The following is a 72,089-nucleotide window of genomic DNA, read 5'->3' as shown; positions in this document are numbered from 1 at the left end:
GTAAACCAATTTGATGCGCTGCACCACAATCATTATTTCAGCTCCATTCATATTTATAAGGAGGACGAACTGCATAGAGTTTCTGACAAATACATCTTTTCCAAATCCTTCATTTTACCTAGATGAGTGACAAATTTTGATAATAACGTTTATTTGCAAATTCATTTACATTAATTGAGACCATTTGTTTCTTTATTAATGTATGAAATCTTTGACTGATTCTAGCTATTAGTTTATTATCGAAAGAAGAAACATATCGCTAACAGTATCCATTTTATAAACGTATTTAATACTGAAGTATTATACTAGAAATGACGGCCAAGTACTAACAGATTACTTGCTACAACCTGCAATGCGAAGCATGTGTGTGCTTCTTAGACAGTAGGTAACATGATATTGTTGAAGTACGAAACAGCTGTAAATTATTCTATTGTACTAGGTAGACGGCACACGATACTCAATAAATACATATTTGCTTCAAATACTAAACATACTCCACTAGTTTTCCAAAAAAACAACCATTTTCAGTAACCGTTGAACTAGTGTGTTTTAAACGTGTTCAAATAAACATTTTTAAGGAAGTCGTTCACAAGAAGGGTCTGATTTAGCGACCACAGTTAAACAGTACCGATTCAATTAATATCGTGCTGTTGAATTGAAAGCATGATGGTTAGAAGGAATGTATTCATTACATTCCTTACTTTCCACTACTGAGTGTTGACATGTTTGTGCTTTAATAAGAACAGCCGGAGCCGAACTTGACTCTAATCTGTGTGGTTGGTCGGACCATCTTCTAGTTTCGATTTCAAGATTGTCTTGGTCTGAGGCTTGTGTTGTTTCGGATCGTTGTTGATTTCTCTCTTTACTATTGTGTTTGTCGACTCACCTTTGCTTTTGTTCTTCCATTTCTCAACACTCCTCCCTCACACTACTTTGCATGTCCCCCTAGTGCACAAAGTACATTCTGGCCAGACGTAAACCTCTACGGAAATGTAAAAAACTCTTCACCGGTTCAGCGAAATTCTGTTGAAAACGTTTTTTGGTACCGATAGTAGTATGATGTCTCTGTAGCCCTCATATTTTCTCAGATCTCCTTTCTTTGGTATCTTGATGAGGTATCCGTCTTTTCAGTTTGTCGGTACTTGTTCCTCCTCTCAAATCTTCCTGAATGGAACGTGTAGCATACTTGAAGTTACTTTTATACTGGACTTCAGTGCTTCAGCTGGTATATTGTCAGGTCCTGCTGCTTTTCCACCATTGATTCGTCGGCTGGACATCCTAACATATTCGGTTGTTGCCGGAATCATGGCTATAGGAAGTTACTTGTGCTGCTTCGATGTGTGGTGGATTCAATTGAGCTTACTTATTGGGGAGTTCCTCGCAGTGTTCTACCCATCTGTTCCTCTGTTCTCGATTCCCAGTGTATGACTTGCGTTCTTGGTCATTGACTGGTCTGTGATCTATAGAAGTATTTGAAATATTTTACGAGTTAGGAATCCACGAAATAGAGCAATCGATGTAGACGGAAATGGGTGGGCACAAACGAAAGTACTGGAATTGAAATTGGAAATCAGGCATATATCAAGTAAAAAAGAATCAATAATTCACACAAACATCATAACTCCTACAGCTTAAATTGGAATCGAAATTTCTGTAATCACTTACACCTCTTCTCTCTAGTTTCATCATGTTTCTGTCTGACTGTGTATTAGATGTGGACTTGGTATGGTTTAGAATATACTCATTAGTATTAGAATTAACGACAGAAATTGGAATGCGCTCATTTGGTTCCTGGATTTGTATATCATCATCATGTCGGTTGTGTACTGAAAATATTGATATCAAGAATTTGAACCATAGACTTTACAACACTATCCTCCCCCACGAAATAATGTAGCGTTCTTACGTCGCAATGTTATGACCAATTTGACGTTCTCGAATCGCATTATCTTTTCATACACCATGCTCCATACTTGGGGATACAAACTGACAAATGAAATGAGGCACTCCATCATATGACTTCGACTTGCAAAGAAAGCATGAGACACATTCCCTTTACTTCTCAAGGTACAATACACAGGGTATTTGTTCCAGTTATCAGATAAATGTACATTGACACGTGAAATTAACACATGTGATTAATCTAGGCTTGATTCACTTGCAAAACAATCAAATGGAAAATATGCATTTGCCTCACACTCATTAGGATAATCTTGGTTTAATAAAAACAATTATTATTATAACCAACTGTACCAGTGTTTATTTTAATGTGCTTTTGGTTGACTGTGCTAATGACAGCTATATTGTGCTTCCATTCTTTTTCTTACACTTTGATTGTGACTTCGCGCGAATTCGGTTACGTTCTGTAACCAAGCTTGTATCCTGTCACGATCTCGGTATCCTTTCGATACCACGAGATCGCCAGCAAATATATCTCGACTTGGTCCATCAACTGCCTTCTGATATTTGGCTTCTCGGGGATTTTATGGATTTACTTGGTTACGTTCAACCTTCGCCTTCTGATTTACTTGGCACGTGTTTCTTGGTAGCGGTATTCATAGTCTACTGCGACTCGACACCACGCTACAAGTTCATAGTTGTATGAATCATGGTGTTGTTGATATTTTGATTGAATTTTGATCAGTCTTGTATGGCATATGTGGTTCCTGGAAGGATTCTCTTGATACAGCCATTATGCCACAAGTTTATATAGAATAGATGAAATGTAGCTAGCTCCTGATGATGCGTTGGGCTTTCAAAGTGAGGTTTACTAGGTTCTAACCTCAGGGTAAACATTTCTGGGATGCTGGTATGTTGAGCAGGCGAGGATGATACCTCTGTCCTGGATTCTATTGCCATCCACATTCTGGTATCTTACCCTTATACTCACCAATTCATATTCTATACAAAATTGTAACAAGCAAAGACATAGTATTGTGATGCACTGTTGTCTGTTGTTAAATTTTAAGTAACAAACGAGAAAACAGGTGGAAACAACCAATGTGTTGGAGCACCTAATTACAGAATGCATTAGTAAAATATGAGAACCATACATTGAATACTTCATTTTCAAAATTCCATCATTTGTCCTTCATATTCTGCATGAGTTTTCAGGTTTACAATTCCTTTCTATTTCCGTTTCTATTTTCTCTTCAACTTAATCTTCTTAGCCTTCTGCTAACAGGGATTCCACTTCCAATTTTTTTGCATACTACTTATATTTGTTGACATAATTAACATACACCATATTACTACTTATTTGAAAATTTTATAACTGCAGAAACTAGGCTTCAAACACGAGGAAACAAGAAATAAGATAAAACTGACACCTGGTGTACATTTTATTCACTCGCCAAAAACAACCAATTAACCAAGTAAACTCGTTTATACACAGATTTTACTAGAATTTAATGTTAAGCCAATTAAAAAGTAAGAATGCAACTGGATTTTACACTGAAATTATGAAATCTAATGTGATACTAAGCAAACATCATTAATACAAATGAATGATGAATGTCATAATAAATTAAAATATATAGGAAGAATATTGTACTTAACAATTAAAGATGAACCAGATGATTGAATCAATGAATATGATGTTAAATTAAAAGATGATCTATTGTTTGAGCAAATTCTAACAGAATATCTTATTGAGTCTACTCCTATTATTTGTATGAATAGTTCCAATTCATTTGAATATGCTTAGGATATTAACTATTTCTTTAATAATCCCCATATTTGAATTAGTATAAAACAAATAAGCATAGAAATAAATATGTGGTTTATGTTTTAATCAAGGAAACGAAAGAAGATAATCTTTTTTAGAAGTTAACAAATATCTACAAATTGATCATTATATATTCAATGGGATATTTAATCTTTCTTTGATTCATTTTAGTTGTTTCATTATAAATCAATGTATGTGAATGATATTATATTGATAATACAAGTATAATGTTACATAAATGCACAATTTTCTTAGTTTAATTTATTAACAGATTGGATTAATAAGTAGAAGAACATCAAGTAACAATAGGCTTACATATGTAAATATTCATTGTAATCAGTTCAAGCTTGTCTCATTTATTCTCCATACTAAAACTTTTAATCTATTCAATAAAAATAAAATTATTTGTTGGACTTTGTTGTTAGGATATTGTATATTTCTGGTTAACAAATGGTGATGTTTTGGGTTCAATTCAAAGTTATTTAAGGTACAAGGAAAATACTCTTGACCAATTCATATTTCCTGGATATTAAATGTTTCTATCAAAAGATTGAGAGAATATTTCTCCGCTCACAACTGACAGATAATTATTGGTTAGAATCATGTTTACATATATTTTTACCAAGAGATCAATAGAATTTTTAAAAGATACTATTTGAATTTAAATTAAACATTCGGAAACTATTATCATGGTTCCATCATTCAAAAGTTTGTTCGATTTAGGAAACATACATTGTAACTTCATATTTTTTTACAGTACTCTACGAAACGTAGTGCAACAACCTACTATGGAAGAGAACAAACCAGATCCCAGAGGAGGAAGAAATCAGAAAGAAACTTTGAAAGTGGATAGGACACACATTGAGGAAAGCACTCAACTGTGTCACAAGACAAGCCCTCACATGGAATCCTCAGGGACAGAGAAAAAGAGGAAGACCAAAGAACATACTACACCGAGAAATGGAGACAAACATGAGAAGGATGAACAACGATTGGATAGAACTAGAAAGGAAGGCCCAGGAAAGAGTGGGTTGGAGAATGCTGGTTGGTGGCCTATGCTCCATTGGGAGTAACAAGCGTAAGTAAGTGTGAAACTAAGTAGAACATAGCATATTTCAAGTTGTAAGTCAAGTTGTTTTAGTTATAAAAGAACATATTTCTGGAGAAATTCTTAAAAAATGCACTTAACAGTATAGTTTAAATTATCCTACTTCCCACATGGAACTGGAATGTAAATGTAAATGACTGCAGCTGTCCAATAGTTCAATGTCATACGTAACGGGTTATAAGTACGTTTCATTGGGGGGAATACAATAATTAAAATAATTATTACTGCTTGTAAGGCCAATGACAACTTGTTAATAAAAGCGGCAAAAATGTAGCATTGAGATTAGATGGTGGTTGGAGGTAGTCAACAGGAAACCCTGGACCCGGGTTTCGTGCTACTTGGCACTCGTCAGCAAGGTGTACCTGTAATCTTGAGGTAACGTCTCTGACTGTGAAGCTGGGTGACACGAGATCGAATCCGCCAGGGAGCACCAGTTCCCTCAAGATTACAGGTACACCTTGCTGACGAGTGCCAAGTATCATGAAACCCGGGTCCAGGGTTTCCTGTTGACTACCTCCAACTACCATCTAAAATCTCAATACATAGTGCCCGCAGTGTCAAGTCACCTAGACTGGTGGCCACATTGCAACATGATCGATAGCATTCGATCTGTACTAATAAGGACTAGACAAGCATGAGATTGATCACCACCCAGTGATCAATCAATTGTGAAAAATGTAGCATATTTATCATTGTAGTGTACTGGAGACGTCTTCTTTTTATCTTTCCGATTATTAGTTAACGAACATCAATGGCAATTTATAATATCAAGGCACATAGATAGCTGACAATATGAGTTTATGGTAAATCAAAGGATGTTTGAAGCTAGACACTCATTATTAGGCCTATTAATATAGACAAATCTATCAAGCAGTGACAGTTATGATCGATAGTTACAAGGTCATAGATCAGGTCAATAGATTAACCAGCTAGAATACATTCACAGTCACTAGTGGAACAATCAATACATCAACTATTCACATTCTAGATCATTAAGATAGGCAACTAACTCAATGATAAATTGGTTTACTTATTTTTAAGATCGATGTTAGTGACTTTTCTATTGAGCTCACAAGAACCCAACACTACTAAGACAGTGATTTATCTTTGTTTTGTTTGAAATAGTTCAAAATATAAAGGAAACTAGCTGAATTCCGTGTTGCGTTCCTTCATTGACAATATTTGGTGTCAAACGCTTGACCGTAGAGCACTGTTAAGCTGTTTCTCCATATTATAATAATACGCGCTTGTGAAAGTGCACGAAATGGAACATAGAGCTTAGTGTCTGACTCCTTTATGATTGGACGATATTAACACTAATGAAATATCTGTCCTACTTGACTTAACACCATTAGAACGACAATTTATTAAATTTCAAGCACGAATTGTATTTGGGATACATATATTCCTGAGATGCTAACTTTGAATTGCAGACAAGCAAATAGATAAATCAAGCCATTGTATAAAGCATTGGAGTCTGGTAGTACGCGAACGCAGAGAATAATAAAGACTCATTTTTCATTAGCCATATAAGAAATACAGGAGGCGGATAGACATATGTGTTGTCATATATACATGTATAAAACGTGATCAAGGTTACACGTGAGTTACTGTCAGGGACAAATATATGACTGACAGAGTAAGTGGAAGGATTAGAATAATTCACCTATCTAACGGTTAGAATAAACCACGTAAGTGTGTAACAATACTACTTGCTACAGGTCATCAGGTCATCCAATCAGCACAAAAAACTTATTGAAGGTGTAGTCAGTTATAATTCTAACTGTGTGATACAATCCGATTCTTATTCAATCTCATCAGTGGATAACTATTTGACTAGCAACTTAGTTAAACACATAGATCACTGCATCCTAATAGGATTTCTAGAAGTTTATCTGCAAACTGATATCTCATGTGCGTCTGATTATCATTAATCCCAAGTATCATAGCCTAACAGATTTCAGTGGTCTTTTAGCTAATCCTAGTTTACATCAGTCACAAAGCTTTCTAAAACATCATTTAACTTTCAATTATATCATCAATAAATTAATAACAATAAAGGTTTTCTTCCATATCCTTTAAATCAACTTTCACACATAGATAAAGAGGTCACATAATAATAATAATAATAATAATAATAATAATAATAATAATAATAATCACAGTACTAATATCACTTTATGCAACTTTTCAAATAGGACTGAATGAATGTGTTGAAATTTCATTCTGAGCTATCCCTAATATCAATGTGTTAAGGACTAGAAACATTTTATCTACTCATAATAGAGACTATCGATTAATGATTATTAGTTCATACCAATAAGAGGTAATTATTGTTTAATAGAAAATGTTTACTTTCAGATATACTTTGTTGTTAAGACATTAGTAAATTTTGTTGATGACATTAAATAGATTTATGAAATTAGATGAACTAAAAATACAATTTCATAGTTAATGTTCATTAAAATACTCAAGTAGATTAACAATGAGATAATAATATGAATATGAAGTAAACTATACAAGACAAATGATGTACAAGTGTATGTGTATTCAATAAATAGTGAATAAAGGACAACATTTTATTCATTTAGTTAAACTATTTAGTACACAGATTAGTCATTTAAATATTCAAGCGTCTTTCAAAACTGAAATATGGACACACCCAATATACTTTTCAATAAAATAAAAACAAACATTTAAATAGGCAATTTGTGAAGATTTATACAGTTTAATTATTGTGTTCAATGACTTTCGTATCTTTAAAAGTTTTTTTTTCTATTATATTCATTAGGTCAGAAAAGTCATTAAATAAGGGAAATATTACGATAATGGAAAATTTGGATTCGGAACTGAAACAGAAAATAAGCGTATAATAGTCATTTAAAGATTGAATTTATTAGATTTTATCTAGTCTATCATTGTCTGAAGATTTTAATGCAACATTGTCATTCATTTTGGGATAATCATTCGTATTGGAAATGATTAACAACCAAAAAGTAATTCACAAACTCATCTTTGAAACTAAGATACATAAAACAATAAACTGAAAATTAATTTTCATAATAAGAAATCTCATCTCTAAATACAATGAGAAACACTTATAGATATAACTTTTAATGATGTCACATGTTTCACTAGCCTAATAATCAGTAAATATATAGAGAAATTTAGTTGAAAAACAGTTAGTTTCAATGAATTTTTGCTAAAATTGGACAAACCTTGTCAATCTACGCTGAAAATATATGTGGGGATAAGATTGACCAAGTTTTTCCTATGGGATTGTTGTGTCCCTATAAGAATAATGAATGGTAACTGTTGGAATCTATTTATGGACTAATACTATACATACATTTTTATTGTATAGTTGTTAGGTAACTAAACTATGTATATTCATATTCATATTATTATAAGCTTTATTTTGACCTACAGACTATTATTATAAGATTTACCATTCTTAAGTTATGCCCAGTTTATTAATTACAGTCTCCCACAATCACAGCCACTTTTGGCTAAATACTTTACAAATGTTACTTTCTATTTTATGGTACGTTATGATCTGTTTGGCTTGTATATAAACTCAGTATGTTCGAAATATAAGGATTCATATCGCAAAAAATGACAGAAAAATAAGCTCCATTTGGAGCAGCTGCATTCAGTGTACTGCTCGATTTGTCTTCTGTTTCTTCATGGGCGGTTACTGCGACAAATTCATGAACATTTAGAAGGGTGTCTTCTTGTGAGCTGGATAGTTCACTGCTTTCACATGCTGTTTCTGGGATAATTGGGTGTTAATCCATTACCGGGCATGCTTCTGAAAGGGATACTGTCTAAAGTAATTACCGATTCCGTTAATAACTACACATTAGACTAGATTTTATTTTAGGGAAGCTTATGAATATTTATTTCTCTGTGTACTCAATCAATCTAGAGGAAAAATGATCAAATGCCTTATTATTATTATTATTTGATATTCAGTCGTCCATGGTTTATGGACCTCAGCAAATGCACTTCAGAAAATAAAAAAGGTTTACTGAAATGGATTTTTTCAGTAGTATGTAGTTAACTCCCTGTAATGTCTATTTACAGTACCATTCAGAGTGAAATATATTAAATTATGCTACACGAATGCAGTGAGCCAAAGTTAGTTGTTAAATAATCATAAGGGAAAAATGCATTATTTAAGAATTTACTATTTTAATAAATCAATGAAGCTAATTGCAACCAAGGCCACTGGATATACATGAATCGTTGAAAAAAAAGTAGCTAGAAACGTAGTGGTAAATCATCATTACCTATCAATTCAATTTCATTTTTATGAATTCAATAGAAACTTTGACAGAAAGCATATACCGAATATTATCAGTTGTGTATATAATTAAAATATCATCAATTAAGTGAATGACTTAGTCCAACATGTTGTTTCATATATATTTTAGTTATAATTAAACTGATTTACCAAGTACAGGTTTGTATAGTCAGATACTGATTATATTATTTATCTATGAGCTATTGATACAAAACAGCTGCCCAAAGTGAATTAGGTGGATCGGTGCTAGGATTTATCACCTACTAATTGAAAGACTGAACTACTAAACTACTGTTCCACTATATTTGTCTATTCTAAAGATATTGAGATTTTTGGTAATCATGACACAATTTGATTAAATTCAGTTTTACGGACATTAAGGCAATCATTAGTGAGAGTGAAATAATTTCCATAACTCATGTAAAATTAGGTAACTTAATCAAGTAATAATATATTATAAAAAAGGTAGAAGTTGTAGATTTTAACCGTTTATATTAACATTCACAGTGACTATGAATTTTCAATGATTGAAATCATGAATCAATTGGAGCTAGACCACTATGGAAAACCCGGGAGCACCGGATGGCCGTTTCGTCCTAGTATAGGACTCCTCATCAGTGCGCATCCACGATCCCACACCCCCGCGAGATTCGAACCCAGGACCTATCGGTTTCGCGCCAGGCGCTTAACCAACTAGACCATTGAGCTGACATCCAACGGTGTTAATGTCTAACTTCAACCAATCCACGAAGTTGCGCTACCGTACACTGTTGATATCTCACAACAGACCTGGTTGAACTCCACTGGTAACGGCGCACGGCTGAGGATTCCCATACTAGGACGAAACGGCCGTCCAGTGCTTCCAGGTTTTCCATGGTGGTCTAGCTTCAATTGACTCATGATTTCAATCAGTGAGATTTCTAAAATCTCCACAAAACCTCTTCTGATAACTATGACTTTGATTTAGTGAAGTGGTTGGTGTTGAATACAGCTTTATTTTCCTAGTAACTTCAAAATAATTAAGTTCTACTACATATATCTTCAGATCATATTTACAAAATTTGAGTCATTAGAAGCAAATCTCTATCGGAAGTCAACTTTTGTTTACCTAAAACAAGTTAGTTATTGTTTTGAAAGTCAGTGGACAAGTTTATTCATGAAGCTATATACAAAACGTTTCTCTACTGAAATTCCTCGATAAAAGTATATGATCAACATCTTTATAATTGTTTACCCATAAAGTAGCGGATTTTCTTCATCATGAAGGTATCAACCAAATATTGTGCATGTACTGTACTTTGTCTTAAAGGAATATGTTAATGAAATGAATCATGTTTTATTCATGAATAAAATATATATCAAATAAGTATCACAATTGATTGATCACTGGGTGGCGATCAATGTCATGCGTGCCTAGTCCTTATTAGTGCAGATCGAATGCTATCGACCATGTTCCAATGTGGCCACCAGTCTAGGTGACTCGACACTGCGGACACTATATATTGAGATTAGATGGTAGTTGGAGGTAGTCAACAGGAAACCCTGAACCCGGTTTTCGTGCACTCGTCAGCAGGGTGTACCTGTAATCTTGAGGGAACTGTCGACTTTTCCAACCTTCATGTTTTTTTTCAGTTTTCAATTGATTTCTATGAATATGAAGTCTTTGTGTATTGTTCTGTTTGAACGTAATCACAAACCGTAGGTATTGATTTGTTAACTAATCATTTTAATTTGATATATTAAAACAGAAGCGGTTTAGTAATGAAGTAAAACAAGAAAATTGTTTATAATTTGTTTAAGATGATGATGGTCAAAATGCATCTCGTTCAAAAGTATAATTTACATTACGTGGAATTAGAAAATTAGACAAGATTTATTAATTTGATGAATAAAAATTTAGTCACGAATGTTAATATTTCAGTTTAGTTTAAATGATGGAAAATAAAATGATATCAGGGTGTATTGCCAGATAAGTCAAATAGTAGTATTTGAGAAAAAATTTCATGGATTAGTTAAAGTTAGAGATTAATACCATGGGAAGCCGGCTCAATGGTCTAGATACTAAGCGTCCTCTCACGAGACCGATAGGTCCTCAGTTCGAATCTTGAGAGGTGAGATCGTAGATACTTACTTCCGAGGAGTCTCACAATGGGACGAAATGGCCATTCAGTGCTACCAATTTTTCCATGGTGGTCTAGCTTCAATTGACTCATGATCTGAACTATTGAAAAACAAAACTTAGTTGATATTTGACATTTACATAATTCAACACTGTCAATAGTCTTTATTTTTAAAAAAAGATAACAAAGAACAATCAATGTGTATTAATTGTTTGTTTTAATTTGACATTTTTAATAAAAGTAACGAATAATTTCTTACTGACATTTAGACAAATACTTCTCATATACTTTACATTACTATTAAACTGTTTAAGGGAAAATAATGATACTTTTCATTTATGTTTCGTAATATGTATGAAATCTATTAACCATTTGAAAAATTTAGAAATCAGTTTTTTCATAGTTAACAAGCATCTTCAAATATTTAAAAAGGATTTAATTGGAGTAGAAGTAGTCAAGTTGAATGTAAAATATGATACTGAAATTCTTTCTTTTTTGTTAAATGAAAAAAAAATGGTGTGACTATAACATATGGACGACCTATGAGCGACGCTAGACTGACCTTGAGAGTGTCTACCTGATAACAAGGATCAAATGAGGGTTATAAATTAATATGAGGAATTCGAATTATGATTTACAGTTGATGGTTAAGGTTAGGAATTAGATTTACAGTTTTCATCACAACCTGACAGCAGCTATAATGTCAAAATTCTATTTAGCCAAACAGTTGAGTGAATTTTGCGCCAAAATCCTAGATTTGTTATCTTATACCAGATTGGTTTGTCTATAAATTATAGTCTCGTTGAAAAAAAATAAGGAAAAAGATGTTTTCTTGAGTTTAAAAGAAAAGAAATATTGAAAGTATAAAAGTGAAATTTGTCCTTAAACAAAATAATGATACTTGTAAAAATTAACCATTTTTAAAACATCACTGTTTAAAAGTAGAATGGCAATTAAATTATTTCCTTCTAATTCGGAAGAATAACTGAAAGAGAATGAAATATATAAAGGGATTCTCAGAATAAAAGATTAAGAAATTATGTTTTGGTTAATCATAATGACTCCATTTATGGAATTTTCAAATATATTTCTCATTAGTATCAGAAGGGGTTTTTGAGGATATTATAGTCATTTCAGCAGTTGAGATAATGAGTCAATTAAAGCTAGACCACCATGGAAGACTTGGAAGCACTGAATGGCCGTTTTGTTCTATTGTGAGACTCCTCAGTAGTGCGTATCCACGATCCCACCTCCCAAGATTCGAACTAAGGACCTATCGGTCTCGTGAGCGAACGCTTAGTATCTAGACCACTGAGCCACAATAGGACGAATTGGCCTCTCAGTGCTTCCAGGTTTTCCATGGTGGTCTAGCTTCAAATGACTCATCATTTCAACTATTGCTATATTTCTCATTCTTAATTACATATTGAATAGAGCTGATAAACTTGACATTTCTCACTTAGAAAACATTTATATGCGTAGAAAGTAAACAAATTGATGGGTTTTGTTAAGTAATTGCTGAGAATAAATAAGAGAATAAAATCTGAACTAGTTCATATACTTTTTAAGATATATTTATCAAAGGATTGTTTTACATATTTTTTTATATAGTTCAATTCTAAGGTTTTCTTCAAACGATTTTACTGTTCTTTCCTACACTACCGTTTAGACTGATCTTATGAATAATGACACATGTTAGGTTTTCCCCGACCTTAATATTGATTACATTTTATTCATCATATTGAAAATTATTCACTAGTCTAAGCGACAGGACATCTCATGGACCATGTTAGATGATTTGAAGAAGCTCTGAACCTTGGTTTTGTTCTACTTGGGACTTATTAACAAGGCGTACCTGTAATCCTAAGGGAACTTCTACTTTATAAGAGATTCAAATCTGAATAACCCAGTTGCACAATCTGAGACTTCACCACTGAGGTATTTTAGGCAATGGATTAACTTTTGTTAGACTAAGATATTTAAATTGATTTGTATTATAAAAGAAGAAACAATAAAACTTTTAAGCAGTGATTTTTCTATTTTCAACTTATTCAGCTTATTTTAGACATGAATCATTTACAATTTAATGATACTTTACGTTTGATGTTTCTATTTGAAAATCATACTGATAGGCATAGAATAAGAAACCTATTTACGAAAGACTTCGTTAAATGTTCTTTTGTTTGTTGAATAAATTGAATATACAACTTATCTTTCAGATGTTGCCTACAATCTTTATTATACATGTCAACTTTTTTATTCGTGATTAACTTTTTCGTTATACACTCCGGTTCATTCCTTAACTAATAATATATAATATAAATCCTGTAAGATCATCCAAAATTAAAATAAAATTTAGCTGTTTTCAGTGTCTGTTTAGTTTTATATACACCTTAATGGAACTCAGAGATTAGGTTAGACAAATCATGTTGAACATAATTTAAGAATCTCATATAGATCATCCTTTACTAAGTTTGGAATGAATAGCACTGTTTTTCATAAGGAAATGACATTGATTAATTGAGTTTAATCTATTTAGTTTCAAGTCACGCTATTTTCGTGAGGACTAATGGTTGTAACGAAGTAGTCAGATCAAATGGATTGAATCAGAATTTTGAGTTGAAACCCATTGGTTATAAACTGTGTCAGTACTAAGCCATCGCGTCCGTTACTTATCGTAGGTAAATCGTATGGGCTCCTAGTACATTCCCATTGAAGACTGTTCATATGTTTTTACAATAAACGGATATTTAGTATATAAATATATAGGATTACAACGAAACTCATCTCTGCCTTCCCTCTTCATCAAAAGAATCTGAAACTAAAACAGACTAGCCTTATTAGTCTTATTGTACAAGAATTAGAAGACACTTAAAAAAGATCATTAGCCGGTGAAACAAAAAAACGCCTTCATATATTAGATATCATAACGAATTAGCTGATAATAAATAAAATAAAATGACGTCTTTATAAAAGGAACACATGTCTGAATAGTATTTCAAACCAATACAATAATATTAAATAAGCTTCTGGCCGTACATCATCATAAATCGGAAACTACAATGCGCTCGTAACTATGTCAAAAGTGAAAGAGAACTAAGCAATCGACTATTCATTAATTAAAAGTAACACAAGATAGGTAAAACATATCACAACAGTTATGCACCAAACTAAATATTAGAAACAGCAAATTATAATCGCACAATGCATCAAGTTTCTAATAATGATTAATAATTCGTCAAAAGGTAGTTTCAAAAGTTAAGACTTCATCCCATTATGATAGGAGTGAACTATACCATAACACAGAATAATCCTCATTAACACCGTTGTATCTGGTAATAACTTTCTATAGGAAAGAAATCATCTTTTACTCAAATTTCTAGAATCAGCTAAATTTTACTCAATCAACTTTATGCAATCATCGATTTTAAAAAATGGTTTTCAAAAATGCATTTGTTTTCATTGTAAACAGTTTTTAGGTAACGCGTTTTTCTTTTACGCTTATCGATCTTCAGATAGAGTGGAGTTCAAGTTTAGAGACTCTAACTACTGAGACTACTTGGTATTGGGTAAATTGATACTAATTAATTCCTTGTTGAACTGAGAAATCTGTTAGACTTATATAAATTTAGCACATTTGTGGTGTATGCTACTTATGTTGACAGATATAAGTAGTACGTAACATCACTCAGAAGTGAAATGCCTGGCAGCACAAGACTGAAAAGACTGAATTGAAGAAAACAAGAATGTAAACAGCGAGTGAGTATAGGGACAAAAGAATTGAAAGAATCATGAAGGAAGATACGCAAATAATGTACTTGATATATAGTTTTCATATTTTAAGAAATCACTATAATTTTGCATCAAACAATAAATTAGCTATCCATGCCAAGCTCTCATTCACTACACATACAACATAACTCTTTTTATAGCTATCGTAAATAACTCATTAGGTAAAACTTTCAATTCTCATATTTGTTGACTACTTCATTACCACTGAGTTAAACGTATATGTACAGTGTATTTTTGTACGGAATTATATCATAACAACTGGAATACAGAATATTAGGATAAAAGTCGACCAAATGACTTCTTAACAAACATTTAAATATATATATATATATATACTGTATATGAAACCTGTTATCATGTCCTTAAGAAACTGATCTCAATAAACAGAGCCATTGATCAACTGGTCAAATATATTTTTTAAGATTAAAACTGACAATTAGATACAAAATATTCAACTATTAATTGACTCATGATCACAACCATTGAAATTACTACAATCTCCACAGAAACCCTTCTGATACTATTTACTTATCAGATATAGGAAAAATCATAAATAAAAGGGTAGAGTATAAAACATAGTTGAAATATTCCTTCTTACAATACTGAACACTGTAAACCCTTATACCGAATCAAAATATGTAAATTCATTTACAGTAAGAAAAGAAAAAGTAAAACCATTTTCATCTTTTACTAAAGATTGTCTAATAATTGAAAAACTTATAATTACTCAATTTCATTTATTATATAAACTATGAACAAAACTTTTATTATGGTAAGTAGCATTCATCAACTTGTAATCATTATTATTATTATTATTATGATCATCATTATATTCATCTTGGTAACACATTCCTTTTTCCTAACCATAAACTATTTGAATTAAATTAGGTCAACTAGACTTGTTCCTATTGTTTTATTATTTTTTTAAAGAAAACAAGGTGATTTATGAATGATTAAACAAAATATTTTCATTCTAATTATCAGTTGTTGTTGTTGTTGTTCATTTGTCTTTCTTACTTTGATCAAATGTGAATGGATCATATAAAAAGTTAGAATAGAACATAATCTCTCTTTTTTCTTAATTATATAATTAAAATGTAATGAAACTGAATATTTTTTTTAAAAAAGAAATAATAATCTAATGAATAAGTTATAGTTCTTACAGAAATTTTGATTGTCTTCTTCCTTTTTTTGGAATATAGTTCTCTATATGGACTAACATTAACTAAAAATCCATTGGTTGTTCGAGTTTTCTCATTGATATTTAGAATTTCAAATGATCAGTTTGTGTTAGTATATGTGCACCTTGTAGTGAATATTAACTATGAGATGCAGGTACATCCAGCTGACAAGTTTCAAATAAGACGAAAAATACGTGCGGAATTTCACTGCTAGCAGCCATTGGTAATTCTTAAAAACTTATATGTATTTAAGTGTAGAGTTTTTCGGTCAGTAAAAGATCTAGTTAATATCTATTCAGTTTAAGAACCTTATCTTGCATTGTTATTTATTGATACACTGAGGTGTTAAATTCACAACACTACAAAACACTTTTCAGGATTAGCTAGGGAACAACAATGTAGGAGAATGGAAGCTGAGTTGTGATATTTAGTTAACAATAACCGCGAAACATAACACTTACAGTTCGATACTGTTTTTAAGGTCAAATCCAGTCTATCAAATTGTTCCCTTACTTTATATAAGCTATGTACAACCTAAAACTGGATTTGGATGCAAAACAAGTTTATGCATTCGCTTTCATTATCATCATCCCAGTTTCTTTTAGATTTTATTACTTTGTTTTCAGGTTTTTATCTTTATTCATCTTTCGTCATTTTTCCATCCTTAAGTTAAACTGCCCAAAGATAGTAGGCTTTTATCTCCGTAGTATCGTAGAACCCTTCCACGTACATTTTGAAAAGCCAGTAATATGTACGAAACAGAAGCTGGATCGACCTTTCCATCTACCGTTGTCCGGATCTCTAGCTTTCCAGTCATCAGTCTTCCCTCTTTTCCTCCCTGTTGATCCTTACATACAACTGACATATTTCTGCTCCGATGTTCTTTCCAATCACAGTCCCAAAATTTTGCCTTATCGTTTTACTTAACCCTGTTCCCAATTATCACTTTTTATCTATCTTATTACTGACTATTGAAGCTCTTAATATATGTATTTTCAGTTTCTTAGTGAGAATAACATTTTTCTCTTTTTTATTTGTTTTAACCTCTCCGTTACTGTGTTTGGAACACTATTATTATCAACAGACATTATCAGTTTGCTAAGAAAATATGTACTCTTGATTGTACAGCTTTGAGAATGAATTTTTTAGGAAGAGAGCTAATTACTGAACCACTTTTCATAGTTGCATAAACACTTATCTTCCTTAATAATTATAGTTATTATTTTCACCACTATTATTACTATGGCAGTAGTCATCTTACTCAATATCACATATTTATTGCAACGTAGAATCCGCAGAATCCGTTACATCAGAACATTTTTCACTCAAATGTATTTATTTCATTTATTCTATCGATTTCACTTTTGGTCAAATCCTAATTCTACTTACAGTGACCTTTATTAAATTCACTGAAAAAATATCACAACATTATCTTTCATTACGTAGTCATGACTTGGACTTTTATTTTGTTATATTTCTTATACTTTTGAGTCAGGTTGATGATTCATCTAGGATTTCTTATATTTACTATTATGAAGTGTACTTCATGAAATGTTAGATGTGTCCAGTCATTAAGTGTTTAAAAAGAAATATACAATTGCCCCGACTTCATTACTTAACTCGTTATCTATCTGATAGACATTATCACATCGGGTCACTTTATAAATAAATTATTTCTAGTTAAACTTATTGACACATGACACACGTTTGATGATAATATGGACACTTTTTGAAGTTTGACGTTGAATTCCTTCATTGACTGATATCAGATTGAGAATTTTCGAAACAATAGACCACTGAAAAGTTGTTTCACTCCAATACAAAATTCCTGTCTCTGTGTACACCTAACGCTATAGAAAATCAAATTCAGGTATTAAAGGTTTTGCGGTAGACACAACAGCTCTAAACCAGAGTTAGAATTCAGTAGCTAGTAAATCCAACTTCACAAAGTTTATAAAACTAAATAATGACTGTCTGACTACCGAAATGGTTGATCTCTTCCGCTTAACGTCCCACACTAGAACTTTTGGAATCTGTGTGAAAGATAATTGTGTATGATTATTATTAAAATAAAGCATTTGAGAAGATTGTCTAGTTGAATCACTAAGTCGACAACTCTGTACATTTTTAAACGATCAATGGTGGGTTTCACTCTCAGGTGGATCACCAAAACAAGTGTAATTTTATTGTGCTCATAAGAGACAAAACGAATGAAATTCACGTCCTAAATCCCATAGCTAAATATTACTAAAAACAAATGAGTTTAATGCAGATTGTCAATGCGAAACCACTGACTTCAGAATTTGCTAAGATGGATACATGTTTTGGTATTAATAGCATTTTTATGTAATTATCTCTTAAAAATTTCCTTTCCATGATCATTTCTCTGTTTTTCAGCTTTCTCAGTGTTCTTTTTATACCTATATTAGATCTGTTATATAAATTTGTGAAGTTTAATTATCTTGTTAATTAGTTTACACATATCAATAGTTAGTTTACTTTTTTTATAGAAAAGTAATGAATTCGCCGTCTTTTTGTTACCCAAGCCTGATATTTATTCATAAACCTCGTGATGATAGTGGTTAATGAAGGAATCTTGCACATATGTTTTGTCCTATTCAAATTAGTTGCTTAAAGCTAATAATCTCCGGTTGTCAATCTTTTCGAAGCACTGAACTGAATGACCTTTTCCGTTGAATAAAAATAGTAAGTTAGAACATTTATTTCATTTGTGACTAGCAGCCAAGTTCAGGATGCGCATATTGTCTTATTCGAAACCCGTCAAATGAATATGCCTACATCCCAATGTAAATCCTTATACCAATGAGTACAGCGTAGGTCGAAAAGCGCATGTCAGATTCCACTAACAGTCACAACCCAGATCTATCAAAATTCGTAGCTAAAGGCAGCATCGATACAATCCTCTCAGAATGTCTGACTACCACTAGAGACTCATTAGTTCCAGTTTTTAATATCAACAACGAGAAAACCTCAACTTCTATGTACATTTTACTAAAATTTTACAAAGCTTTTTGAAACAAGTACTTTCAATCATTCTTACTAATGACCTATTAAGCCATTTAACCTAAAAATTATGCATAATTTTTTTTAAAAAAAAACACAACAATTGTACAAAATTATAAACTCATCGATTCCAATGTAATCCAATATATCCTAATATCTATTCGGATTTTCGATTACTTTATTATATTGGATTAATGCTAATGCATTGCATATTATTGTCCATTGCTTTTACCAACATATGTTTTTCAAGTTATCAGTTAACATTCTCCTTTGTTATTCTCTGTTCTACATTCACATATGGAGAATGTTTTTTCTACATTTTCTCAATAACAAAAAAAACAATTTACCCTCACACTGAACTTATAACGACCAACAATTAGATGTTACATAACAGATAAACAAATGTAAACGTTTTTATTCATGGTCAATTAACTACAAGATTTTATCATGTTCTTTACAATTAATTAATTATTGTTTTCCAGTCTAATAGAACATTATAAAACCGACTTGGGGGAAAAATTTTTAAAAAATTCATCTGCATACTTTCTCTTAATTATCCCAGTAAACACTCTTAATTCATTCATTCAAAAAGGCAAAATTCATTGCAATATGACTTTAACCAAAAGGTTGGTAAACATTTGTTAAAACTGAAGATAGCTTTCAGTGTGAGTGGAGAACCATTCAAAACCTAGGGATGACTTACTGACTTATTCATGTTGGAATTAAGTCAAATGTTCATGATTGACACTAAATTACGATTGCGTTGTTTCACGAAATCATAATGTTGGAAATTCCGACTATGATATTCTGATCAAATGACTTAAAGGCATTATGTAGAACGTAAAACTCAAAAGAAGACCTGAGGTTTGGACCTGTTTGAGGTCATGGATCACGATCTTTAAACTAGGACGAAGGAATTGTTTAATTAGCCTTGGTTTTTTGAATGCTTCGCCAATTGGTGACAAAAATAATCTTTAAAAGTATACATAAAAATGTAAAGCTTGAAAATGAATTTATCCAGGGAAAATTGTCAATGCTTAATTTTCATCTTTCAGTAGATTTGATTACAGTTATCCAGTTTCTTATCCAGCATAGTTTCAGTATAATATACCTAATAAAAAAAACTAAATAGAAAATCATATTTAAATCGGGAATCTATAAAGCCATCATTAACAGTTTAATGACACAATCAAAATTCAATGAAAGTTAACTATTATGCATATTCATTAGCATTATGCAAATGAGATCGATAGTAACACATTCATTCATATGTGCATCATGATCATTAAAAAAAATTATATAAATGCCGAGAAAGACTTATTGACTAAATTAGATAACAATAATGAATTTTTTTAAAAATGCAGATTTTATTGATTTAGTGTGTGCATGTATATGTATTTCGGACAGTGTATGTAATTTATGATGGTCTAATAAATGTATTCGAATATACAAATAGTTACCATGTGAATTTTAAATATTTCATGAAACCAGTACAACAGAAGCAGACAATTTTTTTTAAGTTGATTGGCAAACAATTTTTCTGGAAAAGAAAAGGCAACAAAACTCAGACAAAGTCTGAAAGTTAAATAAAAAACCATCTAATATCTGGGATATATTGATCCATTTTGATGTTTTTTTCATCATCGTTAGAAAATGAACACAAGAGACTAAAAGGATAAACAAAGAAAACTTGATAAACTGGGTTATATAATTTCATGAAGATTCAGTGTGAGATATATGGAGTGTTTCGAGCATAGAAATACTGGGGCCGTAAAAACAAGTATTCGAACTAAAGATTGACAGATACACAAGTTACTTTGCATTGAGAAAATTATTAGTTTAATAACATTATATATAACAATCAAACAACACTAAGTTCAGTAAAAGAATCCCTTGCAATGAGTTTATTTCCCGAAAATGTACGATTATATTTAGCAAGTCTAAAACGAATTTGTATGTTCTTAACTAACACTGTGATGATTCAGCTTTATAATTTCGAATAGATCGAACACTGAACAGATTTTTTATGACAAATTATTTCACTATTTAAGCGGTTATTAAATTGAGAATTTATTAACTCTTATAAGAAGAAAGTTATGAAACATCAAAAATTCAGTATTCCATTTATTGTAATGTAACAGGTATATTATTTACACGACAAATCTATATGTCGATGAGGAGTGACCAGAAAATAGGCCACATAGATATCAGTAAATATTTATAGGTAAAGAGGAAGAATGGATTTGTAAAATCTTAGCGAATGAATTCATAGGTAAAGTTTATAAGACGTAATAAATATCTAATTAAACAGAACGTTAAATATAATTAGCGTAAAAAGTAAAATAAAGTGTATATAATGTAAAAGATAATCAAGAATCCTTAGAATGTTATTTAGACTAGAGGACAATTTATTTTACATTATGAAGTAGATCCTAGATGTTATAAAGCAGATTTTCCCACTATCTTTTTTCACAGGATCTACGCAAATACTTTGTAAAGTCTACATTGAAATGTACATTATATTAGAAAAGCTGTAACAATTTGCTGTTTATCATGGTCACAGTGGGTTCGCGCCCCAACTGGAGGCGATAGTATACTCGATTTAATATTTAGTAGAGATGTTATCCCACTATCTGTAAAAGTATATGATGAATTTGAAAGCAGTGACTATAAGATAGTAGTTTGCGCTCTCCCTATCTATCTCTCTTATAACCCACCCATTCAAAAAACCTGTCAATATAGAGACTATAAGCATGCTGACTGGGACCTCTTGCATTCATTGACTAAACTTTCAGACTGGGATAACTTTTTTCATGTAATAGTCTCATGGATGCTATCGACGAATTCTATCTGATCATTAACTCTTGTTTAGATTCTTGTGTACCTCTTAAAACGTGCAGGTTTAGTAAACCTTATGAATTATATATACCAGCTAAATATCGTAATAAACTAAAACGCCTACAGAATCGTTATTTTAAGTCAAACGACTTCACAGCAGTTGCACATATAACAATAATTTTTAATCAAATTAAAGAGAAACATAGGTTAAAAGCCATTAATGAGGAGCTGTTAGCACTTAATACTAACTCGAAAGTACAAAACTTAACTCTCCTTTTCAATAAACGCGCTAAAGCAACTCAGAATGTTGATATACCGTGCATCCAGCATAATAGCACTTTTATATACGACTCTAAAACCATGGCCGACCTTTTCAGTAGCATTTTTGACAATGGTGTAGAAATCATAAGTGGCTCTGCTTCAAGAGTTATGTGCGTGACTAGCAACTAAATAAAACCTATCTCCTTCACATGCATGAAAATTAATAAGGCTATAAATACCCTTAAGCTTTCGAAAGGTCATGGAGTAGACGGGATTTCATCATTTCTCTACAAATATGGTGGTCCAGATATTCCACTTCTTCTTCTAAAGCTGTTTACTCTCTCTATGGAAACCGGTTCTTACCCTTACTGTTGGAAAACCGCGTACATCATACCACGTTACAAATCTGGAGATAAGACTGACATGAACAATTACCGGCCAATAAATATTACTCGTTATTTCTAGGATTATGGAAAAAATTATAAGTGATGAACTTTCCAACCATTTACTTGCTGGAAAATTTATCAATGATACTCAACATGGATTTCTTAAAAATCCATCTTGTATGACATTTCATTTTGACTTCTTTAATTTAGTCTATTCTCTACGTAGCCAAGGATATCTAGTCTTAGTGCTATATCTGGACATTTCTAAAGCCTTCAACATGGTTAGCCACCAACTTCTTATAGGTAAACTCGCATCTTATGAGGTTCAAAATCCTTTGCTTGCTTGGCTTGATTCCTTTCTCAGCAATCGACATCAAATAGTTAAAATTAACTACTCATTGTCTAACGCTGTCCCTGTTAGAAGTGGTGTAATACAAGGTAGTGCCTTAGGCCCTTTGCTCTTTTTAGTGTTTATCAATGATATTTGTGAAAGTTTTTGTGTCGGTAAGCCCCTTCTATACGCAGATGATCTTAAAATAGTGTATTCATTTTCTCCACACGAGCTGAAAAATATGCAAAATTGCATCAGCATGGAGCTTAACAAGGTAGCACAGTGGTGCTTAAAATGGCGACTGGAGCTTAATACGGCTAAATGTGGATGGATATGCCTTGGCGATACATCACTCAACCTAGACATTACCATAAATGGAGAAGTGTTATCTAGGTTACATACAGTAGTAGACTTAGAACTTAGATATTCCCAAGACTTGTCGTTTACAGAACAGATATTGAAACAGACCTCTAAGACTCAACGTCTTGTAGGTTACATAACTCGAAACCTTTATAACAATCAGTCACGTATTTTAATGTACAAAGTTTGTGTTCGACCACTTCTAGAATACTGCACGTTTATTCTTAGCGGTGCACGCATAAAGGATAAATTAAGGCTGGAATCAGTACAGAGACGATTTACACTTCGTATTCTTGGAGCTGATTGTACCTTAACTTATAATTCTAGATGTAATAAACTTGGGCTAGACCCTTTATGGAAAAGGAGACTCAAACTGAATCTTATCTTTTTCTTCAAACTACTTAATAAACAATCCTTTACATCCAATCACGTGATTCAATATGCAGAAACTTCTCATTATGACATCCGTAATTCCTTGTCACTAGTGAAACAAACTTGTTCTAAACCATCTCTTTATATGAATTAATTTACCTGTAAATTTTCTAGACTCTGGAATAACCTACCACAATCTATCCGTACGATAAAATCAATCCCATTATTTGTTCGCTGCATCGATGCATACTGCTCCTCTGAAAATGCATTGAATGTTCTAGCACCTTTAAGTGTATCTCATTCCACAAGTGATATTATAGGAACCTTAAATGTTTAGCCATCTTTATTAGTGAATTCCCTTAGTAAAACCACCCACTTGCTGTCAATATGTTAACACCGCCCCTAGCAAGTTTAACTAATTTGAATAACATCAATAGTATATCACTGTGTCACATGACACACGCATTTAGGTAGACCTGATTGATATATTTTGGTAATTACTTTTTTGTTGTTCCGTGCTCTCTGTTTTCGTTTTAATTTCTCTAGTTGCAGATAATTATCATTAATTCGATATGGTACACGAATTGACCTTAATTACACCGTTCATAAATCAACAGGCTGTCCATTTAAGAAATATTAAAAATTCCCGGCTGATGCATTGGATCGCTGTAATATATGTACTACTTAAACAACTACTGAACTAGTATACTTAAAACTTTCTTTTATCACATGTTTGTTCTGCACGTCTAACGTTATTATTTATATCAAATTGATCATGCCTGTAAACTGGTGTGAATTCTGTAATTATTATTTTTCAGAATATAAAATTATTATTAACTACTCATTTCTATTATCAATGTTCCAGGATATTCTTATCCATATAATATGTATTTACAACATTTTATGCGATACGTCAACTTTATTTTGATCTTTGCTACCTCATGCTGATATATGTCCACAAAACCTATTAACCAAGTTATCTTCCGTAAATATTTTCAATTTCATTTTTAATTCTGATTTTAAAATACTTCACGTTGTAGATAGTTGGTGAGAAATAGGTGACATAAAATTAATTCATATTAATCTGTTCAAATAGTTGTTCCTACCTTTTCTCGTAGTTCTCACTTTTAAATGTAATCCTCTTTGAAATGAGACCCACAATATTTATTGTACATTACTATGTTCTGTTGTCATTACTCAGCTCCAACGTTGATTTTATAACTACATATTAGTCGGTTTCTGTTCTGTTACATAAAGACTGTTATTTATGTAGGAGAAGTTCAAGAGTTCAATAAATAACACAATTTTACTTTACAAAAAAATAATAGAGTAAACAAAAAAGCAATGAACAGAAATACTAACAAATATTAAAGGAAATTACGTAAAAGTAAAGTCACGGAGAATTCATTATTAATTACATTTCTCCAGTAGTCTTCTCATTCAACCTGATGCTGACTTAGTTCAGAAAAAAAAATTAACATTAAACTTAATTTTTATAGCACATAAAGAGTATCTTTTAGCCTCCTTTCGTTATTTCGAATCTCATGAATATACAGTGTAATAAAATTGGTCAAACACTACTCAAATAAGTACATGCAAATCTCTACTAAGAAGAGTTGTAAAGATGAATATACTCAACAACTGATTGGGATTCACTTGGTTTCTCATTAATTTCCATGTAAGTGATCTGATCTTAACATGTGGCGACTGATGAGGTTTTAATAAACTGAATATCACATACTGAAATTAAGAAAGGTGGAGATGATTCAGATACAAAATCTACTACAATAATAAACATTGATCAAAATATTTCAAACATATTTATTATTTTCTCCAAGTAATTAACAAAATACACAAAAATGGTAACTACGATGGATTGTAACTAAGTCAAGCAGGTCACACGTACACACAAAATTATGCCATAACTACTCATTTGTTTTTTATCTTGACACAAGGAGCAAACAACATCAAGAAACGAGGTATGTAAAACACTTTTATTTTATGTAAAAAAACAAATCGTAAGAAGACAATTCTAAAAATTATAAATGTTATTATTAGTATTAGATCAGAACAAGAGTAACAAGAAACTAGTGAACAGAATTCGGAAGCAAATTTTCATCTTTTTTCTTATTATGTAAAACCAAAAGTAAGGAATGAAAAACAATAGAAAACGAATAACAAAAGCAAGAGTGAAGAAGTACACATGAGGGCAGATAAATAGCAAAAACATCGTAACACATAGCACAATTAATTAAGAATAGCCAAAGAGAAGGAAGTAACAACAGGAGAGCATATGATGAAGTGTTGCAATGACTACTTCAAATGGTCATCTGCTGACATAAATAGTATGTGTTAAATGTGTATGAGTGTGTATGCGTAAATGTCGTCATGTTGAAAAGCTAAAATACGAAAACGGCAAACAAAAAAGATCAAGATGATGGTCCGTGTAGACGAAACCGCGTGCTAATAATGGTCAGTTGACATTTATTTCATGCGAGATATAAAGAGCGGGAGAGAGAAAGAAAAGAAATACATCAAACAAAAGCTAGCCATTAAATGTGCTCGACAAATACGCAGCAGAATACCACCAAAGGAACGGTTATTATTCATTATATTTAGAAGAGATGATATGGATAAGGTACTAGTTGGGCGGTGACAGTGGCTACAACGGATGTGAGGATTGGTTGACTACCAACAAGAAAAGTCTTAGTTCTTCTATAATCTGAAATACAATAATAATAACGATCGTAAGTAAAGTACATACTGATAAAAGCAAGTAAAAGACAATGTAATTTAATCGATTCATTGTGAAAATTGTGCAAACAATCAGATAAATGAAGAACCTTGTCTAAAATAAACCAGTCCAAATCGCAATTATTTAGCAGCAGTACACAAAGACAAAATTAATGAAAGAAAAAAGCCAATGAAACAAAAAGCGCAATAAATTGAAAAATGTAACTGTACGTTATTTAAATGTATGGATAACATCAATTATGTTGGTATGGAAATTAAAGCAATTCAAAATGAAATAGATAGATAATAATAATTGAGAGATTTTATCGAGATAATTAGGCGTAAAAATGTTTTATCGTTTATTAGTCTTACATCATTAATGTTAACAAACCACCATTTGACAGCATTGTTTACACCTTACTATAGATCACTGTCAGGTAAGCCATATGATAAAGAAATGATAACAACCTGTTTTAAATGTTACAACTTTATTGTTATTGAGAATATTTCCGAATTTATGTTCATTTACTTTTAACTCACTGTGATACTTTTTTCTATAAGCATGAACAGTGTTTGTTTCATTTCTTCATGATTGGTAGAATTAAATTTTGAATAAAATATTCTTCTCTGTTGTTCAGGATTAATTTCTAACGTTAAATCTGAACGTTCTGTAAATGATGCCCGAATTTACATAGCGGCAAAAGTTAAGACCGTTTTTCCATTATCTTAAGTGAGCCATAGGATGTATTGAAGTGTTTCTGATTTATCTGCTTCTAAACACTATGTTATGCCTGTACATAACATTTTATAGCTCCTTGTTTTTTCAGTCAGCCATATGCAACGTAAAGCCTGGCTCAAGTTGCCATACCCCATCAACTCAGGGCTAATCCCAGAGTAGTAAAGGTAGTGAAAGTAATACCTCTTGTTGGGATAATAGGACTTAACAATTTCGCGTAAACGATTTACGTACATTTTTATTTTAACTTCAATCATTAACTTTGGATTTTCCTGATTAGCGTTCTAGGTAGTTAACCCAACAGTTAACAATCTGCTATTAGGTATATTTCAAATTTTACACAAAACTGTAGTGTAAGTGATAGGCGTTTTTTTTCGCTTCATCTATTTAATCGGAAAATGGAACATCCAGTGAATATAACTCAGAAATGTGATGATAAATGGAGTGATCACTCAGCGACTAATTCGTTTGACTTTAAGTCATTAAGTTGCATGTACGAGCCCTATTCTATCTACTTTGGCTTGAGCAACAGGATAGCATCACTAGAGGTTATAGTTTGCGTGTGGCTTGATAATAAGTATGCAAAATGTACCTGGTCAACCGGTGTTGATGATAACATACATTTATTAATAACTTATTATTAGTGTTTTATTAGGGTGTAGTACAATCATTTTCTTCACCAAAAGATAAGGTGTATTCTGACGGCTTAATGGAGCCATATTGGCTAAAATATCAATGTTTTAGGTCCTATCTTGCCAAGTATATAACTTAAATAGCAGCGAACTTAGAGTCTGATGGTGAAGTTGTACTGCTAATGGCTGAAGTAGGCACTTCCTTTAAACAACCAGCATCCTCACAAGAGGAAAATATTAAAAAAGATTAGTCTGAAAAAAATAATCCCTCCAAAAAGGATTTAAATTGCTGATGGTAAGGTATCGAAATTACGGAGCTAACACAACAAAAAATACGTTTCAAAGGTTTGAGGAACCAAGAATCGACAACCACCCACACACTTCTAGCAACAAGGCAATGTGCAACTAATGATATAATGAAAAAAGATGAAAGAACTGACAACTAGTGTAGAATATCCATCAGAGAATCGAAACTTAAAGAGTAACAAAAATAACGACAATATTTTCGTGCTGATTCCAAAGAAGTTGATAAACTATCTTTAGTATGTTGAAATCAACAACACGATTAAATATCAATCTTACATAACAAAGTAAATAACACAATAATGAACTTGTTAACAACGCGCAGTGTCGAAAAAGCCATATTTTTCATGTAGAAACTGATATAAAAATATAGTTGCCTAGGCCATCATAGGTAGTGGTTTTCAAAACTGTGGAGAAACAATTAAAATAACGATCACTACTAGCATTTGAAAGCCATATTAGAGGTACGGTCGATCGACTGCTTAGACAAAGGTATATTCATTCTATATAACTGACGATAATCCATCTAAGAATTAGCGATTAGACTATTACAAGAAGGATACTGTGGTAGTTTTTGTCAGTTTTATCGACAGAATAATTCATCAGTTTAGACTGATCAGTGCGAAGTGTCGTACTTCCATAACAGATCCAAAAGTCCAGTAACGATATATGAAATTCACCACTTACTATAAAGGTTAGACCACATAAATATTATGACGTAAATTCACGCAGTCTTTTGGATTCGTAGCACGTTCAAATTGTAATGAAAGTAACAAACATAACGGCTATTAGCTCACAAACATTCATATCAGCCGATTTGGTAAATTCATGCCTTTTGAAATCTATGGAATTCATAAGTTATGGTAAAATCAACTAACTAAATACGGGTTGAAACTTATCATTAAAAAAACTAACCTGGTGTTTGTAATCAAATAACAGGAAAAAATGGCTTAAGGGAACAATAGTGAAAATTATGCTTCAAATCAGAGGACCAATTGGATAAAATAAAGGAAATACGATTAACTGTTGAGAGATAATTCACTTTGTTAAGATGACTGTAACATAGAACGAAGATTAGCAGGATTAACAGGAGGAGGGGGAGGTGGTGGTGGAGGCAACGGCAAACTGAGATCGAGACGAGGTGATTCTGGCTTTAGATTGCTCAAGTGAGTTGAATGGCGCATAACAACGTGAGTTGTTTTACAAGGCTCATGTAACACAGAATTAGGATCCAAAAGCGAGTTCCTTTTGGTTGACCTTGCTATAGTTGTTGACATTGGTGATTGAGTGGTAAAAGTAAATGAAACTGTAGAACTGACACATAAACTTGACGGAGTTAAAGGACCACATGATACTGAAGTGTTGTTGTTACTTGAAAGATTAGGTAAGTCAATCAATTTTAAGTGCACTGGTAGAGATTGTTGGTCGAGGAGACCAAAAGAATTGCATACCTTTAAGGATAGGATAAAGTGTATATTTAAGTGTGTAAAATAGGACACACTAAAAACAGAAAATATTGACAAAATATCAAGCCCAACTAAATTTAGACTCATAGATAAAGGTTTGTAAAGAATTACGTCTAAATTACAAGCGGGACTACCACGATAAGTGATCAACTTTTAAACCGGATGTTCAAAAAATGTAAACACTGACTTTTCTTCCAACTGCTTATCATAAGTATACTTTCAGCACACTTGTACGTTTACTAAGGATGAAAAGTATGAGAGTAAACCGTAACGTAGCAAGGATTTCATTTTGTAAGACAGGTAACAAGTGAGATAGTATTGCAATTAAGACAGTGTATTGTTCACTATCCAAAAATTTGTTCTGAAATTCATAAACTAGTAGACAGTATTTTCGGCATTTCATCCTTCATTACCTGCTATGTATATCTGATAATCTTGTACCGATAAAGTGGTCTAATTCCCATAAAACCGCAACATGTGCAGTATTGCTTCTTCAAAACTATGGGTATAAGTTTTAGCATCGTCAATAAACCGAAGCTTCGAACTTTAAATGCAGCGAGGAGACGAACAATGCAATTTTTACGTAGTGTTTTCGATTAAGAAACATTGTTTATTATGCATATGCCTATGGACGATTAGGCACACATTTGAATCTTAATGCAATGTACGGTATGTATTCCTTTAATCGTAGTAGGAAAAAAATTTAACCCGTATTAATTTGAGGCCAAAAATAGGGTTGCCAAGAAATGACTACACGTCTATCCCCACCTATGACGAAATTGATTGGAATGAAATGTAATGTTTTGTCAAATTTCTTGAGTCATTGTAAAGGTTTATACCAATGATTTTCAAGTAACTTTACCTTGCAGATTGTGGTCAAACAAAATGTACCTGCTCATTAAAACCTATTTATTATTTGATGGATACACATCAGTAATTCTTGATGACAATGACCTACCTGCTGTCCGGACACAACGACATAAGTATTATTATTATAGCCAAGGCTTGAAAAATACTGCGCATTCTTGTGGGGTAGTGGTCACAGACTTCGGAATCCTGTGGTCGATATGTGGAGCCCTTTATACATGTTGATACTAAAAACCTTTTTACTTTGTGTACAGTTTGCTTGTCCCAAACTCGAGTGTGGCATAGAAGCGGCTAGACCCTACTTAAAAAACCAGAGCCGCTGGAAAACGTCCAAAGAACCACAACTGAAACGATCGTCTGAATCGCAAAGTTAAATTAAGACACCACATATATACGCTATATGGAAGAGATATGATAATAAATTTGTATCGAAACATGAAATGAAACATGTAATAAGTAAATTTTTGCCAAACGTTTTTCAAAGGAACTTACATTATTATCTGATATTTCTGAGCTACCCATGTGCGCAATGTGTCGAAAGTTTATTGGATTACCAATGGAATACCGGTCAATTTTTATTCGTCTCTAAAACCCTGAAAATGAGTTAAAGAGGATCTTACAGTCGCTGGAGCGTTTGGGATGCAACAAAGCATCTTAATCTTTAAAGTACCGATCAATCGATTTATAAAAAAGACTAGTACTACATTGACGATTTACAAGCATAGCGCGTATGGGTTGTAGGTCAGACACCTAGTGCAGTTAAACATGTTTCGACACATAGCACTAGGTTTACTGATATTCTGTTTGGTTTCCCATAAATCATCTTTAACTACAATGTAGGTCATTAAAATGTTTATTATTTAAAATTCTAACAGGCTTTACTTTTACCATTATGCTTTTGTTGAAGCAGTGTTGCCGAACCCTGAAGAAACCGACCGCCATCTAGGTCACTGTATTATTATTTCTTATAACTTGTAGTATGTATTTGGAACTCCCCTCATGGCGATTCAACCACAAAATACAAGTGCTATAAGTCTAGTAGTATAAGCAAGTTGACTAATACCCTTCACAGTCCCGAATAAACCCAACGCTACAGCATCTGACGACACAGATACCATACCTTCCAATGTATTTAAATGAGTTAAGGTAGACAGAACAGGCTGTTGATTTGAAACAGAACTATGTGGATCGAAAGGAAACAGTACGCATTGAGTAGAGCTGTAAAAAAAGACAAATTCACTTAAGTGTCTAGCATCTCAAGCAATTTGGGGAATCTGTAAAAAAAAATAGCTCAGTGACAAATAGAAACCCATTGTTAGTTGAATCATATTAACTGCCAAATCCAATTTGAACCACGCATTTTTTTAGAATCATATACCACAATACTATCAAAAAGCAGCTGCGAAACGTTGGCAAGCTAATCATACTAACTTACTTAGACCAGTTACCCCACGTGGAGGAGCACAGATTGCTCACCATCACTCTACATCGAACTCTATCCTGGGCTATCCTTTCTAGTTGTTTCCAAGTGCCATTCATTCTTTTGGTGTCTACTTCCGATTCCCGGCGCAGTGCGTTCTTTGGTCTGCCTCTTTTTATTTACCCTTCACGATTCCAAGTTGGAGATTGCTTCGTGATGCAGTTTAGTAATTTCCGCCATGTATCTCCTGTCCACTTCCCGAGTCTTTTATTAATTATCTATTTAGTTGGAAGTTGGTTTGTTCTTTCAAACAGTAGGCTGTTGCTGATAGCATGCGGCAAACGGATATTCAGTATCTTGCGTAGTCAATTGTTTATAAATATCTATACTTTTTGATGATGGTTGTATTAGTTCTCCAAGTTTCAGCGCCGTACAGTAGAACTGTCCTGATATTCGTATTGAAAATTCTGACTTCGATACTGGCTGACTGTTGTTTTGAGTTTTATATATTCTTCGATTGTAAAAATGCCGCCCTTGCAATGCCAATCCTTGCCTTTACGTCTGCATCATATCCTACATGTTCATCGATTATCCTGACCAGGTAAGTGAAAGTTGTCACCTCTTCTAGAGCTTGTCCATCAAGTGTGATTGGGTTAGTGTTCACTGTGTTATATTTGAAGATGTTGCTTTTCCCTTGTGTATATTGATGCCTACTGATGCAGAGATTGCTGCTACAGTAGTTGTTTTCATCTGCATTTGTCGCTGTACATAAAAGCTATTCACGGTACTTAGATATTTAATACTGATAATAGATGTGTTCAGTATATTTGTTGTGTGCGGTTTGAAATTCAAACCGCTACCATCTTAGTTCTTGTTTATGCTCTTGATATAACATTTGAAGGATTATTATTAAATTAAATCGTAATAAGGCTGTTCATCCTCAAGTTTACTGGTATGCATAATTAAACATTTTAATGAATTCTATAAATGTAATAATAGACGCGCTCACAGGACTCATATGTTATGTCCAAAGTTTACTCTAGTCAGTTGTTGAAGCACGTTGATTGATCTACTCGTAACTTACGACCCAAATAACAAGAGAATCGAACTCCAGTTCAGGAACCGAAGTTTATTCATAAATTACAGTTAGTCAACCCTGATATATTGCTTTCATTACAATTACACAACAAACCCTCAGTTTTTATGTTTCTGGAGCAAAAATTCCAAAATAGCAAGACGAACACTATGAAAACAAAATGTCTGAGGTCAAGGGTACAAGCAAACAAGTTCAGAATTTGAATGAAACGCATTTAACCAAAACGGTGAAGTTATTAACACTCAATATAACAGTTATTAATCAGTCAAATACTTTCAGTGATTCTTATAACGCTAAAATGTCATCATAAGCCACTTGCTTCATCTTTGAATATCTATGATGAGAGAATGCAATGCCTATCGACTGTGAAAACTATGATAGTAGGAAAAGGACGCAGGCGGATCAAAAACGATGTTTTGTAGCATCTGAAGGATGTGATTCAATGAGACGTTCTTTATATTTGTCAATAACTCTAAAACTTAAATCTGAGTGTAAGCAAATGCAAGCATCTAAACGTATGACACCGGGAAATCGAATTTAAAAGTCGTTAGGGTTAACATAGAATCCTTCAAAAATAGATGATTTAACTTAGTCATGGAATTCTTCCGATTGACAATCTTATCACCACCGTAATTGCAAGGCTCTTTCCCATAACTCTTATGACTTTTAGGCCACTTACTATTGCCATGAAAGAACTAAAACTGGATGGAAACTGTTCGTAAGCAGTCTTATAACACTGGATGTTCCTGAGTATCGGTAACTGTTTTTAACGGAAGTATTCCAAACTCCGAATTGTCAAAACACTCTTACCTCTTTTAAGGCAAAGCATTTTGTGAGTAAAACTTGCTGTTATCTTCGTTTCGTCTCCTTTATTCCAGTTCAGCTAATGCAGAATATTGATAAGTGCAGTCATTCTCGTTGAACCGCTGTTGATGTCAGAGAGACTGGGACTAAAACCCAACTTATCCTCTTGGGTTAATATTCGGTTACTGAGATTGTTTATGCTTTGCAGATATATATTTCATGGGACGGAACTTTAGATTCAATCAATGATACCTCATTTACAGACCACCTTGTTTTGCTTGAATTAAACTTATTGTTTCCCGAAGTGGATATATCAATCAAAACGATTCTAGGTAGTGTAAACATCGCTCACCACAGAACTATTACTGACTTGGCCAATTTTCCCACCGACACGAAAACAAAACACTAATATATAGATGCGTATATTTATAAAATATGGATTGTTCGCATACCTTTCGAAAAGAATATAATAAAGCACGAGAATTTTGATTGTCAAATAAAAATATGAAGTAAAACAGATAAGTTAACATAAATGTTGTTATGAATGCAATAAATTTGTAAAGAAAAATGCAAATAAAGATAGTTTGATAGATACATGATTATACCTGTTTGTTCACATCATAACATGCATTGACTTGACGTTTATCGTTTAAAAAACACATTATTAGTGATAGTTAATTGAAATAAAGTCTAATCATTGCAAAACAACAAATCGTTACAGATTGAGGTCATAAATAATTTATACCTACCTACTAATAAATGATATTTTGATAATAACATTAATTATTAATACTAGTGACAATTTTTGATAGATAATAATTAATAATATACTCATATGGATTCTTTGTCACTCGGATACTGGAAAAGGAATAAAAACGACAGCATTGATAAAATCAAAATATTTAGTACAAAACGAAAACAGGGGCAACGACAAGAACGAAGAGAAAACACGAGGACTAGAAAAAACAGTAGTATCAGCAGCGAAAACAACAGTAACAATCAGGATAAGGAAAATTATCCGGTGATGTAAATGCAAATGAGGATCGTCAAAAATACCTGATTTTATAACATCAAAGGAATTATTCTGAAATGCACAAATACCGTAAATAGTAAACGGATACTATATTCAATTGATTTGGCTTAGCAATAGTGAAGAAATATAATCCCAATAGGGAACAAAATAAACCTATTATTTCACCAGTTCAAGAATATAATTTTTAAGAAATTAGAAAAGTCCTTTCTTTTTCTTTTCAGTTTTTACACGTTCTTTAATTACCTCATTCATAACTCGTTCACCAAGGCCTAGTGTTGGACCATTTGTCCCAATCTCTGCACCAATATCCCATTCACGCCAATTTTCTTCCCAATTTTGACGTTCTAGTTCAAATGCACGTCGAGCAGCTTCTTGTTCTAATTCTTGGGCTTTTAATTGTTCTCTCATTTGCTCTACACGTCGCATTAAATCAGATTCTAGTTCACGAAGTTTCTGATTTTTTTCTTCAACCTATTGAAGATACGTGTGATAACAATGAATTTAAATGTACACAATATTGCAGGATGAAATTAAAACCAAATATTAAAAGTGGAGATTATCACAAAAAGTTAGGTTGTATTGTTAGAATCATTATTGTAATACACAGCAAAACGTTAATAACTACCTCTAACTGTCAACAAAAAATGAAAATAAAGAATATACAGAGAAGGGTTTTTGAATAGTTCGCAACATTAGCAAATAAATGTATACAGTTTTTAAACCATGAGTAAAAAGATTATTTTAGTACAGAAGTGTTAGCGTGTAGTATAGAATAATGAGCAATAAATACACTTACCATACAAACCCCTCAACTGTGCTGCATGAACATTAAAGTCTGTTTAATATACAAAACGTTTTTACGCCTAATCATCCTGAAGAAATCAGTTATAGAATATAGATAAAAAAACATTTACGTAACAGAAGTTGGAGTTGTATGATACGGTAAAATGGGACGATTTGATTGACAGAAATCAAGATAAACGAAACCACTGCTTGATCCTGATCATAATAATGCAACAGCAGTGCTATTAAAATCTGTTTTACTTTAAATTCCTTGTTAATTAATAGGGAAATGTAAAAAAAGAATACTTACATTTAAAGTGAGTTACGCTCATCGAGTTTTATACTTAGAACTTTAAAACACTTTCCGTGCATTTTAAGACAGCATCAGAGCAACTCCATGGGTGTGTGGAGCATTTTGGTCTTCGTGAACAGAGTACAGCGACATCTCTCTTGAATCTAGCCTTTTCCGTTCAGCTTAGGTCTAATCGGTTTTACTCATTCCAAGCACCGCCAAGTTCTATCTCATTTCCGTAGCTATTTGACTGGTCCTCCTGATATCCCACATTATCTGGACATTCCATGTACCTATATTAATTGTTGCTCTAGTTGTTAGAAGGGGCATCGGCCTTATGACTTCCAAAGAATCTCGACTTTCATCATGAGGCGTTATAATTCTTCTGAATGAAGATCCTTCAAAACGGAGGGTAGAGTTTATGTTCTTTATTCTAGTAAGCGTTTTTTCTACGGGATAGGGTAGTTGACCCCATGCCCAATCCTCAATCTTTATCCCGGTTTACGACCGGCAGTAACCCTAGAAGAGCTACAGGCTGAGTTATTAAATTACTATTATAGTATTTTACATGCAACGTAATTTTAAATCAGAAATATCGGAATGATTTTTTTTCATCTGTATTTTATTTCACATGATTAAGTTAATAATTTCGGTATTCTAAAACTTATAAATTAAAAACAATGTTAGAAGTTGCAATATCTAGGTTAAGGGTGAACTCACAATTTTATTTATAGATAGATATTCCGTTATTGTTAATATTCATTAAAAATAAGATCACTATTTGTTTTTTTTTTTACTTTCACTAATAATATATGCTGTAACATATTTCCGGTTAGGATTTTATTCATCAAGCGAGCAATAATTAAAACGGTACGAATGCGTCTGAAAATAAGTTTTTTTTTGAACTTTTACGAACTTTATATTGAAAACCGCATTACACCAGTAGAAATTTTATGAGATTACTCTCATTACGGACTGACACCACCTGGAAAACTGGTAATAGTGAATATCTATTTACTGACTCAACGATATGTTCTCTGTTTCAAAGGTTATAGTCAAGTTTCAAACTTTGATATTAACAACAATGAGTAACATAGTCTTTAAACGAAATCAGTGTGATAACCTTGTTTTGCCAGTTACATATGTTGTGGTAAACCGTATTGCGTTACTTAAATTCGTATGAAGTATTCGATGATATCAGTTTTTCCAGTTTATCACCTGTAAAACATTACACGCAAGAACGGCTTATTAACACCGAACATTTCACATTCAGTCATGAAATAAGCTTAGTCTCTTGAAGTACAAACTTGCTTTCTTACGCCCGTTACCGCTCGTAGAGGTTTGGGCACCCGGGCAGTATCACAGCCCTCACATATATCAAATGAGATCTGTGTGGCGCATATGTATTTGGTGCCTCCTTGTACCAATATCTATGTGTTAAAGTAAAAAATAAATAAATGCAAGATACTCAATGTCCATTTGCCGCATACCATCACCAAAAGCCTACTGTTGGAAAGAACAAACCAACTTCCAACTGAATAGTTAATTAAGAAAAGACACTGGAAGTGGACAGGAGATACATGGTGGAAATTACCAAACTGCATCACGATGCAAGCTCCAACTTGGAATCGTGAAGGGAAAATATAAAGAGGAAGACCAAAGAACGCACTGCGCCGGGAATCGGAAGTAGACACCAAAAGAATGAATGGCACTTGGAAACAATTAGAAAGGATAGCCCAGGACAGAGTCCGATGTAGAATGCTGGTGGGCGGCCTATGCTCCTTTACGAGGAGTAACAGTCGTAAGTGCCCCCTAATGCCCTGGTACGGTCGAGCGTGAGGAGAGTCCACTCTACCTCTTGAAATGCTCTCATATGGCCACGTACACACAATCACTGTCATGGAAGTCCGACTCACTACATTCTCACGGAATTACTGTTGTTTACGAAATTAAGGACGAAAATCGAATGTCCGAGGCTTTAACTGGGTTGGTGGATATGGAGGATCCACCTAAGGGAGTTGGAAAACCCTGATTACAAATCACTGGTGTACATGGGCTTCAGTGTCATGAGGGAACAAATGCCGTATGAACCTATTATTGGTCACCGGCTACCATGGGACTGCATCTCTCAATGTTGCTCCACTGTCAGGAGTGTGGCCGCGGACGAAAGTCAAGTGCTTCGGTTTGGGCACTCGGGCAGTATCACAGCCCTCACACAAATCAATAATAACTACTTCAGGCCTGATTGATATTGTATGGCACATATGTATTTTGGTGCTCCCCTATACCAATGTCCATGTGTTCAAATAAATAAATAAAATGAGTAAGTACTTTACTTGTCAATGATAATTATACTTTGTTCTGACATCTTGTGCATAAAATTAGTATTTAAGATACCGTGATCACTATAAAAGACCAACTATGAATATAGAAATCTATTTGTATATGTTGGATAACATTTCATATATTAATATTGGCGCAAAGTACTTATCTGAAGCTATTTTAACCGAGGTACAGGATCTTAAAATCGATCGTGTTTAAATTTGACTTACTTTCTGGTCGAATACAGCTTCCATTTCTGCTTCCATTTTACGCATTTTGGCTTCATGTTCTTTTTTCTCAGCTTCCATGAGAGCCATTGGATCTTTACCATCACGTGTTTGAAAGTGGCTCTCCAAAGCAATGCCTGAAAGTTTGGCATTTCGGTAATTTTCATAATGAACATTATGAGTCACATCACGTAATTCCTAATCACAAAATAAACAAACAATACTGACCGGTTAACAGCAAACATCGAAAGTGTAAATAAAATATTGGGATAATAACTGTATTACAAACCATATGCAACAAGATCATAAATACTATTATTAAGAATCCTACAGTTTTTGTTAAGTCCAGTAAACTCCTTAGTCAATATTTGACTCTTCCACAGGATTACCGGTAGTTAAAGAATAAGAGGAATTTAGTTACGGTCACTATTTACCGTAGTCGGCGCTAGGAATATTCACCCTTATTATTGTTTCTACCGAAATGTATTCCATGGTATCATAAAAGTTAGGTAGGGTAGTTGTAGTTTTTAGTGAAATTTTCATAAGTCATTAGCAGTAAATAACAAAGTTTGATTGGATTTATTATCAAAAATAAAATCTGTTTTATTCACCCTTTAAAAATATTAAACGTAACAATGTAGTTTTCTTAAACAAAAGAAATTCATCATTTTCAAGTTAATAACTATAAATTTAAACAGACTGAAAATTCAGGACTACCGAATTATTTTATCTTGTTGTTACTTTTATTGTTTGATACAATTATGCATCTTTTTTTAAAGATTATGAAATAAGATCAAACCTTGCTTCACTTATCAATATTTAGGCAGATAAATAATTTTATAGTCAGTCATTGTATGAAAGTGTGTGTAACGTATATAAGGCTATTATACGATTTATTTCTTCATATACCGGTGAAAGAAACCAAATGGCGAATAATTATAAATGATTTTGTAATCAATTGTTAGTGATTACCAATGAGTTGATACCATAAGAATAGAAGAACAGATATAAATTGTGGAGGTCTAAACGGTTATGCATCGTAACAGAACAGAAGGGAATTAGTCGACAGTAATGAAAATGAAGTAATTAACACAATAATGGGATGAATAACTAAGAACCAAACTGACTACTGATTTTTAACATTTTAAAGATCCTATATGAATCAATTGTATAGTTTACACCAATAATCACTGAATTTATCGGTGGGTATCATGTCTTAGTTTGACTGCCCTAATCTTTTCGAATTATAAGTCATGTTTTAACATCAAGACTGATAACTGAGATCAAAGGAAATAAGTAGAAAAACTTTGATTTTCATGGTTTTATAATTAATGATGATTGTCTTAAAATACAGAGATTAAAAAAGCATGGGATAGAGAAAATAATCATTTGGATACGGTCGCTACACATTGGCAACATTGACACATAGGACTTAAGTTAGCCCTTAATCCATTAGCGAGAAGTGAGAAAAGAGAAATTCCAGCGGAAAATAGCTACGCAAAAGTATTGTATTCAAGCAAACAAGAATCAGCACACCAAATTATAAAGATTTATATCATTATATTATATGACAGAATCTTACTGGATAATAAAATCTGGGTTTTAGAAAACCGTAAGGGTTTTCTAGCATTACTCCACTTTTGATTGTAGTTAAAATAAAGTCAAACTGTATTGTAAACCAATTTTAAACTAAAAATAATTTAAACAAAGTATCGATTTCCACATATTATGTGGAAATCAATTTACAAACAATTTGAAGTAAAATGTCTACTAAATGGAAAAGATAATCATTACAACAAACAACCTAAAATTATTCAACCGATTATAGTTAAATTTCATGTGCTTACATTTAACTGTCATTGTTAATCAACTAAATTCAATGAAATAGCCATTAAGTATCAATCAGAACGCAAAATTCAATGTTTGGTGTGATCCATTGTATTAAACAGATCTACTATTAGACAAGAATGAAAATGATATTTCTAAAGTGATAAGGGTGAGGTAATTCCGTATAGGGATATCAATGTAGTAGTAGTAGCAGCTTGTTTATTGATAGTCAATAGTATTTCAAGTTTTTACACTGCAAGAATGATCAATTCGATAGAAAAACAAACAAAACATGGTTGTCATGTTCCACATCAAGTGGAAAAATGAAAATGATGTCTTATTGAAAAACTCCAGGAAACTGAGACTCAGTCTTATTTACACCAGGCTTAACGCTTGTTTTTTGAAAATACATTTATAATCATGATCCGACTATAAGCATAACTAAAAACAAGACTTATTTGGGTGTATAAGCTCTAACCATAAACCGTAAATGACAAAAGACATTAAACAGAAAACGTATTTATCAATCCGTCATACATGATACAATCTACTTTGAGAATACACATCAAATCCTTAAGTATACCAAACGCCTAAGAATTTGTGAAAATCTTTTTTAAATCCCACCTGCATGTAAACGCTTAACAAAAGATACCGTATGGCAGCAAAATCGTTATGATCCATGTTTTCAACCTCGACGATACCCCAAGGATAAGAACGTGCTCGAACCCGAACTCCAGCATTATTAGTAATCAGTGTATTAGCTCCGACAATAGCAAAGGGAACCCTATCACGTAGCCGTCGTAGTTTAACTAATTCCTCATCGTTGCTCCGATCTATTTGAAACAGAAAAGTCGGTATACTGAAAAATGTGACATTTTTATGTACCAAAAATGATTTTATAAATTCTGAGAACAAAATAAATAGTCCCCATAAAATGAAATAAATTACACTTAAGTAAAAGGAAAAATGATATGTATTAGTGGAAATAAAATAATAATTGGTCGTTGAGCGTGGACAAACAACCACAGCCTACGGGCTATTAAATATGTGATTTTTCTTCCTATCATTGATTTCTACTCCGAACTCACTGAGTATGACTGCTTTTATTGAATAAAGTATTATCTAGTGTTAATCTAGTTTTCTATTTCGGGTCGTGAATCTTAGTTCTGATATAACGTAATTATCCTTATTAATGTATTATCGTAATATACGCTAGAAATAAAAAATATTTTAAACATTCGTTATATAAAAAATCACAACTATAACAAACAGATATTTATCTCAAAAAAAAGGGAAAAAACTAAAAAGGGCTTTTATAAAAAACGGTTGAGTAGAAAACATGATCCCCAACTAAAGCTGATTTGTTAAGACTGTTTTATAAAAAATATTTTCATTCGCCAAATCAGATGATTGAGAAGTGTTAATACTGAGTCAAATGCATGGGTTCAATACTGCTGAATATGATGTGGTCATATTTGGCACGCAGTTCATGCGAACAGAATGTAACGGGAAAACCTTAACGTCAATTAATTTTAGATCCGTTGCCCAACCTCAGTATTGACTTTCTTAATTTGAACCCAAAAAACAATCAAACAATAGCGCTCTCATTTTTTAATTGTAAGATGATTTTTAGGGGGGTAATACTTATATGATGGGCTCGTCTAGTAGTACGTATTTAGGTTTTTCTCTTTTTATACTTATGCAAACTGATTGATTTGATTTATCATCCTTCTTAAATCTAAATCTACTTTTACACAGATAACGATAAAATTACATATATACTCCTTATTAGCTTACAACTATTAGATTGGCATTGGATGTTTGGGATGTGATTCTCAACCTTAAGATGCAAAACTTTGTTTCAGAACTAACCTGCATCAGCGACTGAACTAATGATAGGGAGTCAAATCGTTGAGCCTGTAGACCGCTTTACTTACCTTGGGAGTCATCAGTCCCGATGGACTGGTATCTGACAAAATATCGGCACGGATTCAGAAAGCCCAATTGGCTTTCGCCAACTAGCATCACTTGTGGCGTAAGTGAGACATCCATCTGGCAACCAAAGGTCGAGTTCACTACGCAGCAGTTCGCTCTGTTCTCTTGTATGAATGTGAAACATGGCCATTGAGTAGAGGATATTTGTATCTTACTACTATTCGATCACAGGTGTCTTCGGAATGTTCCTTGTGTATTTTGAGACCACTGGGCAAGCAATGCCGAGATTAGGTATAGGCTATTAGGTTAAGATGCCAAATTGATTGGTGTAGTAAATCTTCACAAACTGAGGTGGTTGAGACATATTTCACGTATGCCCAACCACCTACCACCTGGGGGCAATGTTGTCTGATGTAGGAGTAGATTGAAATAAAGTTAGAAGAGGCCAAACGAAGTCACTGACAGTAAAACCGAGTCAAGTTTGAAGGTGTAGACCACCTGGTTGAAGTCCTTGTAACTTGTCATCAATGGTTAGAGATGTTAAGTGACATATCTCAGAGCCATAGCGGAGGTGCAGTTGTTACTTGTCTTCTTTAAGAATCTGGACCCCGAAATCTCCCTATACATTTTTTTCTGTTCTTTACTTACATTTTTACCACTACAACTGATATTGTTATCACCTCTATTACTCTGAGATCTATCTTGAAGCAATTCTATCTCACCGTACTAATGTGATGTTGTAACTTAAAGCGGTGTGTGTCAGATCCCACTTTGATTTTTAAATAAATGATTGTTGCGTGAAAATTCAAACGAAGTAACGTTTTATACCCCGAAAACATCCTTCTGAAAATACCAGACTAGGTAGTAACTCGAGGAATTCTGAGATATTTTTATAGACATAAATGTACAAGCAAACTTGGTTAGGTACCTGTTATGATATTCACAAAACGACACAGCAGTGGTATGGATATAAATATTGGTAAACAGATCATTCAGTTTCGAGAAGATATTCTGAGTACAAATCAACAGCTGAAAATAAAGACACCAACATAATTACCTGAGCATTCAGGTGGGTCGATAAACTCGAATACGCGTATCTTTCTAGATGCTAAGTCACTTAGTATTGTTTTCTTGAATTCACGACATTCTTCTGGAGTCAATGTGTCAGCTTTAGCGATCACGGGAATTACGTTAACCTTATCTTGTATGCGCGACAGGAATTCTAGATCCAATGGTTTCAGTGAATGTCCTGGAAAAAAAGTGATAAACATTGAAGCGTTAGTCTTTGATAACAAAGTCAAACTCATTGAGATTTCAATAAAAAGATAGTATGATCGATTTTCAGAGTTCTTTAATATGAATAAAATTACAGAAACAATGAACAACTTGACTACATCAGTACTTCAAATAAACGCAACTGATTTATCCATATTTAATGTGTTGATTTGCATTACGTTTCATTCGAAAAACCTGGATAACCTGAAAAATATAAGGGCTTTAGAACTTAACTCTAACTAATTAAGTAACAAGATAAGTTATGCTCTCTAACATTCTCATGGAACGCATTGGGTACGATAGGCATGAAGAAACCTTCCAATTAAGTGTAAAGTATAGTATAAAAACAATATGTTGGTTTGGTCCTATAAAGTGCCATTAAGAACAAGTCGGATGAACTGAATGGAATGCTATCTTTGCTTGTCTTTAAGCAGACAGCAAAAGCCAACCTGGGTTAACTTATGGAGTTGAAACTGGTCTATATAACTTAGTAACCAATATTCAAATAAGTTCTGAAAAAAAACTGTGTAACCGGAATAAAATAACCAACCAGTCGGAAAATGTCACAAAATAGTCCACAACTCCATACAATTTTGAGTTTGACTTTAATGGATAGATCAATTTCGAACACATTCTGAATTTGTGGGATGCTCCAAAAGACAGGCAAAACCTGACCGAACGTTATTGATTGATAAAAACTCAGAACAGAAGTATGCCTATCCAAACATTTTATGATTCATCAATGAATTTTTGACTAATGAATTACTTTGAGACATATTATTGTGAAAAACGGAAATTTTAAACACTCGCCAAATTAATTTACTAAGCTTAAAAATACAAACGAAAAGATAACATAAGTGAAAAATGTGACAAAAATTCGCAATTCTGAAAACTAACCCCATCAATAAAGCTCTTTACCAGACAAATTTGTGCAGTGATATTAATTATCCAAAACTGGAATAGTGACTGATATATTGTCTGAAAAAACTGGACATCAGTTTGTCTCCAACCACACAAATAACTTATAAGTTTGTGGAAGTAACAGGGTACTTTAAGTATATCAATAGATTAACATGAATAATCAAGTCTAGAACGCCTGGTACGGTCAAGCGTGAGGAGAGTCCACTCTACCTCTTGAAATGCTCTCATATGGCCACGTACATACAATCACTGTCATGGAAGTCCGACTCACTACATTCTCACGGAATTACTGTTGTTTACGAAATTAAGGACGACAATCGAATGTCCGAGGCTTTAACTGGGTTGGTGGATATGGAGGATCCACCTAAGGGAGTTGGAAAACCCTGATTACAAATCACTGGTGTACATGGGCTTCAGTGTCATGAGGGAACAAATGCCGTATGAACCTATTATTGGTCACCGGCTACCATGGGACTGCATCTCTCAATTTTGCTCCACTGTCTTGTGGATTGAACCTCTAGGTCAAAAACTCGGGTTGTAACCCTCCAAGAAAACTACATACTTCAATTTGAGAGACTGGGCAGTATTCCAGCCTTCATACAAACCGAATAATTTGTATGGTGCATATATATTTGGTGCCACATTGCACCAACGTTTATGAGTTTGAATAACTAGATAAATAACATGATTATTTTTTGTACATTCGGCATAACAAATTTACCTGTCGGAGCAATAAAGTAAATACATGCATGGATACGCTGATCTGGGATGCTCTGACACGGACGATTGACTCGGCTCTCTCCAGAAATGTAATCATCGAAGCGCGAAATAATATTATCCAGAACCGGTTGCCAACAGTTAGTATTATCTATACAGTCGCCGAACCCTGGAGTATCGATCAAATTGAGCTTTAGATAAACACCATTTTCCTTGAAAGGTAAAAAACGCTTTGTAACTTTAGATATTACTTTAAGTATAACTGTGTGTGACTGAACACAAGTAGTTTTTCTCTGACGTTTAGATGGGCCAGGGTGATCGGTGTTATAAACTTCACTGAGAAACAGTGAATTCACGAACGTGGACTTTCCAACGCCTGATTCTCCAACAACAAGGATGTTGAATTCAAACCCCTTGCGAACAGCTTTCCGATAAATCTAACGCTAGGAAAAACATCCGGAATTCGACAAGCAAACCTGGTTAGGTAAGTTGGAGTAACCAACGTAACCCTCAACAGAAGAAATTCCATTTGCAAGTGCCGTAGCTAAACCGTTTACGTGAGCTCCTGAGTCATTTTTAAATTCTCTATCAACATTTGAGTCCTTGGACTGGATCTTTAATGAATCCAGATTTGGTAAACCATCTTTTCCAAGATAAGCACTTCTCTTACTAGCTCCATTGTGAAGTGGAGACTGCTGTTTGATATGAATTAACAAATTAATATGAAACTTACATAAGACATGCCTATAAAATTAGAAACCAGACAAATCCCAGCCCTTAGTACCGTGGAGAATTGAAACACCCGCCCGATTATAAGCTACTGAATAGCTGACACTTAGTAACGCAGAAGGGGATAGCAGATTTCTAAAGATGTGCTGCTGGAGTATATAGAGGGGGTCACAAACATTAAAAAGTTTGAACCCATCATTGATCCGATAGACACTCTTCAAAGTATATATTTCAATTTATTAATACCGCTACCACGCTCGTTTCAAAAACGGCAGTTATTTTTGTACTTGTTGTGATTATCCTTGTACTTGTTGCACCAAAAGTGCTTTGGCTAAGGTTTGAACCTTTTGCTAAACGTTGTCCTTTGGTACTTTTTTTACTTATTGACTGACACTCGTGTTCACATTGTGATCATATTGTGTTTTAAACCTTTCTAATCAAATTACAATGGTTAGTAAGACTCATAAATGTGGGAAACCAAACTGCTTGTTCCCCGTTGGGAAGGGAATGCAGTGCGATGAATGTAAAAGGTGGTACCATAAGTTCTGTACACGTCTAAGTCCTACGGCATACAAAAGATGTTTGAAGCCTAGCTCACACTGGCTTTGTATGTTTTGCTGTACAAATAAAAAGTTACTAATTTAGGAGGCTATGAGTCTATTGGCTTTGGCCTGTAAGAAAATTGATGGCGGTTGCGCTGATAACACGAGCACTGACGGTGAAGAATTTGTCAGTGTAGTACATGCTGCTACCGGACCCGCTAAACACCCGACTGTGATTGACAGGAAAGTGAAATCTCCGTTAACGTTAACGAGGAGTGAATTGCCGCTTGATATTGACATCGGTAAGCATACACCTCAAGTGGAAATTGAAGACCCGGATAAAACTGTACCGTTCCAAATAGTCCCGGGGTGGCTGTCCTGAGTGATGATAAATGGACTTCAGTAAGGAGAAGAAAAAGGCTGTGGGCAAAACACATCTGGTTAGCAAGTCATTGGAAGAGACGGTGTCAGAAACAGAAACTCCACTGCGTGTCAAGACAGATCTCTCTGAGAGGTCAGTCATTATTCATAAGTTAAGAGAATCTTCCGATAAGGCTAGATTTGAACACGATCTCGGTCATATTAAGTCCTTAATAAGTAAACTACTCCCATATACAGTTTCAGGAGTTAGTATTTGTAGGCTTTACAGAATAGGACAAAAGGTGGATTCTGAAAGTCCTCAGAAAAACCGCCTCTTGAAGGTTACATTTGCCACGGTTGAAGAAAGAAATCTGATTCTAGGTAACTCACGTAAACTGATTGGATCCGGAATATACGTCCGTGAGGATCTCTGTCTATCTGATCGTACTAAGAGACGAGCTGCAGAAGTGAAAATAAACGAGCGTCGCCGAAATGATGAAAAATACCTCGTTCTTAAGGGTTTTCAAATTGTAAAAGTTCGGAGCAAAACGATCCCCAAATCACTCTGGGTGGTAAGGGAAAGTTCTACACAGAATTAACGGTATGCCACACAAATGCTCGCAACCTACTAAGTAAAATGGCGGAGCTCAAGTCAGTGGTGGATAGAGAAAAACCGGATGCTATTGCTGTATCGGAAACTTGGTTAACATCATAAGTATTAGATTCTGAAATCCAGTTGACTGGTTTCATAACCAGCAGGGCTGATAGATTAAACCGTAGGGGGGGCGGGGTTATTCTGTACACGAAAAGTACCCTAGCCATAAGATAAGCTGAGACAGGAGCACATGTTTCAGGGACATGTGAACTGGTGAGATGTAAGCTGAAATGTAGACGGTAAGATATTGAATTAGTTGCAGTATATCGCAGTTCAGAATGTGTAGATGATTTTCTCCTAGGTAAATTTAAGTCCTGGTGTAATAGGGGTAAAAGTCCTGTAGTAGGCGACTTTAATACACTACATACAAACTGGGTTAACTTAGAAATGTGGTCATCGATAACGTATTTCGAATGCAAAGAGTTAGAAACCTCGATTGGATTAGCTTTATCCCAACACATTAGAAACCCCACAAGATACGACTTAAAAAACTCTCCTTCTATACTATATTTAGTCTTCACACACGGTGATGACGTTGGTCAAACGGCTTTTCTCCCACCACTTGGGAGAAGTGACCATGCAGTCATCTTATTCAAATTCATGGCTGAAATTGCTTCTCAAACAATTGCGCCGGCCCGTCCTAACATATGGAAGGCAGATATGCAGGCAATTAACTCCGCAGCATCGGCTGAGAACTGGGAAATTGACTCAAAGGCATCAGTACAAGAGGCATGGACTCTTTTCAGTCAGTTATACAATCGGGCAACTCAACCATACATGCCCTGGACTGTCCCAAAGAAAAAGAAGCACGGACATCCCTGGATAGGGCGAGATATTCGACGTTTACTGAGACAAAAGAAGAAATGCTGGGATGTTACCATCCGCCTTGGCACAGCAGGTACGATGGAACGCTACAGATCGATAAGAAACGAGTGTATAACGAAAATTCGGGAAGCTCAAAGAAAATATGAAATGCAGCTGGAACAATCTGCACTCAAGCAGCCCAAGAGAATATTCTCGTACATCACTACAGAACAAGGATGCATCATTGGATTCCCAACTTAATTAAAGTAGGAAGTGTATCTGCAATGATAGAGGAAGATCAGGAAAAAGCAGAGGCTATGGCTGAATATTTTGGGGCAGTTTTCACTCAGGAACCTCTAGAGAAAGAACCAGACCCAAATACAGAGTCAACAAACCAGCTGCTTACCGTGGACTTCGACCAAAACGATGTGCTTAAGGCTCTTAGCACCCTAAACATGGAGAAGTCAACAGGACCAGATGAACTACACCCAAAAATCTTGAGACATATTGCCCAATATATCGCGGACCCATTGACTGTGATATTCAATACGTCGCTTGACCAAGGTGTGTTACCTATGGACTGGAAGGACGCAATCGTCACTCTAACACATAAAACAGGACCAAGACAACTTCCATCGAACTACAGACCTGTAAGCCTGACCAGTGTTGTAGTTAAAATATTAGAAAGAATAGTCAAACGGAACATAATGGCATTTACGGAAACAAACAACTTGCTAAACATAGAACAACATGGTCTATGAAAAGGTCTATATTGTACAACGAACCTCCTTGTAGCAAGGGAGTTCTGGATAAAGGCGCTAGACAACGGAAACTCAGTGGATGTTGTCTACATATATTTCAGTAAGGCTTTTGACAAGGTGCCAACAAATAGACTGCTATTGAAGTTGGCAAACCTTGGTATTGCCGGACCTCTTTTAAAATGGATTAAGGATTTCCTAGTAGGTCGTAGGCAAAAAGTAAGAATAAATTCCAAGTGCTCCATCTGGAGACCAGTACGTTAATGATCTTACAAGTATAGTACAGTCTCCAATGTTATTATACGCTGATGATGTAAAAATTTGGCGAGTAATAACTGGAGAGAAAGACGCATTTACTCTTCAGGCAGACTTGAATAATATGATAAACTGGTCTAAAGAGTGGCTGATGCCTATTAACGCGGAAAAGTGTGTCTACATGCACTTGGGAGATTCAAAGGTTAATAAGTACAACATAGGGGATGTGTCATTGCCAGTAGTCCGGTCTCATAAGGATCTAGGGGTGACTGAGTAATGATCTTAAGACGACGGCCCATTGCCGGGAGGTCGCAGCCAAGGGGTTTCGAACCCTCTGGGCTTTAAAAAGGACATTCACTAAGTTAGATACTACCATGTTCACCACAGTATACACATCCTTAGTGAGAACTAAGCTAGAGAACTGCGTTTAGGCTGCAAGCCCCTGTTTAAAAGGTGACTCAGACATACTAGAAAAAGTACAGAGGACAGCTTCGCGTGCAATTCCGAAACTCCGGGGTTTATCATATAAAAAGCGGCTTGAAAAACTGGACCTCTTTACTCTGTCCTATCGCAGACTAAGGGGAGATCTAATATTGATGTACAGAATACTGAGAAATGATTTCGGACCTAACTTATTCTCTCTCTTTCTTCCCACTAGATCGGGACACCTCAGAGGACATATCAGGCGAGTAGAAAAGCCAAGAACGAACAAAATACCCGTGGCATACAGGTTTCCACACCGAGTCATCAATACTTAGAACCTGCTGCCTGAAGCAGTGGTGTCCGCACCTTCAATTGACTCTTTCAAGAGAAGACTGGACACTCACAGAAGCATACTAGAAAAGGAATAACATAGGCAGTAGGCCTTCTGTCCTTACTTCACAAATCTGAATCTGTGTTTGTTTAAACTATCCACCTCCTCAACACTTGTCTCCTGTTGTTAGATTCACTTCCAAAATTCCGGCTTCCATACACATGGAATACTTTTTAGGCTTATTTGTGTGTTTTCCTCTCCTTTCGATTGTACTGGACGATGGACTTACTGTGTCTGATAGATTTAATATCACTAGATAGTGGCTTATTTGTTAGTGCTAGTCCAGAGTAAGAAAATGCGAAGAGTGGAGAGTTCGAAACTATTGGATAGATGAGTTATTTCTAGTAACTGCGATGTTAAATATGAATGAAAATAACGATAGTATGTTCTAGAAACGGTATACAGTGCAGGCCGATTAACAGGCATGATCAGGTTGATAGTGATTGGAAAGGTGATATAGATAATCAGGGCTTGACAATACTTTTGTCCGTACGACCTTTATACTCGGAAGATCCCAGCTTCAGCCAAACTGGTATCATTGAAGCTTATTTTAAGCCACTCATACGGTAAAACTTTCCACTTAAACTCCCAGGATTATTTGACCCTATTTAAAGTATAAAAATTTAATGTTTCTACTCTTACTCAAAAAGGATAAGGACACTCTGGAACGTATCTGAAGACAAACCATAAAATCGTTTCAGGAACTTAAATTCAGGCATTTGAAGAACTCAAATCCCTGAAACCTGACTGACTACATGCATGTCAGAAATCAGAGAAAATATGGCAGAACTGACTGTAGACACACGTTATGATCCATACTCATTGCCGAATTTTGGAGTTCGTCATCATTTGAGCTATCCTAAGCGAAACCAGCTGTCAGCAATAAAAGCGCTCGAAGATAAAGTTAGAAGATTTAAAAATAAATTAGAGTTGAAAATAATGCATTATATGTAAAACGTACTCTGATTTGATCTTGGTCACAATGTCCACGTTCATATGCAATACACGCCAAATGTGGATCACGCTTTTCACAGTATTTACCGACAACAGAGCTATTATAATACTGATTTTCCCTCAAGAAACGTTCAGGATTGTTATTAAGGTCAATGTAAATCTTTGCTAGGGCATTGTGTGTAGCAGGCTCAACAGAACCTTCATGTACACGTGATTCGAGCCATGGCAGTAATAACTTCAGCCGATTGCGCTTTTCCACCTCTGCAACAAGTTCATCAGTATTGAACTGACCTGCAAAAATAAATAAATAACGAGAGTGTTATACTTTATTAACTACTTCTTGAGCTTACAAGTAGGAAAAATTATAAACGTACCACGAACAACGGCCATCAACTGCTTTATTATATCCTCTGAACAATCAACATCTAAAAGACCTCCAACAACTACTGGTAAACGGGCTGGATTAACTTTTTGCACATAAATCTCAATGTATTTCTGCAAATTATTACGAAACAAATAAAGGACGAGATCATGAACAAAATCGAAGCGATCGCAGACAATAATAAGAGGTAATTGATCCGTAAGTTTTGCCTCCTGAAAAAAAGTATATGTTACATCATAAGAACCATAAAAGAAATCTGATTAATATTATTTTAACAGAAATTGGAATATTAGCTGAAGGCATCAGTATTGGCAGCAATTTCCAGTAGCCGTAACTGTTCATGCTTACTTTTTGAAATAGAACTACCAAACTTCCAAAATTAATATGAAGTCTAGAAGTACAGTCCTCACGAGAACTGCTTATTCTTATCACAGACCGGAGTTATGTGTAGTATTAGGAAGTGCCTAACAAAAATCTCTGTAGAGATGTTAAAATGTCTGTTTCTTACATTAAACTTTCACCTTAGAGTGATCATGCAAGACTTGCATAAGGAGCCTAAACTGGATGTGCCAAATTATGAAATGGACCACCAAAGCTCTCACATTATTTAGCTGACTGTTACTCTTTATTTAATGTTAGAACGAAAGATAATTAGCATTTAAATATATATCTATCATGAAACTACCACACACAAAATAAGTAAATCCTCCAGTACAGTGAAAACCTAATTTAGTGGTCACAGTAAAACCAGTTCATAGTACGAATTTAGATATATTTCGAATCAACACCACCTCTTATTGGATGAATTTTAACTAATAGAATGATACTTTGGGATTTAACGCAATACGTATTAAACTCAGAATAAAACCACATTCCCAATTATTTTAATTATGAATATATTTTTAAATACAACTGAGCAATTCTTTATCAAAACTACTGGAGTTGTGCAGTAATGATAAGATAAGCTCATGATCTTCTACATGCAATACCATCACTAAGAAAAATCCTTAGTGAAGTGAATACATGTGTTTAGATAAATTGTAGACAACTGATGATTCAAACTTGTAACTAGAATCGGCTAGCATAAATGAAGTTGATTACCGCAACTTTATACGTATATAATAAATGCATGAGAATAAATACTAAGATTATTACCTTAAGAAAATTTTTAACTCGTTCTGGTTCATAACAATTGCTTTCGCGACAAATACGTTCAACTTCTTTGACTTGTCCGGTTTTACAGGCAGCTTGAATATATTTAAAATGAACTTCAGGTTCTTGACTAAAATTAACAATAGACCCCAAAAAATAGAACAAGCCTTCAAATGATTTGAATGATTCGAAAATTTCGATAAGCGCATTTGTCCCCAACTGTTCGTGATACTTAGTAGCAATCTGGACACAGACGTGGAGATTTTGTCTAATGTTTGCCTGTAGCATAGCTCTCAAACACTCCAACGAATCATCGACAGAAAGTGAGCCAAAATAATTGACAAGCCACTATAAAATTTGTAAGAAAGAAACAAAAAGACTAGAAACATTCCGGATTAAAATAAGGCAAGTGAATGCTGACACCACATTTAAATACGAAAATTGGTTTAATACTTCCACAGACCAAAGAGAGAATCACTTAAACTTTCACACACATCTGGAGGAATGATGACATAAACTATACATCAGTAAAAATTGACAAAATAGCTCAAACGATTGTCTTCTAAAATCAATAACAAACACTGTATATTTACCGTTCGGAAATGTTTACCGGGTACAGTTCCAGGCCTTAATATGACACTATGGTGATAAGAAAATTGTTAGTAAACGATGGCAAGTACAAGAGAGGGCCACAAAGTGACGTAAACTGCACTCTAGTCCGTCGCGTGAATTCCGTATGATGTTGACGATTCTCTTAGTATGGAAGAAGGTTCCCTATGGTTTTCCTATCAGCAATGTAAAATTCTTTTTTATGATCAAGGAAGATGATGTACAGTGGTGGCTTTTATTCAATGGATTGTTCATCGATGGTCCGAAATGTCGTGGTTTGTTTTGTACACGACCGATGCTTACGGAATCCGAACTGTTGATCTTGAATTTGGGCGTCTGCTGAGTTTGTCATCCGGTTCAGCGACACTCTGTTGAGAACTTTTCCCTGGTACTGACATTATGGTGTACCTCTGTAGTTCTCATATTTTCTCAGACCTTTATTTGGTATTTTGATTTGATATCCTTCTTCTCAATCTGTCGGCATTTGTTCCTCCTCTCAAATCTTCCTGAATGGATCGTATAGCATATTTGCAGTTACTTCTATACCTGACTTCAGTGCTTCAGCTGGTAGTTTGTCAGGTCCTGATGCTTTTCCTCTCTTGATTTATCTGATGACCCGTCATCCTGATTTATTCGGTCGTTGGTGGAGTGACGACTATAGGAATATATGTGAGTGCTGCTTCAATGTCCGATGGATTCAATGGAGCTGTCCAATTCAAGAGTTTCTCAAGGTGTTTTACCCATTTGTTCCTCTGTACTTGAATCTCAGTGGTTGGCTTCCCTTCTTTGTCCTTGACTGGCCCCTCTTGTTTACTATATTTCCCTGCTAGTTTCTTCGTTATGTCATATAGTTGTCTCATATTTTGATCTCTTGCATTTTTTCCGCTGTAGTCGCAAAATGTTCCATGTATCCTCACTTGTCAGCTTTAATGTTCCTCTCCACTAGCTTGTTTGCTTCAGTGTAACCAGCTTGTACCTTGTCTTTCTCTGTTTTTGTTCGGCAGTTGTTAATTTCTGTCTTCTTGTTCATTCTTTCTTGAATAATGTCCAGTGTCTCGACAGAGATCCATTCTTAGTTATAGTGACACTTGAGGTCCAGTAGCTCCTGTCACTTTAGAGTTACTGCTTCTTTGATCCGTTTCTTGTTGTTCTGTATGAGGCTTGAAACCTGATGTTGAGAGCTATCTTGAATTCCTTGAGTTTGTCAGTATCTCGAAGGAAGGCCGTATTGAACCTTTGTAATTCTGTTTTCTCCAGTCGTCCAGTGTTCCTTCAGCCTTATTTTCATCCTAACAACCACCAGGTAGTGATCTCAAGCTGTGTCAACTCCTTTCTCTTTTCCTACGTCTTCCATTGTCATTCTTAATTTTTTAGTGATGCAAATCTGATCAATCTGGTTCTCTGTAGTGTGACTCGGTAAGAGCTACGTAACTTTGTGCATGGATTTGTGGGAGAATATTGTGCCACCAATTAAAATTTTGTTGAATGAACATAAATTTGAAAACCTGTCATCATTCTCGTTCCTTTCTTCCGGTTAGTTCAGGTCGTCTCATGATATCTTCATTTGCGATGTTGTCCATTCCGAATTTGGCGTTTAGGTCTTCCATTAGGATGGTCAGATTCTTTCCTGGCCACTTCGCTATGATCGATTGCAGCCTCTCATAGAACTGATCTTTATTGCCGTCATTGTTATCTTTGGTTGGCTCATCTCAATGGATAACATTCAATATGATTCTCTACTTTGTTTTGAAAGATGCTTTGATGATCCTGAATTCATGAGATTCCCATCCAACAAGCGCATTTCGTACTTCTGTGGACAGCATCAGAACCACTCCATGAGTGTGTGGAGTATTTTCGTCTTTGTGACCTGAGTACAGCGCCATCTCTTATGAATCTATCCTCTCCTGTTAGGCTCTACTTCACTGATTCCGAGCACCATTAAGTTGTATCTCCTCATTTCCGTAGCTATTTGACTGGTTCTCGCGGTATCACACATTATCCGGACATTCCATGTACCTATATTAATTGTTGCTTTGGGGCATCGGCCTTGTGACTTCGGAAGAATCTCGACTTACACCATGAGGCATCATAATTCTTTTTTCAACTCGGAGGGCAGAGTTTAAATGATTCAGTTTTCTTAATTTGGTTAGCGTTTTTTGACAAGGTTTTTTTCTATGGGATGGGGTGGTTGATTTCATGCCCAACACTCCTCTTTTACTCGGGTTTGGTACCGGCAGTACCCAAGCTACAGGTGGAGTTCCCCAGAAACGTTGTGAATTCAAATTCCTAAAGATGTATAATAGAAAGATAAATAAAGCATCGAGTGTTATAGAACAAATTTTAAGGACTGTTGTAGTGTGTGTGATTCAGGTGATTGCGATTCTTCAACACTACCGTAGAACACTTCTGAACATACAACTATATTTTTTTGTTGGTTATATACCAGGCCAAAGTCTGAGTTCAGGAAATGGGTTGTTCCATTTATACTGTATCATTAGGATGGGAATTAATTTACTCAAATAGAGAGAATAGCGTGTCTACAAGAAATTCTTGAATGACAGTCTCCTGAAAACTAAGGTCCTTCACTCGGATTGTGTAACATTTTGAGGTACAATTGACGGGTGGAAATACGATAATTATCTTCCATTTCGTTGAGCACAACTTGCGTAAAAACCATTTTGTTTAAGATAATCACAGGGGATTGACATTTATTCTGTCTGACTGCCAAGATGGTAAACGACATAAAGTCGTTTGTTTAACTGCTCCAATCTGATAACTGGCGTCTACATTTCTTTCTCCGTCTCACCTAGTTTTTATCATTAGGTGTTATGGCTTCTCCACAGATGCCCATCAAATTTCAGGAACATTTGCAGGTTAGTATTATAATAAGCTATAAACTATCATTCATGTGTTATAGTTAGTTAATGTTGGAATTCAGCCTATCAGCATAGGATTTAGTACTTTGACTATGGAATCGGATAAGTTTATTTGTGTCAGGGAAACTACAGGTGAGACGTCACAAGTTGTAATTATTGATATGAATGATCCAATGAATCCTACTCGTCGTCCTATATCTGCCGATACAATAATAATGAACCCCGTAAGCAAGGTAATGGCTTTAAAAGCTGGGAAGTTGTTACAAATTTTCAACATCGAACTGAAAAGCAAAATGAAGACATACACCATGCCAGAAGATGTCGTATTTTGCAAGTGGATATCCGTGAACACCATTGCACTCGTAACTGGCACAAGCGTTTATCACTGGGCTATGGATGGTGATTCAAATCCAGTCAAGATGTTTGATCGTCACCAGTCTCTGACGTCTACTCACATCATAAGCTATCGTTGTGATCCAAGTCAGAAGTGGTTGTTGCTTATCGGAATAAATCCAGAAAAAAACCGAGTTGTTGGGTATATGCAATTGTATAGCGTGGAGCGCAAAGTTAGTCAAGCGATAGAGGGCCATGCCGCTGCATTTGCTCGTTACATAATTGAGGGGAACACCAGTCCCACCACGTTGTTTTGCTTTGCCTCACGAAATGCCCAAGCGTGCAAATTACACATAATTGAAGTTGGCCAACCACCTGCAGGGAACCAACCATTTACTAAGAAAGCTATTGATGTTTACTTCCCACCAGAAGCTCAGACCGACTTTCCTGTTGCAATGCAGGTATGTAAGACGTCATCATTTTTCACTTTTAGACCTCGCCAAAGTACAGCATCATATACTTGATAACGAAAAGCGGGTACTTACACCTTTATGATATTGAAAGCGGATCATGTATATATATGAATCGGATAAGCAGCGAGACTATTTTCGTAACAGCTCCTTATGAACCAACTTCCGGTATCATTGGCGTTAATAAGAAAGGGCAGGTAGGATTTCTCGCTGGCATTTTTGTTTTGTTAAGTTTCAATTCCATTTCCCCCTACGTATTTCCTGTTATTTTAACATTACTGCTGTTTAGAAATAATTTGTGTACATTAATCCATTTTTTCAGTGGTCGGTGTCCTGAGTACTTATGTAAAATAGTTTATTCAGTATTTCTGTCAGGTTACATTATAACCAGTGACTTAACTAGCTGGTGAATGTGTTGTAGCAATGGCTAGATATTTGACTCGATTGACGCTACTCTCTAAAATTTTGGAATTTCAACATAGAGATCTTCCTTTTATATTCATCTGCAGTGTGTGAGCGACTCAGGCCTACCAATCCAAATGAATAGCGTTAGATCTATTAACTCCGTTTATGTGTAAATGCACTGTCTGTAAATTAACTAGCTGTTATATATCGGTTTGTCGTTAGACAACCAGTATGAGTCATTATTGATAGATATCGTTTCTTACACCATAAATAATGACTCATTTATATCGGACAAAACATTACACGTAAATACGTTCGTAGCACTTATCACTCCATTATCTACAATACCAATATCGTCTGAGGCATACTAGTTCCTATATCAATTGTCTTCCGCACAGACTGAAATTCTTATGCATGTTAACCACTTCTAACCTCGATACTTCTTTACTGGATAGTAGCAAAAGACTGAATAACTGATCGACCATGATCGACCGATTCCAGCTCTCAATATGAACTACGGGAAAATACGAATCTTTACAAGTCTCCCCATTTAACATCCGTACGGAGTTCCCATCTCTAAGTCATTAGATTTCTGGGCTTTGATTCTAGTGTACTTGTAGTCGGTGTGCAATACACCAACTAGTGTGCGTATGACGGACAAATGATGGACTTTGTGTTCCAATAAATTGCTTCGTCATGTATGCTTTAATTGTAACTCCAAATTGATCTGCTTTTCATGCTCCTTGTGTTAATCCATCGTTTACCAATGATTGGCCACTTCTAGTAATAACATTATGTAATGTTGAAGTTTGGAGATAACTGAAACTATTCAGGGATGTTATCTTCAAACATGCTTTGGTACGTCTGATATTCTGTCTAGCGAATTCGGTACCAGGCTCTTGACTGATACCAAGGTTGAATAAAACAGGTGACTGTTAGCCGACTACTTGTCCCCATGTAATGCGGACTATTTATGAGGTTAGAATTTGTGACAGTACGATAATCTATACCAGTAACTGATGTCCCACACTTTACGAGTAGGATTGGGCGCCGGGGCAGTATTTCAGCCCTCATACAAATCGAATCATTTGCGTGTGGATGAAAAGAAGGGACAATGTATTGTTCCTACCAAAGATCGAACCAAAGGACTAACAAAGCACTTATATGTTTATTACGCGATGCCATTCAGCGGGTGTTTTTGTTAAATCATCCTAGGTATGAGCAGTCTCGTACTTAATTTGGATCCTAAATATTGAATAACACCTGTCCGTTTTGAATTCCACGACGCATTTTCTTATCCTTTCTGATAACTCGTGTAAAGATATTGTTCTGGCAGTTTTCGCCGTATAAACACCGTCTACTTTGAATTTATCTGGAGTGTATGTTCAAAAGTTTGAACATCAGCATTTGTCATACTCTTGTTTTAGGTTTTATCCGTCAGTATCGATGAAGATACTATCATCAGTTACATAACCACTACATTGGAAAACCCTACACTTGCACTCCAAATGGCTTCCAGATGCAATCTTCCTGGTGCGGAAGATTTGTTTTTCAAAAAATTCGATTCTCTTTTTCAATCCGGTCAATTTCTAGAAGCTGCGAAGTTAGCAGCTAATGCTCCTAAAGGTATTTTGCGCACTCCACAGACAATTCAACGTTTTCAACAGGTAGGTTTTTAATAAAAAATAAGCAAAGTTTGGTACAATATATCTTACGTATAATAATGAAATATTTGCGACGGACGTCACCCTCCAATAATGCCAGTGCATCCAGTCAAGGGGTAAAAAGATCCTCACTGTCATCATTAATCCTTAGTTATTTATGGTATTTCTAACGCTACATATCTGTGTTTAAAGGAAGTCAAGGTTCTAGACTATTGATTTTTGATTACAGCACCCATGGATTAACTTTACCCCTTATTCACCAGATTGCTCGGAAATACAGTTTATTATTTCGTTTCACGAAAACGATTACTGACCAGTAACAATTAAGCGTATTTTGGACTAGTTTTTGCGAAGTAATTCGTGATTTAATTCATCTCATTTTGCTCGTCTAGCATGTAAAATCCGTTTCTTATTCTTATAGATGTCAACTACACCAACGGTAGCATCGGCCCTGTCGAATTATTTTGGAATTCTACTTGACCAAGGTCAGCTTAACAAGTTCGAAAGTCTGGAGGTTTGTAGACCAGTTTTACAACAGAAAAGGAAACAGTTGTTGGAAAAGTGGTTGAAGGAGGACAAATTAGAATGTTCAGAGGAGTTAGGCGATCTTGTTAAGCAGGTAATTTTCCTTTTTTTCTGAATACTTACCCGTGATTCCAAAAATTACTGTGCGTAGTTAATTGAATCATGAGCACCAAAAACTTGCGGCAAAAAGTTTTGGAAAAATTATATTGTTATCCATAAACAAAATTATCACCTACTAGTTGGTTGTTGATAGATTCCCAAGTGTCTTCACTGGTTACGGCTCTTAAAAATAATTTTGGTTCAATTTGTCATCACATTCCACCAGCATATGGGTTTGAATGTTTGGAAAAAAATTACTAAAACTAGGTAGTGACGTTTTCACTTTCGATAGTTCTTAACTCATCATTTGGGAGGAGAATCACGAGGTTCATAATAGAAAATTCTGGCTTCTATCTAAAAGCTATCAGTACCACAGCTTGATACGAATATACCTTTTAAAATAGATGTCTCAATAATAATGATAATGTTCCTACCGTTTCTATGTTTTTTTAGGTGTTTAATACATTGTGTGCTCTCAGCTTCATTCTCACCTTTCTCATGAATTCAAATTTTTTAAGATGTGGAGGAGTACAGTCTAAGTTGACTAAACGGTGGTCCTTTTTTAAGTAAACTGGAAGGGTATGTAACTTGTGTACATAATACATCCAACCCGCCATTAATTATGGGGAAATGAGGAACCAAGGTTACTTTTATTTCATTTAAGTTACTTTAGGGTTGCTTGCCAATCATATCAGATTTTCACTTGTCACACTAAGTAGATATAATATTATAGTCATTTATAATGGCTATTAACTTTCATTATTTTTACAGGCGGACCCTACATTAGCCTTGTCCGTCTACCTAAGGGCCAATGTCCCACCAAAGGTTGTACAGTGTTTTGCGGAAACTGGCCAGTTTCAGAAAATCATCGTTTATGCAAAGAAGGTCGGCTACACACCAGATTATATTTTTCTGTTACGCAACCTAACTCGTATCAACCCAGACCAAGGTTTGCAGTTTGCCCAAATGTTGGTTCAGGATCAAGAACCTTTAGTTGATTTAGAACAAGTTGTAAATGTGTTTATGGATCAAGGTTTGGTGCAACAATGTACATCATTCTTACTGGATGCATTAAAACATAATCGACCTTCTGAGGGACATCTCCAAACTCGCCTATTAGAAATGAATCTAATGTCAGCACCTCAGGTAAGTTACATGTTTAGTATATGTCGAGATTTGGTTTGATGTTAGTCACATTGTCATCTTGTATCTACACAGGATGCCAGTGTGTCACGTCATTATGGGCACATTTTTGTTTTGAAACAGTTTTTCACCTTTTCAAACATCGACTTTTTGTAACTCCAGCAAAGAGAGGCTCACTATAAGACTACCTCTCGTTCCACAGAATATCTTTATTCTGATCATATGTGAGTGAATGTATGTGTTTGCCCGAGTTTTGCTAAACTCAGAAAAGCCACAGTAAAAAGGTTCTTTAAAGCTCAACTTGATGAAGTCAAGAATATGTATCAGGAACAACTAGAGCAGTTAGTCAACCGTGAAAGCCACATCTACTTCAAGATAGCTTGGCGTGATATTCAAACAGCAGTAATATCTGCCAGTAACTTAAACCAAAGGGTTAGGAACCATTATTGAATTTCGCTAGCGTCTAGTGAACTGTTTGATGCTCGGAAACTCACCTCGTCTGGCTCCGGGCACGACTAAAAACAGAGTCAGTTTAAACATAGTTTGCTAAAAAGCCTACACAGTGATCGTTAGCAGTGGTGGATTGCAAAAGCAAGATATAGGAAAGGCGGAGGAAATAGGTATTAGTAGAAAACTATTCAAACTTATCAAGGAAACAGGTATTACAAATCCGGTTCTTAGTTAAGCTATTTCGAAATAAAAAATGTGACCATTATTTACTTTTATGAGCAACACAAATGAGAAAATAATGTAAGTTCCTCAACTCTTAATGAGGTTAAGAATGCTATGGATAATCTAAAGCGGGTGAGAGCAGCTGGGCCAAATGGATTAACCCCGGAAATATCTGTTGTTGGCTGTTCTGTTTTAGTAGTTAGATTGACCGAAATCTTAGCTAGAATCTAGGAACTGAACGTGACCCCATTTGAATGGTGTCGATCGTTGATCGTCCTGGTTTATGAGAAAAGACAAAAATCTTGTGACGATCACAAAGAGATGTTTGACTAACGTATCAGCTTCAGTCAATAATAACCCGACCACCTGGTTGGTGTCTTTACGACTATCGTAACCAATCATTTGAGACTTAGTGATATAACGGACAATCATCCTCAATGAAACAGGTACACTCACTTTTTTCCTTTAGTTCTCAAATCTCCTTATACCTTTTGTTTTTTCCCCACACCTTTTCTACTACGACCACTACTACTAATGCTGTTAGTACTAGGTATATACAAGTCTTTAGTTGTCGAACAGTATCTTCGGTTTTATATCATTATAACTAACCTTATTAATGTGTTGTGGGTTTGTGTCATTACACAAATGTAGAACAAAATGAGAGGTACATATCTTAGCTAAAGATTCGGTTGAATTTGATAATTATGTTAATGAACATACGAGCTCTATGCAAATCATCACATAACTGTGATGACCAGACACGAAATGCTTATTGTATGTAATTCATGATTTTGTTTATATGTTTCAATTGACCGTGTTGAATGTTAGTATTTTGTAATACTAATGACCCTAGTTATTCTAAATCTAATAAATAAAGGTATAAATGAAGTAATAAACCTGCATTGGCTATTGCACTATTCGATTATCTTTATGGATATGTAGAATTTCTTTTTACTCGTTCGGAAAATATGTTCTATATGGTAACCGGTCTTGATACCCTTCAGGTTGCAGATGCAATTTTGGGCAACCAAATGTTTTCGCATTATGATCGGGCAGCTATTGCTCAGTTGTGTGAGAAAGCGGGGTTGTTGCAGCGGGCTTTGGAACACTATACTGATCTTTACGACATCAAACGGGCTGTCGTAAGTACACATTTATTAAATCATGAGGTAAGTACATTTATTTGTAATCTTAATTTGTTGTACGTGTCCTGAATTTAAATAGCCTTGAAAATCAGTGTGGTATATATGTATTTTCTTCAAACTGCTTTGCTCAGTTCAATGATAACTAGGCCTAAACTATATACTTATGGACTCAAATAGCTTTTTAGATGCCTGTGTCCAGACGGCAAACGTTTTGAATAAGATAGTTTAGAGAAAATAACATATTTCCAGGTTTTCCAACTATAAAGATGATTTGGAAGCTTTTATTGTACTGTATTTAGGTCACGAGTGCCCATAGCCATTTTTAAAATATTCTCAATGTAAGTTATCTGGTGTGCAGTTTCGTTCTGTTGATGAATTGTGAAGGTTATGAGATGCTAATTTTAATATATTCCTACATATTGATAAAAAAATCATCTTGCCGAACTGATTTTGGATAACAGAAAAGTTGTACCTGAATATTCGGACTGTTCTTTCATTATCTGTACAACACGAAATTATGTTTATTCATCGATATGTGGTCGCGACAGCATTAATTCAAGCCAAGGATATTAATTTCATTTACAGTGCTTTATTTTCTGACAGATTAAAATGAAACCAGTACGACTATATTTCCTCTCCATGTCTTCATTGAATTTTATTGCCTCTTTTATATACGAGTGTTAAAATGATACAATGTTGTTAACAATATTGTATACTTTTATGAGTTAGATGAAAATACCGTAATAAATTATAATCTCGCATTGTGATTCCCATTACCACAGTATCAGGGTTAGTTCAGCAGTTTCTCCAGTTCATAAGCATATTGAATTGAGTATAAATTCCTCTCAAGCTCACGAATCACTTCCTTAATTCATTGGATATAATTTCCTTTATTTATGATATACACTGTGAAGAATTTTTTGTGTTCTTTGTAACAGTTACTAGGCAAATGGTAGATATCTAAATGTTCGTGATTATATGATTTTCTAACATAAATGTCAATGTCTTTTAGACTTACAGTGACTAATTTTACTTCCACACATTGTATTTGCGCACTACTAGTTGGTAGACTAGTTTTCGACCTGGACGTAGTTGTATAGACCAGATATTCACACTACTTCAGGTTCTAGAACACAGACACACGTTCAGACGTCCCACAATCGTAGTATTTCTCGACCTTAAGGCAGCATTCGACTCTGTTGATCGTGAGGTTCTATGGCAATGTTTGTCACTGAAAGGAGTACCAAAGAAGTACATTAACCTTGTAAAGACTCTCTGCTCGAACACAACTGGTCAAGTGAGAGCTTATGGCGAACTGTCACCAGAATTGATTACCTCAAGTGGTGTTCGTCAGGACTGCCCACTCTCCATTCTTGTTCAACTTTGTCGTCGACGTACTTTTAGAGATAACACTTTCCTCGTCTAAATTTCCAGGGGCTGAACTTCTACCGGGAGGTTCACTTGTTGACTTAGAATATGCTGATGACGTAGTTTTACTTGGTGAAGACGCTGACAAAATGCAGTCTTCTGACCACTCTAAGCAACAAAGTGGAAGATAATTATCGTATTTCCACCCGTCAATTGTACCTCAAAATGTTACACAATCCGAGTGAAGGACCTTAGTTTTCAGGAGACTGTCATTCAAGAATTTCTTGTAGACACGCTATTCTCTCTATTTGAGTAAATTAATTCCCATCCTAATGATACAGTATAAATGGAACAACCCATTTCCTGAACTCAGACTTTGGCCTGGTATGTAACCAACAAAAAATATAGTTGTATGTTCAGAAGTGTTCTACGGTAGTGTTGAAGAATCGCAATCACCTGAATCACACACACTACAACAGTCCTTAAAATTTGTTCTATAACACTCGATGCTTTATTTATCTTTCTATTATACATCTTTAGGAATTCGAATTCACAACGTTTCTGGGGAACTCCACCTGTAGCTTGGGTACTGCCGGTACCAAACCCGAGTAAAAGAGGAGTGTTGGGCATGAAATCAACCACCCCATCCCATAGAAAAAAACCTTGTCAAAAAACGCTAACCAAATTAAGAAAACTGAATCATTTAAACTCTGCCCTCCGAGTTGAAAAAAGAATTATGATGCCTCATGGTGTAAGTCGAGATTCTTCCGAAGTCACAAGGCCGATGCCCCAAAGCAACAATTAATATAGGTACATGGAATGTCCGGATAATGTGTGATACCGCGAGAACCAGTCAAATAGCTACGGAAATGAGGAGATACAACTTAGTGGTGCTCGGAATCAGTGAAGTGGAGCCTAACAGGAGAGGATAGATTCATAAGAGATGCCGCTGTACTCAGGTCACAAAGACGAAAATACTCCACACACTCATGGAGTGGTTCTGATGCTGTCCACAGAAGTACGAAATGCGCTTGTTGGATGGGAATCTCATGAATCCAGGATCATCAAAGCATCTTTCAAAACAAAGTAGAGAATCATATTGAATGTTATCCATTGAGATGAGCCAACCAAAGATAACAATGACGGCAATAAAGATCAGTTCTATGAGAGGCTGCAATCGATCATAGCAAAGTGGCCAGGAAAGAATCTGACCATCCTAATGGAAGACCTAAACGCCAAATTCGGAATGGACAACATCGCAAATGAAGATATCATGAGACGACCTGAACTAACCGGGAGAAAGGAACAAGAATGATGACAGGTTTTCAAATTTATGTTCATTCAACAGAATTTTAATTGGTGGCACAATATTCTTCCACAAATCCATGCACAAAGTTACGTAGCTCTTACCGAGTCACACTACAAAGAACCAGATTGATCAGATTTGCATCACTAAAAAAATGAGAAGGACAATCGAAGACGTAGGAAAAGAGAAAGGAGTTGACACAGCTTGAGATCACTACCTGGTGGTTGTTAGGATGAAAATAAGGCTGAAGGAACACTGGACGACTGGAGAAAACAATTACAAAGGTTCAATACGGCCTTCCTTCGAGATACTGACAAACTCAAGGAATTCAAGATAGCTCTCAACACCAGGTTCCAAGCCTCATACAGAACAACAAGAAACGGATCAAAGAAGCAGTAACTCTAAAGTGACAGGAGCTACTGGACCTCAAGTATCACTATAATTAAGAATGGATCTCTGTCGAGACACTGGACATTATTCAAGAAAGAATGAACAAGAAGACAGAAATTAACAACTGCCGAACAAAAACAGAGAAAGTCAAGGTACAAGCTGGTTACACTAAAGCAAACAAGCTAGTGGAGAGGAACATTAAAGCTGACAAGTGGGGATACATGGAACATTTTGAGACGACAGCGGAAAAAATGCAAGAGATCAAAATATGAGACAACTATATGACATAACGAAGAAACTAGCAGGGAAATATAGTAAACAAGAGGGGCCAGTCAAGGACAAAGAAGGGAAGCTAACCACTGAGATTCAAGTACAGAGGAACAAATGGGTAAAACACCTTGAAAAACTCTTGAATTGGACAGCTCCATTGAATCCATCGGACATTGAAGCAGCACTCACATATATTCCTATAGTCGTCACTCCACCAACGACCGAATAAATCAGGATGACGGGTCATCAGATAAATCAAGAGAGGAAAAGCATCAGGACCTGACAAACTACCAGCTGAAGCACTGAAGTTAGGTATAGAAGTAACTGCAAATATGCTATACGATCCATTCAGGAAGATTTGAGAGGAGGAACAAATGCCGACAGATTGGGAAGAAGGATATCAAATCAAAATACCAAAGAAAGGTATGAGAAAATATGAGAACTACAGAGGTACACCATAATGTCAGTACCAGGGAAAAGTTCTCAACAGAGTGTCGCTGAACCGGATGACAAACTCAGCAGACGCCCAAATTCAAGATCAACAGTTCGGATTCCGTAAGCATCGGTCGTGTAAAAAAAACCATGACATTACGGACCATCGATGAACAATCCATTGAATAAAAGCCACCACTGTACATCATCTTCCTTGATCATAAAAAAGAATTTTACATTGCTGATAGGAAAACCATAGGGAACCTTCTTCCATACTAAGAGAATCGTCAGCATCATACGGAATTCACGCGACGGACTAGAGTGCAGCTTACGTCACTTTGTGGCCCTCTCTTGTACTTGCCATCGTTTACCAACAATTTTCTTATCACCATAGTGTCATATTAAGACCTGGAACTACCCGGTAAACATTTCCGAATGGTAAATATACAGTGATTGTTATTGATTTTAGAAGACAATCGTTTGAGCTATTTTGTCAATTTTTACTGATGTATAGTTTATTTCATCATTCCTCCAGATGTATGTGAAAGTTTAAGTGATTCTCTCTTTGGTCTATAGAAGTATTAAACCAATTTTTGTATTTAAATGTGGTGTCAGCATTCACTTGCCTTATTTTCATCCGGAATGTTTCTAGTCTTTTTGTTTCTTTCTTACAAATTTTATAGTGGCTTGTCAATTATTTTGGCTCACTTTCTGTCGATGATTCGTTGGAGTGTTTGAGAGCTATGCTACAGGCAAACATTAGACAAAATCTCCACGTCTGTGTCCAGATTGCTACTAAGTATCACGAACAGTTGGGGACAAATGCGCTTATCGAAATTTTCGAATCATTCAAATCATTTGAAGGCTTGTTTTATTTTTTGGGTTCTATTGTTAATTTTAGTCAAGAACCTGAAGTTCATTTTAAATATATTCAAGCTGCCTGTAAAACCGGACAAGTCAAAGAAGTTGAACGTATTTGTCGCGAAAGCAATTGTTATGAACCAGAACGAGTTAAAAATTTTCTTAAGGTAATAATCTTAGTATTTATTCTCTTGCATTTATTATATACGTATAAAGTTGCGGTAATCAACTTCATTTATGCTAGCCGATTCTAGTTACAAGTTTAAATCATCAGTTGTCTACAATTTATCTAAACACATGTATTCTCTTCACTAAGGATTTTTCTTAGTGATGGTATTGCATGTAGAAGATCGTGAGCTTATCTTATCATTACTGCACAACCCCAGTGTATTGTAATAATGGCTATAAATGTCCAGTTTATGTATAAATTACAACTTTAAAGGAAAGCGAATAATTACTGTTGCCAGTCCGAAATGTTTCGACCGTTGTTGCTACCTTGACATGGTGGTCGGGCTTGCCTATCGTGATGAAGCAACCGAGCTATACTGGCTGGAACAACCGTTCCTCAAGGTCCTACCATGTCAGACAGGTCGGTTGAAGAGCGGTAAGACTAAAAGCAACAAACCCAAGGTCCGAAGGTGAAGTCGTACTGCTGACTGTACAGAGGTGTGACAGCAGTAAGGTGTTTCCTTCAGACAACCAGCATGACAGCGATGCTGCCTTCCCACAAGGAGGGGTGGGTTTAGAATAGGTCGACCCTAAAAATGCACACCTCATCTTACCTCACGGATTTCCGTCTAATAAACGACCGTGAGCAGTGGTGGGCAACGAAAGCAAAAGAGATGGAAAAGGCGGCGGCTATAGGGAACACAAGACAGCTTTACAGACTAATAAAAGAAACTGGAATTAATAAGTCAAGTGTAAGTGAGATTATATCGGAAAAAGACGATACACTCATCTGCTCCCAGTCCAGACGTTTAGAATGATGGGCGGAGCATTTCAGAGAACAGTTCAACTGGCCTTCAGCTACTCTACAACTACCCTCCATTCCCAGACAGCGTGAATGGAACATTGAAGTAGGTCCCTCAACTCTAGCAGAAGTTCAAAAGGCTATAGTTAATCTGAAACAAGGAAGGGCAGCTGGTCCAGATGGATTGGCTCCAGAGGTCTTTAAGGATGGTGGTCCAATTTTAGCGATTAGGTTGACTAATATTTTATCTAAGATCTGGGAGTTAGACGTTATCCCATCTAACTGGTCACAATCACTTATCGTCCCAATATATAAGAAAGGGTCAAAATCATCCTGTGACAACCACAGAGGGATTAGTTTAACTAATATATCTAAAATACTAGCCTGGATGATTATCAGACGCCTAACTAAGACTCGTGAACTGCAAACACGAGAGAACCTAGCTGGCTTCAGACCTGGTCGTGGCTGCATCGACCACATATTCACCATTCGTCAGATTCTAGAACACAGGCATACTTATCGGCGTCCGACAATGGTCTTCCTCGACTTAAAAGCAGCATTTGACTCGGTAGACCGCGAGATTCTGTGGCAGTGTCTGTCATTGAAAGGCGTACCCCAGAAGTACATAAACCTTGTAAAGGCTCTTTACTCGAACACTACTAGTCGAGTCAGAGCTTATGGCGAACTGTCATCTGATTTTGCAACCTCAAGTGGTGTCCGTCAAGGCTGTCCACTTTCCCCATTTTTGTTTAACTTCATCATAGATCTACTGATGGAAATAACTTTCTCGTCGACTGAGTTCTCGGGTATTGATCTCCATCCAGGAGGTCCACTTATCGACTTAGAATACGCAGATGACATAGTCCTGTTTGGTGAAGACGCTGATAAAATGCAGTCTTCTGGTAGCACTAAGCAGAAAATGCCAGAATGTTTGGAATGCGCTTCTCTCCCTCTAAATGCAAGTTGTTGCTTCAGGACTGGGCTGCGTTAACACCTGAACTAAGGATAGGGAGTGAAGTAGTCGAACGCGTTGACAACTTCACTTATCTTGGAAGTCTGATCAGCCCTAATGGGTTGGTATCGGACGAAATCTCAGCACGGATTCGAAAAGCTCGTTTGGCTTTTGCCAACTTGCGTCACCTATGGCGAAGGCGAGATATCGGTCTATCAATAAAAGGACGAGTATACTGCGCGGCAGTCCGTTCTGTTTTAATTTACGGCAGCGAAACATGGCCTTTAAGAGTAGAAGACACTCGTAAGCTATTAGTATTTGACCACAGATGCCTTAGAAATATTGCTGACGTCTGCTGGGATCACCGGGTAAGTAATAGTGAGGTTAGACGCAGGGTATTAGGAAATGATGGTAAATCAGTTGATGAGGTTGTGAATCTTCATCGACTGAGATGGTTGGGCCACGTGTTACGTATGCCTGAACACCGATTACCACGACGTGCAATGCTATCCGGTATTGGAAATGGTTGGAAGAAAGTTAGGGGCGGTCAAACCAAAACGTGGCATCAGTGCTTGAAGTCACTAACTTCTAGTCTGAGCCATGTTGGTAGATGCAGACTACTTGGTTGGGGTCCGCGTGACTATCGTAACCAATGGTTGGAGACTCTGGGTGACATGGCTCAGAATCGATCACAATGGCGTCGGTGTATACACTCCCTGTCTTCCCTTAAACTAAGAGATTAAAATCGCTTCATATCTTTCTTTCTACGAACCAATTCTTTCTTCTTGTACTATATCTCTATATGCAATCTTTCTCTTACATATTACTACCTTTGACCTAACCACTGCTATGAATCCTGTGTTCATCTTGTTGTGCTGATGCGGTATGGCAACCTGGACCGATGCACATATGTGCCTGGTCCTACGTTGTAGCTGACTGACTGACTGCACAACCCCAGTAGTTTTGATAAAGAATTGCTCAGTTGTATTTAACAATATATTCATAATTAAAATAATTGGGAATGTGGTTTTATTCTGAGTTTAATACGTATTGCGTTAAATTCCAAAGTATCATTCTATTAGTTAAAATTCATCCAATAAGAGGTGGTGTTGATTCGAAATATATCTAAATTCGTACTATGAACTGGTTTTACTGTGACCACTAAATTAGGTTTTCACTGTACTGGAGGATTTACTTATTTTGTGTGTGGTAGTTTCATGATAGATATATATTTAAATGCTAATTATCTTTCGTTCTAACATTAAGTAAAGAGTAACAGTCAGCTAAATTATGTGAGAGCTTTGGTGGTCCATTTCATAATTTGGCACATCCAGTTTAGGCTTCTTATGCAAGTCTTGCATGATCACTCTAAGGTGAAAGTTTAATATAAGAAACAGACATTTTAACATCTCTACAGAGAGATTTTTGTTAGGCACTTCCTAATACTATACATAACTCCGGTCTGTGATAAGAATAAGCAGTTCTCGTGAGGACTGTACTTCTAGACTTCATATTAATTTTGGAAGTTTGGTAGTTCTATTTCAAAAAAGTAAGCATGAACAGTTACGGCTACTGGAAATTGCTGCCAATACTGATGCCTTCAGCTAATATTCCAATTTCTGTTAAAATAATATTAATCAGATTTCTTTTATGGTTCTTATGATGTAACATATACTTTTTTTCAGGAGGCAAAACTTACGGATCAATTACCTCTTATTATTGTCTGCGATCGCTTCGATTTTGTTCATGATCTCGTCCTTTATTTGTTTCGTAATAATTTGCAGAAATACATTGAGATTTATGTGCAAAAAGTTAATCCAGCCCGTTTACCAGTAGTTGTTGGAGGTCTTTTAGATGTTGATTGTTCAGAGGATATAATAAAGCAGTTGATGGCCGTTGTTCGTGGTACGTTTATAATTTTTCCTACTTGTAAGCTCAAGAAGTAGTTAATAAAGTATAACACTCTCGTTATTTATTCATTTTTGCAGGTCAGTTCAATACTGATGAACTTGTTGCAGAGGTGGAAAAGCGCAATCGGCTGAAGTTATTACTGCCATGGCTCGAATCACGTGTACATGAAGGTTCTGTTGAGCCTGCTACACACAATGCCCTAGCAAAGATTTACATTGACCTTAATAACAATCCTGAACGTTTCTTGAGAGAAAATCAGTATTATAATAGCTCTGTTGTCGGTAAATACTGTGAAAAGCGTGATCCACATTTGGCGTGTATTGCATATGAACGTGGACATTGTGACCAAGATCAAATCAGAGTACGTTTTGCATATAATATATTATTTCCAACTTTAATTTAATGCTTAAATCCACTTTTACTTCAGTTTTTCGAAACCTGGTGGTTTTATGTTGTATCTACCTATAATAAAATCTTGTTATTGTTTTGTAAGTGGACTTTATTTTTTAGGTTTGCAATGAAAACGCATTATTCAAAACTGAAGCTCGTTACTTAGTTAGACGGAAAGAGCCGGAGCTGTGGGCAGAAGCTTTGAGTGAATCCAATATTTACCGTCGACAATTAATTGATCAAGTTGTTCAGACAGCACTTTCTGAAACCCAAGATCCTGAAGAGATATCCGTTTCTGTTAAAGCGTTTATGGCTGCAGATATGCCGAATGAACTAATTGAACTTCTGGAAAAAATAGTTTTGGACAATTCAGTATTTTCTGATCATCGCAACCTTCAAAATCTTTTAATTCTAACTGCAATTAAAGCTGATAAAAGTCGTGTCATGGAATACATTAATCGCTTAGATAATTATGATGCTCCAGATGTTGCTAACATAGCCATCAATAATTCTCTTTTTGAAGAAGCATTTGCCATTTTCAAGAAATTTGAAGTCAACACATCCGCTATACAGGCAAGTGTTTTATATGTTTAGTTATATTTTGTTTATATAGAGGTATTCTGTTAGTGGACGTGGTAAATTGATTTGACGTTGTATTGCAGACTGCCTGAAAACTATCTTCTGCATCACTAGTTTCG

General features: G+C 35.0%; 4 protein-coding genes across 4 annotated transcripts; 1 reads left to right on the top strand and 3 right to left on the bottom strand.

The window, feature by feature from the left end:
* Window positions 1–24,892: 24,892 nt before the first annotated feature.
* Window positions 24,893–31,289, bottom strand: MS3_00008424 (uncharacterized protein). Its single transcript, XM_051216766.1, has 4 exons — window positions 31,164–31,289; window positions 31,036–31,128; window positions 29,126–29,661; window positions 24,893–26,528 (listed from the first exon to the last, which is right to left on the bottom strand). The coding sequence occupies exons 1-3, from the start codon at window positions 31,194–31,196 to the stop codon at window positions 29,257–29,259; spliced, it is 531 nt and encodes a 176-aa protein (XP_051073838.1). The 5' UTR covers window positions 31,197–31,289; the 3' UTR covers window positions 24,893–26,528; window positions 29,126–29,256.
* Window positions 31,290–34,068: 2,779 nt separating this feature from the next.
* SEPT7 (Septin 4) lies at window positions 34,069–46,040 on the bottom strand. Its single transcript, XM_051216757.1, has 8 exons — window positions 45,929–46,040; window positions 45,672–45,890; window positions 45,447–45,632; window positions 45,200–45,407; window positions 43,340–43,531; window positions 40,972–41,180; window positions 38,524–38,718; window positions 34,069–35,367 (listed from the first exon to the last, which is right to left on the bottom strand). Exons 1-8 carry the CDS (start codon window positions 45,935–45,937, stop codon window positions 35,089–35,091), a joined length of 1,497 nt encoding a protein of 498 aa, XP_051073837.1. The 5' UTR covers window positions 45,938–46,040; the 3' UTR covers window positions 34,069–35,088.
* Window positions 46,041–51,073: 5,033 nt separating this feature from the next.
* MS3_00000493 (uncharacterized protein) lies at window positions 51,074–52,900 on the bottom strand (the record flags this gene model as incomplete). Its single annotated transcript, XM_051208237.1, has 3 exons — window positions 51,074–51,357; window positions 51,441–51,660; window positions 52,604–52,900. Coding segments are annotated over 3 exons (801 nt in total), but the record flags the coding sequence as incomplete, so codon positions are not given.
* A 3,033-nt stretch (window positions 52,901–55,933) lies between these two features.
* MS3_00008401 (uncharacterized protein) lies at window positions 55,934–68,218 on the top strand. Its single transcript, XM_051216745.1, has 6 exons — window positions 55,934–56,086; window positions 56,127–56,879; window positions 56,912–57,085; window positions 58,721–58,960; window positions 59,379–59,576; window positions 60,353–68,218. Exons 2-6 carry the CDS (start codon window positions 56,178–56,180, stop codon window positions 60,764–60,766), a joined length of 1,728 nt encoding a protein of 575 aa, XP_051073835.1. The 5' UTR covers window positions 55,934–56,086; window positions 56,127–56,177; the 3' UTR covers window positions 60,767–68,218.
* The last annotated feature ends 3,871 nt before the right edge of the window (window positions 68,219–72,089 follow it).

This window comes from Schistosoma haematobium, chromosome 1 (genome assembly GCF_000699445.3).
Source record: "Schistosoma haematobium chromosome 1, whole genome shotgun sequence".
In the NCBI taxonomy this organism is placed as follows: Eukaryota; Metazoa; Platyhelminthes; class Trematoda; order Strigeidida; family Schistosomatidae; genus Schistosoma; species Schistosoma haematobium.
Note: the sequence above shows the minus strand (reverse complement) of the source record. Positions and strands in the feature narration are given on the sequence as shown.

Excerpts from the sequence above, each read along its gene's own strand:
- MS3_00008424 (XM_051216766.1), bottom strand. The coding sequence starts at position 31,196 with ATGCTTTGTTGCATCCCAAACGCTCCAGCGACT. Across the intron at positions 31,129-31,163 it reads TCCCAAACGCTCCAGCGACT|AGACGAATAAAAATTGACCG; the intron begins GTAAGATCCTCT and ends TCAGGGTTTTAG. Across the intron at positions 29,662-31,035 it reads CAGAAATATCAGATAATAAT|GTATGCAATTCTTTTGGTCT; the intron begins GTAAGTTCCTTT and ends CTATCCTTAAAG.
- MS3_00008401 (XM_051216745.1), top strand. The coding sequence starts at position 56,178 with ATGGAATCGGATAAGTTTATTTGTGTCAGGGAAACTACAGGTGAGACG. Across the intron at positions 56,880-56,911 it reads ACTTTCCTGTTGCAATGCAG|ACCTCGCCAAAGTACAGCAT; the intron begins GTATGTAAGACG and ends TTTCACTTTTAG. Across the intron at positions 57,086-58,720 it reads GCGTTAATAAGAAAGGGCAG|GTTTTATCCGTCAGTATCGA; the intron begins GTAGGATTTCTC and ends CTCTTGTTTTAG.
- SEPT7 (XM_051216757.1), bottom strand. Across the intron at positions 38,719-40,971 it reads TGTTAAGCGTTTACATGCAG|GAATTACGTGATGTGACTCA; the intron begins GTGGGATTTAAA and ends TTTTGTGATTAG. Across the intron at positions 35,368-38,523 it reads AAGCTGTATTCGACCAGAAA|GTTGAAGAAAAAAATCAGAA; the intron begins GTAAGTCAAATT and ends TATCTTCAATAG.